The following is a 72,089-nucleotide window of genomic DNA, read 5'->3' as shown; positions in this document are numbered from 1 at the left end:
CTCCACCCACAAGTTTCCTCACTGTTACCCTTCCAATTCTCTTCTGCATCCCACTTCAGGGAGTGAGTGAGTCCTCCACAGGCTGCAGGTGGAATCTCTGCTCCACCATCATCCTCCATGGGTTGCAGAGGGACAGCCTGCCCCACCATAGTCTTCTCCGTGGGCTGCAGGGGAATCTCTGCTCCGGCACCTGGAGCACCTCCTCCCCCTCCTTCTGCAGACCTTGGTGTCTGCAGTTTCTCACATCTTCTCACTCCTCTTTCCGGCTGCAAAAGCTTCTGCTCCTTCTTTTTTTTTTTTTTTTTTTTCTCCTACTTAACTCTGTTACCCCAGAAGCTCTACCACCATGGCTGATGGGCTCGGCCTTGGCCAGCGGCAGGCCCGTCTTGGAGCCGGCTGGCATTGGCTCTATCAGACACAGGGGAAGCTTCTAGCAGCTTCTTGCAGAAGCCACCCCTGTAGCCCCCCACTACCAAAACCTTATCATGGAAAACCAATAAATTTGCTAATATTTAAAAATCTGAATTCTTGAAAAAGATTTGGCATACAGCAGCTTGCCCTATTATATGCACTATTACATGCAAGAAATCTGTATGTAAGTGACCACACATAACTGTATTTTACCATATTCTAATTCTGGTATCCTTTTTCAGTGTTTAAATAAACATAGTCTGTAGTGTTAAGAAGTGATTTGGAGTATCCTATATTACACCAATAAGGAGGGAAGTTTTTGAACTGTTTAAAGAAATTGGTTTGGGAAGTGACAATACTGTAAACTTAGGAAATCTTGTGAACTTGGCATACATACATATCTCTCTATATAATTTCCAGTAGAATTGTAATGCTGCAGACAAATTCTTGCCTATATTAATCTAACAGAAAGATAAAGGAGTCTTTTTAACCTCAGTTGTTCTAGGACAATATATATTTTGATTGCTAATATTTTATGAAATTGTTTGTGTTTTTCAGTGTTATCTATCATATGAAGACCTTGAAACACCTCTGTCATTAATATTTTGTTTTTCTTGTAGATGGGGAGATAGAGTTCTATATCGGTTAGATTTCTGGTCATAATGTGTGGGGTTTTTTTCATGAGAACAACATGCCTAAGTCATAAATGCTTAAGTAATTATGAAAGGAAACAAATTCAACTTAGGGATCGCAGCACCAAAATATTAAACTTCTACCTAAAACTATATGCCAAAGTTTCTTAAAGTTTCTTTATAATAAATCTCTGAACATCAGAGCTTTCTCTAAAGACTAATCTAGGAAATCTACATTGAGAAGACTCTTTTTAGTATAAAATGTTAGTATAGTTAAGAGTGTAATTTAGTTCTTTCCTCTGAAGATTAGCAACGTTGAATTCTCTTCAGGGAACTGATGCTTGCTGGAAAAGGAGGAGAAGATAATTTTAGCATTACACCCTAGTGGATGGGCATTTGGTTTGGAAATGTAAACCATTTTTCTTACATGATTGAACAAGGACTAAAACTGAATTCTGTTTTGAAATAAACCAGCCAGTTCCCTGTGAAACAAAGCCCATGTGTAAAATATGTTTAATTCATTCCAAAGACTCTCTCAGTAAGCTTTAAGCATGACACTACATGAGGTCTGGCCCCTTTCTCCCTATTCAGACTTCCAATTTAATGTTAGCATGTCAATTAGTGTTTGTTAAGCACCCCAAAATGCCTTTTTGCCATATGTGATGGCAAGCGCTGCTAATCCTGTTTCAAGCAGTAGAAATTCTGGTGAGCTGCAACACAGTCCCCATGTAATTTCAGACATTTTTTATTTCAGCTCCCATTTCTGTACCCCAAATATATACAGTTTAGGGCCATACATTCAAAAGAAAACTTGTGACCTTCCAGTACATATGGCAGAGATGTTCAGCCGGCTGCAGAGGCGGCTAGCTGCATGGATGTATGTTGAGCGGTATCACTTGGCCTTGAAGGTCAGGAATTACTCCTTGGAGCAGAGCATTTAACAGTGTAGATGCGACCTGGAAGGTTTAGGCATTGTTGTACTAAGATGATCCGGACTACCATTCCTAGATAAATGTAAAGAGATTTTAGAGTGTCTGAAGATTTAACCTTGAAAAGCCTTACTGGAAATCTCACTATAATTGACCTGCCTATATTTTAATTTTTATTTTTGCAGGTAGGAATTAAAACCATCTGTTGCTTCATAGGGCAGTGTGAAAGGTATTTCTTTTTAAGCAATATTTCTAAAAAGGATGGAACTACTTGTAAGGCATATTCAGTATGCACAAGAAAAATGGCACAGGTGAGAATGTAATTATTACTCATCCACTGTAAAATCCATAAAAAATATCAGTACAAGCAACATTCTCATTGCATTTATCCCAAATTCAATGGTAGAAATGAGCTTTTCATATAAATAAAAATAACCTCAAAGTAAAAGAAAATATAGTCTTAATCAAAATAAACCTTCCCAAAACCCCTCTTTAAACTAATTTCTGTTTTTTTATATTATATTTGAATTAAAAAAAAAATACAATAAGATACCTCACATTTCCTTCTTCTGTATTTGTTCTTTCTCTGTCTCTCCCCAGAAGACACCATTAAAATAAATTTGGATTAAGTTTTAACAGTTAGTTGAACTTTACATCTGAAGTCTTACAGTTACAATGGTCTTCCCTCACGTCCTTTTTGTAGACTGGAATAACATTGGCTAGCTTCCAATCAGCAGGGACCTCCCCAGACTCCCAAGACCTTTGGTAGATAATCAAGAAGGGTCCTGCCATAACATGCGCTAGCTCCTTCAGAACTCTGGGATGGATCCCATCAGGCCCCATGGACTTGTGAACATTCAGCTGATACAACTGCTCCCTTACATTTTCAGTGTCCACAAATGGAAAGCCACTGTTCCCACACTCGTGGTCCTCTGACTCAGGGGACCAGGCAGCCCAAGGTCTATCAGTATTATTAAAGACTGAGGTAAAAACCTCATTGAATGCCTCTGTTCTTTCTTCATTCCTATTAATCAGATGGCCAACTTCAACAAGTGTCTGTCCAATGTTTTCTTGAGATCTCCTCTTGCTATGAACATACTTTAAAAACCCCTTCTTTTTATCTGACACAACACTGGCCAGTTTCAACTCAAATTGAGCTTAGGCCTTTTGTGTCTTCTCCCTGCATAAACGAACCACAGTTCTGCACTCTTCCTGCAAAGCCTAACCTTGCTTCCAGAGGTCATACAATTTCTTTTTCCTCATGAGCTCCACAAGGAGTTCCTTGTTCAGTCAAGCTGGTCTTCTGCCCCGATTGCTTGACTTGCAACACGATGGGATTGCCTGTTCCTGTTCTTCTAAAAGGTTGTTCTTAAAGACTGACCAGCACTAACCAGTGGACTCCTAAGCTCTCAAAAACAGATTCCCAGGATACTCTTCTAAGTAGCCCCCTGAATAGCTTAAAGTTTGTTCTTCTGAATTCCAGAGTCTGCTGTCCTTTTTTCTCATTACATTGAAAATTTTAAACTCAACAGTTTCATGATTACTGTGGCCAAGACAGCCACCTACCATCACATCCCCTACAAGTCCTTCTGGATTCACAAATAGCCAGTCTAGGAGGGTATCTTTCCTAGCTGGCTCACTGAGTACCTGTGACGTGAAATTATCTCCTACAAACTTCAAGAATTTCCAAGACCTGCTCGTCACAACAGTATGATATTCCCAGCTGACACCTGGGAAGTTGAAATCTCCTATAAGGACAAGGGCTATGGATCCAGAGATTTCTCCTAATTGCCTATAGTGTAAGTCTTCATTGCTTATATCCTAGCTATGTGACTGATACTAGACACCCACTACAACATCTTCTTTGCTTTCCATCCCTCTAATCCTCACCAAGAGGCTCTCAACCACATCAACACTAACTGTAAGGGCTGTGCAATCAAACGTCTCCCTTACGTATAGTGCAAAACCTCCACCCCATCTGCCCTGCCTATCCCTCTTGAACAGCTTGTAGCCTATACAAACTTCCAATACAAAGTAATATGTATGGAATAGACCTCTTAAATTCAGGAGCAGTAGGTCACTGTGACAACAAAATCTGAAGGTGCGAAACTGGAGGGATAGAGGATTTAGAACTGATTTAGGCCATACAGTTTAATGAATGAGGAAAAAAATATGGTTAAGTTATGAAATAGATATGGATTCTTACTTTAGAAAAGCCTGAAAATTTTTATGTGTTCAAAGCTAATTCTGGGGCACTCAAAAATCAGAAATTCTGTCAACAAGTGTTAACTAAAATATGTCAGCTATGATTTCATTTAGTTCCTGTACTTTTTCTGTGGTGTTTTTTGTTCATAAAGGTGAAGCAGAGATATTTTTATTTAACCAGTAAAAATCAGGTCATTATGGAAAATACTGGTATTGCAGGTGCCGCATATCTAGTCAGAACTTAGTTTTAAATAAGGAAAGAAATAAGTAACCTCAGAATATGATTTTGGTTGACTGACAGAATTCAAATACAGGTCCTGAGAAGAAGCTCTTTGAACACATTTGGGAGTGCCATTAGGTCTTTTCAAAATATGATTTGGACTAAATATATATAAAAAACCATTTTATCTACCAATTAGACATTACCAGTACATACACACGATATATTATTGCATAGATGCCAAACTCTAGCAGTTTGACTTTAATCAAATTTCACATTCTTACTAGATTTTTAACCAGTAGAGAGTTAGTTGGGGTATCAGGATATTGGGATATATATACACATATACATTTATACATATATACACACACACACAAACACACTTCTGTCTGTCTGTCTGTCTGTCTACCTATCTGCACACCTACATAGTCATATGTAATAGCTTTATTTGGTAATACAAGGTATGTTTCAGATCATGATCAAATGCTAATGAGAAAAATCTACAGAGCCTAACAAACCTATAGCACTAATTCCACCATGTTTTTAATCAGAGATCGAAAATGACTCTTTTAATTACTAACAAAACTTTTTATGCATGATGACTCTTATGAAAGGTGCAGAAAGAGAATGAACACTTATTTGAGCTGCAAAACTCTTCTTTCTGCTGTTATATCAGTTACACTTGTCATGTGCATTTTGGACTCATTTTGACTGCAATTTATTATTCCTTTCTCGATTTGTAAATGTGAGATTATGGTGCTGCTGCAAAGACTGGTAAACAAAGAAACTTGGTGAAAACCAGAGAGATTGCTGGAATCATTAGGTTTCCCAGATGTTAGCAATGTTAATAAATTAGACATACCTTACAGCCTACCTTTGCTTTAGCATTGCACTATAATTTATGGAATAATATTTTACTACTGTATGAACAAAAATATAGTTATTGTATCTGTAAATGAAATCTGAAAGCAAACAGGTATTATTATTTCAAAGCCCATTTAGTGCTTAATTAAACTTTTTTCTTGTTCGCCTAGAATATAATCTATATACATTAATGCATCAATATTTTGTAAAATACAATTATGCTGAGAATTGAATACTGTGCATCATTACAAGCTAAAATGTATCTACAATGCAAAATTCATTTTTAAATAAAACTGCATACAAATAAATTTACAAAAACATGCAAATGTTATTATCAACTTTTTGACTTGAACTTTTCATTTAAGGTATCAGAGAAAAAGGGAACATCTGTATGACTTTCCTAAGTCTGCTGATGAAACTAATCATGTGTACAAAGCATTTGTAAGCTTAGGTGTAAGTCCAAGTGCAGTTCAGTCATTTAAATAAGAAATGCAAACAATACATCAAAAATGCAAAATTTAGTGTATATGTTCAAGCCTACAACTATTTTACATAGCAATGACTTCTGGAAAATGTAAATGTTTTAGTATATTCAGTGTAAAGAAACAGATCTCATACCCTTAAATGATTGTAAACCACTTCACAACATACATTCATGATTCCACACAATGTCATTGTTGAGCACATACTCATTTTACATATGTTTTAAATGAAACAAAATATGTTTTTTATCACCTTGCACAAATCACATTGAGTGGGATAAATCTTATTTATTTTTAGATATCTACACAGTCAGTGTGGATATCTCATCTAGTCACTCGTGGCTCCCTCTCCCTTGTATAAAGAAATAGGTGCTTGTTAAGCTATTATTCATCTGACTAAATATAGATGTTGGATGAAATTATTTACATTCATGAGTTCTACATTTTTCCATTAGCTACAAAGGAAGTCTAAGTTCAGAAGCAGATATGTATACTTTAACGTCTAAAGTAAGATAACATAAATCCTATGCTATGTGTCAGAAGTGAGAATGGAATCCAAGACAACTGACTCCTCTATTCAGATTGTTTTGCTTCTGTTGTTTCATTCATTCTTTGGGATACTAATTGAGGTGTAAATTCATTGTCTTAAATTCTCTCTAAATAGAACTTTTCTTAAATAATAGGGTGTTATTGTTTGGGGTTTTTTTTTGTTGTTGTTGTTTGGTTTTTTTTCTTTGGGGTTTGGGAGAGTGCAAGTTGTTTTGGGTTTTTTTAACCTAAAGACTGTGTCCTTAGAACTCCATGTTTTCAGTTCAAAAACACCGTTACGGCAAGGTAATCTGTCCAGTTGTACAGTAAGTTTCATTGGACTTTATTCTGTCACCAGACTGGTGACTTTGGAGTATCTTTTAGAAAGATGTCATAACTGGATTCAGAGACTTCAAAGATGCAGAATTTATCATATACCTTGACCATCTATATAAGTGATGGCTAACTACAGTATTAAAAAGATATAATCTGTGTTACATATTTTTAGCACTGCTGCCATTGTAGTGATCATCATAATGGTTAGGATTATGCTAATCAATAATAGTTTCTTCTTTAGAATTTCACAAGTTTGAATCTAAACAGTACCTAACTATATCAGCCATCATCACGCAGCTCCATCGAATGCTTAATCCACTGATACAGAGAGGACAAGCATTTTAAATTAGAATAGATGTGTTCTCCAAAAAACAGAGTTAGTGTTAGTTTGTCTGATCTCACATGTAGTGCAGGACATATAACTGGAGTATCTTATCATCATTCGTGGGCTTGGTAGAAGAGAGGTCCACCTAATGGTCTGTTAATTCTCAGTACAGAGATAGACAGGATTTGTAAGCAGATTGAAGTCAATCTATGTATAGATTTCCAAAGACAGACAATATTCACAATATGTGTTGAAATATGAGGCATGCTCAAAGCTAGAAAGTTCCCAGTACCAGGCGGTCCAATGTAGATGTAGCTTTTATTTATTAACCTCATTTCCTTTTTCAAATATTTCTAAAATTAAAAAGTATCATGAACACTTTGTGATGTGTAAGGTTAACTGTCCTGGTTTCAGCTGAGATAGATAGAGTTAATTTTTCTTTCTAGTGGCTGGTATAGTGCTGTGTTTTGGGTTTAGTATGAGAATAATGTTGATAACACACTTATGTTTTTAGTTGTTGCTAGGTAGTTGTAGTGTCTACATGAAGTCAAGGACTTTTCAGCTTCTCACGCCCTGCCAGGTGCACAAGGAGCTGGGAGAGCACAGCCAGGACAGCTGGCCCAGACTGGCCAAAGGGATATTCCCTGCCACAGAACGTCATGCTCCATATATAACTGGGGAAGCTGGCCAGGAGGCAGGATCACTGCTCAGAAACAGACGGGACATCGAATTGTTTTATTTTCCATGCATGCCGTGAGCAATTGTATTTGTGCATCATTTGTATTATTGTTATTATTGTTGTTGTTGTTGTTATTATTGTTGTTGTTATTATTATTATCATCGTCATCATCATCTTCCTTTGTTACCCTATTAAACTGTCTTTATCTCAACCCACAAATTTGTTTTTCCATTCTCCTCCCCATCCCCTTGCAGCAGGGAGGGATGAGTGAGCAGCTGCGTGGTGCTTAGTTACCGGCTGGGGTTAAAACATGACATTAACAAAATATATTTATAACTTTCAGGGCATAGAACATGACAGGATAAGGAAATTATTTCCATCCAGTTTTTATAGAGATATAACTGATTTTTTATGTTTACTGTTCCTTCTATTTATTTTTAATGTAATTATATAAAAACTGGTGCAGAAACTTGCCCAGCAATAGCCCGGAAATGCCACTTCATACCAACTATGTGTGAAATTCAATTCATTTAGCTTAACCTGTTAAAATTCAAGTCTTTTGCCTAAATTACTTAAATACACGTCGTGTGTAAATGAATGGAGAAACATTTATACCTCTAGGTAACAACCGTCATTAGACACCTACCTTAAAACACATTTAGTTCTCCGAGATGTTTCTCTCAATTGACTGAACGGGCAGAACAGACGATAAACTTATCCAGGTAGCTAGTGAGATGTACATCAATTTTATAGATATTAAATTAGGCTGCAATAATTCTACCCTATAGATAATAAGCAACTCACAATAAAACATGAATGAATCACCATATGTAGAGAAAAGAAAAAAACTACTATGATTTTTCACATTTATGTTTGTTTTTCCAGTTTTCTGCAGGTTTTGCACAATTCTTTTTAACACAAATAATGACAAATACTTGGAGAGAATATCATTCCAAGTGAGAACAGACAAGTTATAGAAACCATGGCAGAAGATTACAGAACAGAATTCAGGTGGAAACAATCTCAAAATATGTATATTTGATGGCAGAAATTCTGTAAAAATGGTGAAAGAGATTAGAATTTTTGACATTGGATTAAGCATGAGTTAGCTGTAAAAAATGGTCAAAAGAAATCATGGGTTATTTTTTGAAAATATTATAGAAATGTGCAAATGCAGAAGAAGCTGCAGGATCACAAGGTTCCTTTACAAATGCTGAAGTAGCACAGCAGAAGATAAGGGATGGAAAACCACAGTTCAAATGTTTAGTGCTGGGAAATCTGCTGGGGGTGAACGTCAGAGGTGAAAACTAAAAGAAAATCAGTAACATCAACAAAATATCTGGGTAACTAGCAATTGTGACATACTGTGAGAGCACATGACCTGGTTATAACAATGAGAGTAAAGACTAGCAAGAGCTTCATTCCTCCTCATGCAAAAAAAAAAAACCAAAACAAAAAAACCAAAACCAAACAAACCCTTCCACTAACTTTAATGAGCAAGGAATAGATACTAAGGGGAGAACACTATACCCACATATTAACATTTGAAGTGATTTAATCATGTCAAGTGTAGGCATATCTCTGTAAGTCAAACTTGAAATTAAGTTTCTGAAAACTTAGACTGAGCTCCAAAAAAACCAAGACTTCTTGATGAAGAGATGCGTGAACCTCTGTTTTGTGGAAAAGCTAGAATTTCTCATAATTTTTCACTTTTAAAACTAGACAGCAAAAATAGAGAAAAATAAGTGCTAGAGATCAATATTGCCCTGGAAATGAGATTGAGAAATTGATCTAGCAGACTTTTCCCATTTGTTACTTCTAGAAAAGCATTTATTTCATGGGAAAAAAAAAAATCTCTACAAAGAGCATGTAATTTTTGCAAATGATCTTTCCTGTCTGAAGCTCAAGAAAATAAACAAACAAAAATAATTTTTTAACTGTTAACCTTGGTCAATGCACCGTACCATGTGTACCAGCAGAAAATAACAAACATTTTCTGAAGTGTAATGGTACATAATAACTTAATTAAAACTGATTGATTAATGTAAAAAGAAGTAGGTGGGAAAAATCAAATGAACATAAAAAAATTACTTTGAAGGTACATGAAGAACAATTTTCTTGAACAGTTATAGTCCTTGTTTCATTGAAAGCATATAAAAAAGGAATTATTGCTACAGTGAAAGAGATTTGGTGAAAGAGATTTGGCTTTCTTTCCTCATGCTTACTCACAATAAATTACCTCCTAGGACATCTGCTTTGCCTTTGAAAGTTTGACAGTAATGCTCTAATAAGCTGTGATTTTATCTCATAAAATATACATATTATCTCTGTACAGTAGGCTGTTCTGGTAGGCTGGTTGGCTTTAGTTACTATGGAATGCAATTAGGTGTGTGAAAATCCAGTAGATGTCATATATTTAACACTAGTCTATACTTGTCAAGTCTATTATTTCCAAACATCTAGTCTCAGGCACAATTTGGAAGTCCATAAGTTTAGAGAGATTACTTGAATATAAGTGAAAATTAGGATTGTCTATTCATCCTCCCAAATTACCACGTCTGTTAGAGAAGCACAATAAGATATTGAAAATACATTTGTGCTCAGTAATATAAATCCTCTACTACATAATTGCTTTCTGCAATACAGGTTGCAATATGTTATCAGTTTTGAAATATGTCTTAATTTTACTTGGTAATTAATACAGCTGATTTTAATTAATGATCAGTTCATTGCTATCAGGGCCCCAAATTTTGATGATGTAATGTGAACCTGCTAGTTAGAGGGATGCTTGCAACGACGGAATACAGTAACAAATAGCTGTATTTGGAGAAGAGCGCCGTTAAAAAGTTTCCCACATAAAAGTATATGTCAGGCCATTACAAACACAATTTTTGTGTCTGATAGTTTCCTCCATATTCTTTGGTTTTGAGATGTTATACAGAAACTTCGACATAGCAGAGTGTGCCATCACCAGCTAATAGTGTTGTTTTCAAACAATGTTTTGAAAGCAGTGAAAGAGTGTGCTTCATTTCCAAGTCTGAGTCCTATCTCAAAGGGCACGCTAACAGCCTGTCTCCTGGCCTTCCCTCTCATACCGCTCTGTCTGGAAACTTTCTGGAAATCACAGCAGACGATAAGCCTGTTCCATACTCATTACAGATATTGATCAATCCAGAACTTCTACTTGTGGTTAAACCTGCTGGTGTAAGCACAATCTCTTTTCAGCGGTTTTAAACAGTCAAATAGTTAACTTAAAAGCTTTACTTTAAATGTAATGTGAAATCTCCTTCAACAATCCTGTGACCGGCTCAGAAGACACTGAATACATACAAAGAGGTGGATTTAATGATTCCTGCTTATTCCCAAACTGCATTGCTGTGGGTCACATCTTTTAAATGCAGAAGGGTTGAGTTCTCTTTGGGTGCAGACTAGGAAGCATAAGTTGGCCCTCTGAAAGGTGAGAAATTTAGGTTTACGTTATGCAAGATATAGATTGTGCTTATATTCTAAGTTTTTCACAGTGTGTTTCCAAACAAGCAAAACTCTTTTCTGTTGGCTACACTCAGCTAATTGAGAAGCTTAATGTGAACAGCATATGTCTTAAAAATACTAACAGCTCAAAGACATAAACCGCTGCAAATTCCTTGAGAGGTACTTCAAAAACCCGAGGTTCCTTTGCCCCCCCCCCAAAAAAAAAAAAGAAAAAAGAAAAAAGAAAAAAAATCATTCTTAAAAATTGAACTGAAATCATATCTATTGTACTTCCCTTAATTTCTTCTTGTAGACAAGTAATCTGCATTGTGAAGGAATATACCACAAAGACAGCTAATAATATTGGTAAAAGGTCAGTGTACCATAATGCAGAGAATGTGTCCAGTAGCTGGTACAGCTAATACAGATGTTTATTGGTGTATGTTTTTCAGCTTTCCAGATGTTCAGATCTAGCCACTGCTACTTCACAACATTTTGAACTCTACTATGAAAGACTATAACTACGGTGGTATTTTATTTTTGCTTTAGCAAACCCTGTTTTTCTGAAAATTCCTAATGAATAAAAGATAAAAATGTAAAGAAATTGACTTCAGTCAATCTTCATGTATTATTCAATAGTCTTCTGTGCGTATGCAGTATCTAGATACTCTAATTAGCTACCTTGGGCAGAGAAGACCTGGTTTAGAATGTTGAAAATAATAGGTTTCAGAGAGCAATTAAAGGTAAATATGGGATTAGGTTTCCTAGTGCAAGGTGACAAGCACCTGCCATCATTTCAGTTATAGTCCTATACATTATTTAATTGTGAGATAGAAAATAGTAAATAATCCAGAGCTGAACAGATTTTTTTAAACTCACTTTTAATTCACTAGCTCTTTGGGAAGAAAATAGTCCAGAACAATGAAGTTCCTCTGCACAAAGCAAAACACCTCACCTCCCCATCAAGAAACCTTTCTTTTATTGAGTTTAAATTAATAAAATAATTTTTAAAAAAAGGAAAAGAATCCTCAATTAACATTCACTTATGTGTGTGTTGAAGATTTATCCTCTTTGTCTGACCCATGAGTATTTCATTGTACACAACAGCAGGTAATGAAGACGTCCAAGTTCCAGACTAGCAATGAAATGTCTGGTTTCAAATCTATATTCTGATTTTTATTTCTCTCTCCTTTTTTTTTTTTTTTTATTTTGTTATACTTAATGTTGGATATCTAATGGAATAAAGTGTTTTAAAAGTGATTTTTTATTTTATAAGTTGTCTGGATGAGAGAAATTTCATTAATCAAAAATTACTACTTTCCTGATTGCCCTCCAGGGATGATAGGAGGGGCGTAGGCAGATATGAGGGGGAGTGGAAAGAAAGGAGAGGTGTAACACACATTGAGTATAACTGGCCAGAACCCAAACTGGTGATAATGGTTTATTGTCTTCATATGCTCACTGCTGCTTCACAGCAGCTGAGAGTAGCTGCAGTTATTTTCATGATGTGATGTGAGTTATTATAAATATCTATCTATATGTTTTCACAAAATCATACACCTATATGTGCGTACTGATGATTTAGATATGCTTCATCTTGAACCTTGTTATTCTTATCAGTGAAATGAGTTTTAAGTAACATCTACTTCATACATTGCATTTCAAAGAGATACATTTGAAAAATGACAAGACTTAATAATATCAACTTCTATTCAATAGGCATGCACGAAACACATATTTAAATAGTTCCACAAATTTGGGATCCTATATTTTGCTTCCATTTATATTTTGGAAGTTCTTGGGCTTTTTGTTTCACTGCATTTCCTGCCAAACTGATATTTAAAGATAAAAATTTTAGTGTTTTTCTGATGAAACAAGAACCTTTATCGTTTCTCATTGAGAAAATTAGTGATATTTCATTCTCTGTTTGACTAATAAATCTGATATTGATCCAGCAGATACTTTATTATGTTTGTGAAATGGCTGAATGTAATTTAACAACTGTCTAATGAGTAATCCCAAGTCATTCTGAACAATGATAATTATAGAGTGAAATTAATACTATAAGACTGAGGATAACATACATTTTAGGAGACAAAACTGTTATGAACTGTTGATATTCTTTTCTATAGTCTTTTCCTGAATGATTTGCCAGATAGTAAAAATTAATATTTTAATTACCATAAAATGAGAGAGTGGAAAAAAATGGAATAACATCAACCATTTAAGTGCCATGTGCTAAACTTATTATTGTGTTATATGCAAAAAAAAATGAGTCTTGCATCAGCACAGTGTATACATAATTTCAGTGGATTTTGCCAAGCTTTCTGAAACTAATTCAATGATAAAATGTATGGATAATACATTTTTTTCTGACTACTTTAATCACTCATCATATTGCAAGGGAAGGCAGTTCCTTAATATTCACCTAACAGAAGACTTAGTGTTCATTAATTTAATCAGGTTGCCTGGAAAAAAAAAAAAATCTTTCAAACTCATATGTAGCATGAAGACAAATGAAGATTTGAGTAAAAACAAACACCAAAATATTCTTTTGAGGATGCAGACCTAAGGAGGAAAAAAAAAAAAAAAAAGACATTAAAACCAGGTAAACATCATATACATTATCTGTGACTGAACATGAGATAATGGTACAGGCAAACATATGGTGTCAATATTTTCTACACCTTGAACAAAATGAGCCCAAGTATAGGTTCAGTTATAGTTTTTGGTTTGTTTATATATATGTCAAGACATATATTTGTAGTTCTTAAGTCAGTCTGAATAATTATTACCTTTGTAAACATGAATTCCTCAATTTCAGATAGCTGGAATAACAGCTGAGAGGTAAGTAAAGGTCTGGGATACAGCCTTCTGTGTATGCCCACATGGATGTTTCTCTGAAAACAGTTAATAAGATGAAAGAAAAAGAGCATTCCAGAAATTCTAATTCTAATATTGCCAATTACTTTATTGTTTTACAGGAATTAAAGTGAGGAAATGTAAATGTGAATCTCTACAGAATGGATGCTTATGTTCGAATTAGTGACCTTAGAATTCTTTGCAGTCAATGTAGAGAATTAGGCATTTCTAAACAAGGTAAGATGAATTGTCCTGAATCCCACCTTTTTTTCTCCATTGGCTATACAAGGATCAAAGATATCTAGCTCAGACATAGATAGTTATCTTCTCTTCAATTTCAGTTCAGTTGAAAACCACTTTTGTTGTCTCTGATTTTTTTAGAAAATGAAGACACTGGAAGGCTAAAAGGACTACTGTGATCATCTAGTCTGATTTCCTCCACAGGGCCTGAAGTCTTACTTGTTCCTGAATTCAACTTTATAAAGAAACCTGAATCTAAGAATATATTTCAGGAAGAACCAAAAGTAACTCAGAATATATGGAAAATGATTGCTTTGAAAATGCAGCAAGAAGACAGATCCAATGTCTCATTTACCATTTTCTGCTGCATTACTCTAATACCCTAATTTATTGAAGGACATAGAAAACAAATTACCTTAAAATATAATTCAGTTTGCAAAAACAAGTTTTAAGATAACATTTTAATTTAAATTTTGCAGATAGTAATCTAATTAAGCAACTAAATAGCTACAGCCCTTTCAGAAGAGAATTGTTGTACTTCAGCTATCAAAAGTGCAAACACAGGAAAACAAACTATCTGTTCAGCATATCTGGATTTATGCTATTTGATAATCCATATTTCCACCACTGAAAACATACAAAATCTGTTCCTTTTTGTAGTTTTAGTGACATATTGCTGGCATTGTTTCAATCAGAAATATTCTGCATACTTGTTCATGTTTTGGACGTCATCCTTAAATAGTCTTAACATTACTATCTGATTAAATGCTACAATATAATTTATATATGTATATTTACACACACACACCCATTACAGAATGCTAGAAAAAAACAGTATATATTTATAACATTCTCTGAATACAGTGTATAGCACACAGACATGCACACACATAATCTTTTAAAAAGTGCATTATGCAGTTACCACTTTTGCTGTTTCTAGTAAGCATGACATTTCCATATCATGTTTTGTTCTCAATTTATGTCTTCAATTAAATATTTTCTTTTGCCTAATTAAGTAATATTTATTAGCATTTAGTAGAAATGCTGCTTTTCACTTTCATCAACAATAAAATACATTTTTGTTTAAATTATTGAGAAAAATGTACAGAAAGTAGTGCATAATCTCTTTCTTTGCCCTCCTCATGCGGAGAAAAAAAAAAGAAAAAAAAGAAAGAAATTTCATCTTTCCTGCCAGCAGGAAATAACATAAGAGTTTCTCTACTGCCAGTATGCAGGAAATAGTGAAAAGCCTTCCCATTTCTTTAATTCAAATTCACTATAATAATCCTACAGATGAACACAGTGTAATTTATTGTGGAATATTAAACGGAATGGGAGTTTCATGGGATGTAAATAAAACTCTGATACTGGTAATTTGCCTAGAGAAATGAATGCTATTAGCAATATATGCCATTGCTTATGTATATTTTCTTATGTCTTGCCTTGTTGACAAGAATCAACAACCTACTTTGTCCCCTTTTGAATATGTATTTAATATCTGAGATTCTGTAAACCAGCAGTGCAAGATATTGTAATGGCATGCAATGAACTGTGTAAGAGTGTCATTTTAATTTATTGCTGAGGTTTTGTCTTTAAAAATCTGTTTTGAAACAAACAAGTGTAATTTTCTCCTGAAAAGACTTCCTTGCTAATCACAACACAAACAAAACGAAGTGCTCACAGGGAGCCCCTTTTATTCTTTTTCCTCAGACTAATTGGAAGAAAGCAGACCATCACAAAGAAAAGGACAGTTTTAGGGAGCTACAGAAATTTAAAGCAATATCAAGATCAGACGTACAGACGAGGTAACTTACTCCTATTTCAAGTGCCAAAAATGAGCAAACAAAGATAAATTCATAAATAACCTAATTAAAAAAAAAAAAAGAGAGAGAGACAGAGAGAGAAAAAAACCCAAAACGAAAACCCCCCAAAAATCCCCCAACTATTCTGAATTATCTGGATATCTCAGAAGCTAAAACATGTTAAAAACTGTGATCATGAGCGTAGGTCCACAATGGGATCTAATGTGATGTATGACGTGTTTAATGTACTCTTTCTTAGAAGAAATTCAGTACAAAACATGCATAAATTCATAGCTACTTCTCAGCTGTCTAGCTGAGATATCATGTCATCTTGTTTTTAACCACCCTTGCACCTCTCCACACCCACTGCAAGGCACGCCATGTCTTCAGTACACTCAGTTCCATACTGGCCACTCTTCCAGGAGCCATGCAGTCCTTACTATCATGACAATTGAAACTGCAGGCCCTGAAAAGATTAAAAAAAAAAAAAAATTAATAATGAAACCTTAAGTTCTGCATGCTGGACCCAGAGGAAACCTGTGGTGTGCAAGGCTATGAATGCATCCTACCTGCCTTAGGAGGCCCTATGCTAGAGCCACGCGAACATGAACCATTCCAAATCATTTGACTTCAGAGTTAGGGATCATTTCCTGGGATCGATGGTTTGAGGAGTGTAGACAAGCTTTTCAGTTCCCTTCTGTAAGTTGCCCTTAACATCTTTAAGGATTTCTGGAAATTGCACTTGTCTCCTCTGCTAGGAAGTTCAATCCCTTCGAAAAATTTGCTGTGAAAAGACCTGCAGTCTTCAAAGTGTAGAATTTTACAAACTGCTGCTCCAGGTGGCAATGCCTTGTGTCTTGTACAGCATCTCCCGAAAATAAGGGGTTCCAGTGGACACTAGTTTCTCCCTTACAATTACTGCTAACCCACTCCTGCCCATAAAAAAGAAAACAAAACAGAATTCAAAACAATTCTTCACTATGTGTGACTGTTGTAAGAAAGAGAGTTTAAGAAATTAGTAGTTTATTAATTTTGGTAGATACGGCTAATAATTTAATCATATTTCACCCATTTTTAAGATAGAATTCATGTTTATTGGAAGTAATTTGTTTCTTAATTGCTAAGTGTCTCTATCTTCATTTTTGTACGTTTTAATGCAATTTCAGTAACATATTTAATATTTCCAGATGTCCCTTATATCTGAAATGAGTTTTTGTTCAAGTTGAAAAAGCTGAAAAGTATGTCAAGCTTTGTCAAACAGTGAAAGCTACAAGAGAATGTCAACATGTTTTCCCCTTTTGAATTCATTTTTATCTGTGAGAATTTGTTCTGTGATGAACTCAAACATGAACTATTCAATTGCAGAGTCTCAGTCCAAAGTGCACATTAGAACATAAACCTGAGAGAAAATGGCAAAGCCCTCTGACTTTGTAATTAGTTTGATAAAACACAAAAGGCAACTAAAAAGGATATTGAAATCAAGGACCAGATTCTCAGCTGGTGAAAACCCGTGACATTCCACTGACTCAAATGAGTAGTTCTATATAAAAATCTATACCAAAACTCAGGATCATTTACATTAAGTGGGAAAAATAGTGCAACTGATACTGCATAGGACCTCACTACAATTTATAAAATGACCTTGGGACAACCTGAATGTTTTCCTTATTGGATCCTGTTTCATAGACATGGGCTTAAAATAAAATATTGATAAAGTGCATTAGACAAAACTCATGTTTCTGCTGCAAAATGGGAAGGACTATTTGATAATCGATATGTTGTTTAACCAGCAATTTGGGCAAAGATTCCAAAAAGGGTGAAATATGCTTGAATTGTCCCTTTTACAAGAGAAACCTGGCAACTGCTTTCTGAACCAGCTGGAGTTTATGCAGCATCCTATTGGGCAAGCAGCCAGGAGGGAATTGCAATAATCTAATCTTGAAATAACAAAAGCGTGAATGACCATTTCAAGGTCTGACTGTGAAAGATATTACTGCAACATAGCAGAAGTTCTTTAAGTAGCAGGATGATAACATGCCCTGGACTTTGTATGTTTTTTAAAAGGTAAAAGAATGAAGGTATCTGAAAGTGTCCCAACTCTTTACTACTGTAGTAAAAATACAGTTTCATTAAAGTAAATAGGAGATTAAAATTAGTCTAAAGATGTCTATGCCTAATATTTCCTTATTAGACTGAGAAAATTATAATGAAGATAATAGTAAAATTGCTTATCTACCCAGTGTTTTATCAATATCAATATTTATAATGGGAAGGCAGATTCCAAACTCTGTGAATTGTAAAAAATGTCTTGATTATAATGGTGTTAGGCCAGCCAAATAACTGGATGAAATTTACAATGTGTAATTCCATTATACGTAAATTAGAATTTGCAAAATTTAGGTGAAAAAAGCCTAACAGATGTACTTAAATCCTTTGTTAGTTCTAAAATAATAATAAGATATAAAAGCAAGTATTGTTACCATGATGAATTTCTGTTACATATATTTCAAAGTTAGGAAGTACCAGTTAGGTGTTATGTGTCCATTTTGTTATTCAATTCTTACTCATGATATTTTTTTAAAGCAGATTTGAGCCATTTGGTAGTAGTTTGTAAGCTTTAGGGGCTTTTAGCACAGTTATTTCACGTTTATAATCTTGTTTTTCTCTTTACATTTTATATTATTGGAATAGTTGGGTTTATGGCACTTCAACATTTTTAAAATACTTTGTCAAATTTAAAACCTCTCAGTGTATATAAGAATAACCATGACAACAACAATGAGAAAAGTAATTTGAAAGAAATAGTAGCATGCTCAAAATATTGCATATATATGTCCAATGGCCATTTTAACTCATTTGAAGGAAATGACCAGACAACCAGTATATTGTATTTGATTTAAAACAGTCAATGCCTTTTTCCAAATGGTCGGAATGCAGAACTGTCCCAGTCCCCAGAAACAATGGTGTTTGTGAAATAATTTGAATTTCACCTTTTAACTAATGAAGTTCATTTTGATAGTGAGCAGCCAGAAGATGAGGAAGAATAATTTTGAAATAAAATAGCAAACAAAACATTGCAAACTAATACAGTACACATATATAAAATCAAAGCATTAACTTTGAGGTTTACATTGCTATTTATATATGGCAGCTGGATTACATATGTCTCATGGCTCACAAGAGTTAGTTTATATTTTATTAGCTTCATTTGTTTCTCAGATTTTCTCACTTTTTTTTTTTGTTGGGGGTTTTTTCTGTTTTTTTCTGGTTTTGTTTTTTTTTTCCTCCCTTGTTTGGCTAAAAAAGAAGAAAACACAAACATGTCAATAAAGATGTTAATGTTTCAAATACTCCACCCTATGTGGTCCCCACTTTCCATTTCAGGAGAGCACAATTTCCTGACCTACTTGAATCATATCTACCAGTTCCAAGTGGCTGCCTCGGGTATTGTAGGGCCACTCAAATGGTGCAAGATGCTACTGTGTAAGCACCTGAATTGAAACATGAATATATTCATGTTTGCAAATGTGAGCATGATGCATATAAATTGTCCATCCAAGCTACGTATCTTCAGAAGGACCTCGGTTGATGACTGAGCCCAACTGCACTGTGAGATATGAAAAAGCAGGGAATTCTCTGCTGGACTGTAGGAGATTCTCTTTCAGTGGATCATTATATTTTCCTTTGGTTGAAGATCTTCTAAAGGTTTCAAAGTGCACTCCTTTTTGCATATGATACAATAAGCTTTTGGCATATGATACAATAAGCTCCCTTCTCCAAGAGAGTTTGGACCATATGGTTGATCTTTCCAGGTTCCTTCCAACCTGGACTGTTCTATAATTCTAAGATCTTTCTTCTTTTTTTTTTTTTTTCTTTTTTTTGTACTGAAAGTAGTCTGAAGAAAAGTTAATTCAGCTTTTCGTATTAGTATTCTTTTGTTTGAATACAATATTATGTGGCAAGATGAACAGGCGATTTTTAGAATATATGGTATTTAAATATAAATTTAAATTTTAAGTTAAGATGAAGTATACTGGGAAAAAAGTATTTCTTGCATATTCAAGAACTTCATATAAGGTATAATGAGGTCTATGTGGCATGGTTTGTTTGTTTTTTGTTTTTCTTTTCTGCTCAAGGTACTGCTTATTAAGCAGGTGCCTTTCTAGGTAACATTCTACTCTTTCTCACACTGTTTTTGTAGACTTCTATGCATTTTCTTCTAAATACAGTAAAGTGTATTTCTAACACTCTCCCTAATTTTCTTCATCTGTCCTTATTTGAATGGGGAATAATTTTGACTCACACTCTCCAAAAATGGTTTAGATGCAAGAATATACCATACCTAACAAAAAGTGTGAAGACCTAAACAGAAAGTTAAAAGGAAAATTGTAACTCACATGTAATTATAGCTTATATAGCAAATATATTCTGTTCAGAAATAAAGGTATGTCTGTGCTACAGAAGAATACACACAGTCTTTGAACAGCTAGGCCTGTCCAAAGAACCTCAAATCTGCTGTGTCTGGTTGCTCAGGCACAAGCATAAATAACAGTGTGCCCACAGGTCTGGCCAACAGGTTAAATCTTCTTTCTTAGCTCTCACAAAGTCCATCTAGTAAACATCAAATGAATAAACATCAGATGCGTTTCTTCCTGAAGTGGTCTGATGTCACATGCCACAAGGCAGTAAGGGAGCTGCAGCTACTTTTACTGTGCCATTTTACTACTATACAGATATGCAGAGAGTGGAGCAAAGATCATTTCATGCTCTATCCCACTCCTGGGACTCTGTTCTTAGAGCCAGTATAAAAACAAGCACTATAGTTGTAGAGAAGTGCTGTATGAGTCTAATTATGGGAACTGTGCAAAGAGTGCAGAGTACCCTGCATCACTGAAAAAGGGGAAAGCAAACTAGTGAATGAAGGGAGGGAATTGAGCATAACTTATCAAATCATAATAACTAAACAGCTGACAGACTAGTGACAAGATAAAGAATTACCTATCAGTGCAGTCTTAGAACAAATACATTTTAAACCATCACATAAGCAAAGTCAGTATCACAACTACATATAGAAATGGTGGGACAGCCCCTATACACCTAGTAGTCTTTCTTCAACTCCTCCACAGAACAGTGAGCTTTGCTATAAAATGCTAATTTAAGAGATCTTTCATGGGTTATTATTTTCATTTAAATAGAGAAGTAATCCCTGCAATAGTGCCCAAAGACAAAAATATCCTGACCTTGCATATGACATTAAAAATCTTTTACCATAGGAGAAGGAGGGAAGAAACCCCAGAAAGTACATAGGGAATTAGATGTATTTTCTGGTGGGCTTTTTTTTTTTTTTAATATATTCTTTTTCTTTTTTCTTCTTAACAAGATTTCTCTAGACTACATCAGCACCAACAACTTTACATTTTCTGAATCTGGAACTGTCTGCTGCTGAAATAGGTGGCAACATCCAAATCTCAGTTTACTTCCTAACATTGAATAATTTCTTGCTCTTGGCTTTAAAATGTTTTTCCATTGGAAAAATGTACTATAATTATGTCTTTTTAGAAATATTTTCCTTCCTATTGATTCTACTTGAAAAAGCTTTTGAGAAGTATTATAGCTGTAAAGATTTACATTCAGACTTTCACTGCAGAGAAGGTTATTAGGCAGCCATATGACATTATCAGGGAACCAGATGAAAATACTTCATAGAGTAATGAAGAATAATAGTTTGCACTTTTCACTCTCAGGTGAGCTTACAAACTTTAATTAAGTTTTAACAATATTTATGTGAAATAAATACTGCCCACTCTAAAGATATGGGGGACAGTAAATGGCAGATCACAGATGACACAAAAACTTCATAATGAAACTAGAAATAGGTTACAAAGGAAACATACTCTCGCTTCATACAAAAGGCTGCATCTCTTTCGATTTTCAGCATAGCCACAATAATTTCAACAGCTGAAGATGTTCCCTTGATGCATAGTTACTCAGTTATTTTTCTGTTCTACAGTTACAAGACATCATTACCACCCACAGTGGACTTATAATAAACCTCACACAGCTAAAGCCCTGGAGGAATTTAAATTACTATCATGGTATAGCAACAAAACAATATCTTGATTGTGAAACCATCCAGGTCACAAAACCTGGAATAGTCAGGTAAGGCTTTATGAAACTTTGAACTGAGGATTGCACAACTTTTAATGCTTGATCTCCCTCTCACTAAAATCAACAGAAGTCTTACTACTATCTTCAAAAAGAGGAGAAAGAGGAGAGTTGATCCATGTGCTAGTAGCTTCTCACATTGAAGTTTAATGTGTTATTAAATTTATAGTAGGATACTGGGGGGTGGGGGAAGGAAAAAAAAAAAAAGACAGAGAAAGAAGGAAATAGGAATGCTTTTTAGACAGATGGATGAATCCCTGAACTCCAGTTCTATTTATTCCACCTAGATAAGCCAGATATTTACATAGTGACTTTTAGTTTTACCTGCATATTCTCTCTGTACTACTGTTACAGATTTTAAGTTGATTCTCTGAATTCAATAGCACAAAATAATGGAAAGAATACATAAAGATACAGAAGAGCAGGTGCTAGAAAGAGTCTGCAAACATTTTACAGGGACAATGGACAGAGAACTGGGAATGATTAGCATTGATCTTAGCTTTGCAAAAAATCTGCAGAGTGATGATATAAAGTCACTGAGTTTTTGGATGAATTTGACACGGCTCTAAATATTTAATGATACTCTTCTTAGGCTGTTAAACTGGCTTAGTAATTTCCCTTTCATATGTACTCTCCAGGTTAAGTTGGTAGGTTCTTGCCTGAATGTAGAAAACTACAGAAAGAGATTAAATTACACATTTGTTTAAGGGAGACTCTTCTTGGCTGAGCTTGGAATTGAAAGCAACAATAAGAAAGAAGTAGGTGTGAAATTAAAACTGCTATCCTCCCCAAAAATGGTAATAGAAGATTAAAATAGTGCTTATGATGAACAAAGCCTACCAAACTAACTCTCACATGGCTCAATGATACTTGAGAATAAATGCAGGGAGACAGTCTTTTCCTTAAGACTGTAAAAATATTCAGGGTTTCAAGAATCCCAAGAAAGAAAATAATTAATATATCATAGGAAGCTGTAAATATGATGTGGGAAATCTCTCCCCACAAAGCTGAAAAATACACAATGATGACCCACTGGGTCAAGCTGTATTAACTCAAAATTCCAGAGTTGAAGGATTTTTATTTAGAGTATTCAAGGATAATAGGACTTTTTGGTTAAGACAAAGAGACAAAAACCAAAAAAGACAAAGAAACTTTGAGGTGGACATTGTAAAACTGTTCTAAAATGAGTGGGTTTTAATTCACATTTGTTCACAGAGCCTATTCCATGCTCCATATATACAGTAAAAAGTCTATAAAACAATTTAAAAGAAAAAAGGAATGAAGAAAGTTTAAGGAGGTCTATAAATCGTCCTCTCTTTCCTGCAATCCACTGCAATATCTTTCCTACTGAAACAACGGGTCCTAACTTTACTCAAAGGTAACTTTAATCAGCTTTCCAGACAGTCCTGCCAATCAAATTACTTTTTTTAAAGGGCGAGCTTCCACAAACAGATGGGCTTTGCAGCAAGTCTTTAAGGTCACCAAATACTGGCTGTAGTGAAATGAGAAGTAAGATCCCTCATGAAGGACATCTTGTTTCAAGTGGGAAGCAGCTTTCAGTTCAAGTGATCCTGAATGTCATGGTAACGCAAGAAGAAAGCTAGTTCTGGGAAAGAGAAGTATTCTTGTAAATTGGGAGCTGATTTTATAACTGTCACTCATACCTGCACAGATTGTGCCCTGTGGACTCTGGGACTTCAGTGGTCTCTGAAAAACTGATAACAAAGAAAAATTAAATGAAAGAAATTAAGCAAGATGTTCCTCTACTAGCAAAAGTCACAGCCTCTGAGATACGGCAGTGGGCATTCAGGTAAAATCTGTCTATCTGAAACATCCAGTCAGTGTCGAGTGACACACCCAGTTAAGAAGCTTGGCCGTTCCAGCTGGTTTTCCAGGGCCAAGTCCAGAGACAGGGCAGCCTGGGACCAATTCTTTGGACCATTACTGTATGATGATTGCTAGCACTGAGCTAAGTGTAAACTTTCTTCCCTCTGGTGTTTTTTTGCATGGTTATTCAAATAGTTTCAGGAAAGTCCACTTTCAAAAACTGTGACAACATCTGTCTCTGTATGGATGATATTTATTTTCTTCTGTGGAGTGATGATAGGTACTCATTGCAATAAACGGAACATTTCAGAGATGTGGGGTGAAATTTGTCCTCTGCAGCTGCAGACGTTGGTCATCCCTGAGCAGAGACCATATCAACATACTAATAAATAACTCCATATAATATATGTATATAAACATTTCTTTTGAAATCGCTTATTGATTTTTCCCTCCTCTTCTACCCATCTATCAAGAAAATCACATTAAATTTCAAGAGTAACAAGGGCTGAAGAAAAGAAACAGGTATATGTATACATCTACATCCAAATTTACATTTACATATACAATACTCCCCACATAATTTAATTGTTGCTGAAATGCTAAGAAATACTTGAAACTGAAAAATTTTGGTAAAAGATATCCACAAATACTAACTGGTAGAATGTTAATCATGGACACTGGATAATAAAGATAGTGAAAGACTAGCTTTGTGTTCTGACCTGAAAATATCTGTTGATTTTGTAAGTACGTTTCATCGAACAATACCTTTGCAAATTATTCTAGCCAAAGAAATATGCTTTAGACAAAGAAAATGAAGAATACCTAAAGGAGATTTATACTACTGGTCTCAGCAGAATTTAGGAAGAATTAATAATAATTAATAAAATTCTATATGCTAAATGTGTGGTTTATACATTACAACACTTATTAACAATGAAGGAAAACTGCAACTGTGGTGAATGCATTTAATGAAACTGTAAAGCTAATAAGGACAGCCCATTTTCCCCTTTAAATGGACGCTCAGTCTCTTTTCTCAGTCATTATAAATTGCAGTTTATTCTTTCTGCCTCAACTTTCTACCCATGTGCAAGGTATATACAAAATCAATAGCTGCACTCTGTGATATCCCGGAAATGTAACTAACTGGTTAATACTGCATAGGTGTCCTGGTTTCTGCAGGGATAGAGCTAATTTTCTTCCTAGCGCCTGGTATAGTGCTGTGTTTTGGATTTAGGATGTGATAAATGTTGATAACACACTAATATTTTAGCTGTTGCCAAGCAAGCGACGATTTTTAAGTTTCTCATACTGCCATGACAATGAGAAGGTGGGGGGTGCCCAAGAAGATGGGAGGGGACACAGCCAGGACAGCTGACCCAAACTGGTCAAAGGGATATTCCATAACATATGATGTCATGCCCAGTATATAACTGGGGTTTAGCCAGGAGGCGGCGCAGATTATGAACTAGCTGAGTATCAACTTCGGCAGGTGGTGAACAATTGTGCGGTGCATCACTTGCTTTGTATATTCTATTATTATTATCATCATCATCATCATCATCTTCCTCTTCTGTCCTATTAAACTGTCTTTATGTCAACACAGGAGTTTTATCTTTTTTTCTTTTTGATTCTCTCTCCCATCCCACTATGTGTGGGGGAAGAGAGTGAACAGTTGTGTGGTTGTTTTAGCTGCCTGCTGGGTTAAACCACGACAATGAAGAAAACTGGGTTGGATATAAAACTTTAGCAGCAGCTTTGCAATCCTTATATAAGATCCATTTTAGCATAATATCTAACAATATTCCCCACCTTTAAATACAGGAGTATTCTGTTGATTTCCGTGGAATGCATATGCTTGAAGACAAGCACATACTAAAAAATGCTTCTGAACAAAGATTAAAGCTTCCTTAATCTTTATCATTAAGTTTGACCACTTCATACAGAGCCCATCAAAGTATTTCTATGCATCTGCTGTAATCTAGCTACTATTCCTGATGAAAAGAAAGCGTAATGTATTTGGCCCTTCAATGTTGTTTTACTTTGTATACTACTGATACATTCCACAGTAGTAAAACATTCAATTAGAGCTGTTCCCAGTGTGATCAATGCTTGTCTTCCTGTCTAAGAAGCTGCACAATACTGGGTGCAGACCCTCAGCTGATGGAAAATGCCATACTTCAGTTACTTCAGCAAAGAAACTACAGTTTACATCATCTGAGGATCTGCCCTGTGGCGCCTTTGCTTTCTCTGTTCTTATCTTTAGATTCGATCTTGGCTTCAATGCAGAGGTTGCAGCCATATTGTTCTCAATATCATTGCATTCATTAGTGAGAGGAACATGAACACTGAAACTTCTGTTTTGTTGATGTTTTCTTACTGAACAGTGCAAGTCATTCTGTATGGAAGCACGAATTTACTCTGTGTACACTTATAATGCAAACTTCTTAGGAAGGAATTATTTCTTCATACATGTTTGCACAGAGACTAAAATGATTGCGACTCGACCTTTATTAGGTTCTTTATGTACAAATGGGACTATTAAATAAGAGTACAAGGCAAAGTATATAAAAGAAGACAGTTATTTATTATGAATTAGCATAGAACCATTTTATATTTCTGCTGAAGTACCAGAAAAAGCTCATGCCTATACAGAGTATGAAGGCCAATTGTTTCTTTTTAAACATTTTTCTTATAAACTACAGAACAGGTATAACTTTCTGTATTATTGTATATAGGACTAGGTTGGAATAATTTTCTGTTCTTTCAGCAGATCACATTTATAAAGAATGACATTTAATTGTTGGGCAGGCATAACTATAATAAAAAAAATAAAATCAAGGGGAAGCAAGGTTGAAAGAAGATTTTAAATGAGTGCATTTGTTTATTGCTTGTGATTCCTTATTATAGACTTTTTAATGTACTATCTGTATTTCCTTAAGTGAAACTAGAAATGAGGTAGAAACAAGTGGGGTCTGTGAGTACTGGTATGTAATTATGGATGGATTGTATGGTTTTAGAGTGCAATTTGTTTAAAAAAATCTAAATATGTAGTGTGTAAGTGAATCTTCTTATTTATACACAGAAATAGCCTTAATTTCAGCTGTTGGCCTAGCTGAATTAGTAGAAATTCTTATACAATATGTTACAAAAGTTGTAATTTGTAAAACATTATCCCTAGCTTGAAGTCAAGGCAATTTTCATCATGGTAAATATATATTTTTTTTTCCTTTTTTAAGCGAAGGCTTGAGTTGATTCAGCTACATAATGGCTTTAACTAAAACTAATTCCATGAAAACACAGAAACTTCAACTGTTTTACACTGATTTACAATCTGCAGACATATATGCATAGTTATAGTGAGCGGTGATTTAAAAAAAAAAATGCATTTGTATATAGATAGAGGAGTTGAGGTTTTCATGTCTCTATTTTTTCTAAACAGTGTTTAACTCATTTATATTGTAGGTCCATATATGTCCTCCTGTCTCACTTTAGGTGCCCAAGTCCAGATTGTACCGATACGTTCAAAAGATCACCATTAATTTTAATGGGATTAGCAAGGTTCAACAGAGGAAGAAGTTCATCCTTTTGCTGTTTTCTGTATTTGAAAAGAAATGCTGGCTGAGAAAACAAACACCATAGCCCAGTGTTATATTAAGCTTTTCAGTCCAGATACATGAACTGTAGAATAGCCACTGATTTCCCAAATGTGTCACTGTGGACCAAATTTACTTTTTCTATACGCCTTTCTTTTTTTGTTTTGAGCTCGCCATTCACTAAAAAACTTGACATATCCAATTTCTTTAGAAACATGACCTCAGACAAAATGATATTTTTCCCCACAGAATTAGAGTTCGTCTTTTACTCTTCCTTGTCTACTCAACTATTAGTTTTACTGTTAAAGTCAGAAATCTTTTCCAGAGCTATCTGTGTTTGAAAACTAACAGCAAGGAGGAGGAATCAATTAAGCTACTTTCTCAAAGACCACATAAAATGAAGGCTTATAGCTTCATGGTAAAAGTCTAACCAGGTGTTTGTGCAGATCCTTACAACATTCCCTGCAACATTCCCATAATCACAGATCATAGAATCATAGAATGGTTTGGGTTGGAAGGGACCTTAAAGATCATCTAGTTCCAACCCCCCTGCTGCAGGCAGGGACACCCTCCACTAGACCACATTGCCCAAAGCCCCATCCAACCTGGCCTTGAACATTTCCAGGGAGGGGGCATCCACAGCTTCTCTGGGCAACTTGTTCCAGTGCCTCACCACTCTAACAGTAAAGAATTTCTTTCTAACATCTAATCTAAATTGACCCTCCTTCAGCTTAAACCCTCCTTCAGCTTAAAGCCTCCTTCAGCTTAAGATGATGGGTAACAAGAAGGTTCAAATTTCTGGTTATGATACAAATGTAAATTGTTCAGCCAATCCCCAAACCAGAGGCTGCTCAGGAAATTATTTCTCAACCAGAAATTTTAGCCCCTATCAGAAGGGGGTAGAAGACATTTTTAAAGCTCTTTTCAAAAGCATACTTTTTTAGCTTCTTCCAAAGAAGGAAGACTTGCTGCAGTTTTGATGCACTCTCTCCCCTTCATTTGCCTTCATGCAGCTAAATTAGAATAGACATCTTTTCTGTTATAGTCTATAGAATCATTATGATCCCTTAAATGGTAGAGTATCTGGCCTTGATCCAGTAGATGAGCTTAGGATAAGTATACTTAACCATGAGCATACTCAAGAAGGTGCTTCAGTTAAAGCACATGATGGTCCCATTTACTTTGATGGAAGTCCTTAAGGGTGTATGCATACAGAGTTGATTGCTGGACAGGGATCTTACATGTGATTATATTTCCTTTCCAGTTCTACCCCACTGTGTTGGGTTTGCGTGGCAAGGTTTTGGTAGCGGGGGGGGCTACAGGGGTGGCTTCTGTCGGAAGCTGCTAGAAGCTCCCCCTGTGTCTGATAGAGCCAACACCAGCCGGCTCTAAGACGGGCCCGCCGCTGGCCAAGGCCAAGCCAATCAGCGCCTCTGTGATAACATATTTAAGAAGAAGAAAAAACAGAGAGAGAGAGCTTTTGCAGCCGGAGAGAGGAGTGAGAAGATGTAAGAAACTCTGCAGACACCAAGGTCAGTGCAGATGGAGGGGGAGGAGGAGCTCCAGGTGCCGGAGCAGAGATCCCCCTGCAGCCCGTGGTGAAGGCCATGGTGAAGCAGGCTGTCCCCCTGCAGCCCATGGAGGAAGGATGAGGGGGTGTAGAGATTCCACCTGCAGCCCATGGAGGACCCCACGCCAGAGCAGGTGGAGGCACCTGAAGGAGGCTGTGGCCCGTGGGAAGCCCACGCTGGAGCAAGTTCCAGGCCGGACCGGTGGACCCGTGAAGAGGGGAGCCCACGCCAGGGCAGGTTTGCTGGCAGGACTTGTGACCCCGTGGGGGACCCCACGCTGGAGCAGTTTGCTCCTGAAGGTCTGCACCCCGTGAGAGGGACTCCATGCTGGAGCAGGGGAACGATGAGAGGAGTCCTCCCCCTGAGGATGAAGAGGCGGCAGAAACACCGTGAGATGAACTGGCCGTAACCCCCATTCTCTGCCCCCTGTGCCGCTGAGGGGGGGAAGGTTGAAGCCGGGAGTGAAGTTGAGCCCGGGAAGATGGGAGGGGTGGGGGGAAGTGTTTTAAGAGTTGATTTTATTTTCTCATTCCTCTACTCTGTTTTGCCTAGTAATAAATCAGATGAATTCCCTCTCTAAGTTCGGTCTGTTTTGCTCGTGACAACAATTAGGGAGTGATCTCTCCCTGTCCTTATCTCGACCTACAAGCATTTCGTTATGCCTTTTCTCCCCTGTTTATTGAATGAGGGGAGTGAGAGAGCGGCTCTGGTGGGCACCTGGCCCCCAGCCAGGGTCAACCCACTACAAACTGATGGTTTATAGCCACCTAAAATGTAGACTTGATAATACAAGAGCTGATGTGTAGCATCATGAGTAAAGATGCTTTGGCTCTTTAAATGTTGCAAAGTTCCCTACCAATGTGGTGGGAATAATTATTACTGTACACTAGTCAGGAAAAAACTCACTTAGAAATAAAAAAATCAAATTGATGGAATTTGTTTGTTGACATGTGATTAAAAATACAGTATATGAAAATTATCATTTTGGGACTGAGAGTTGGGAATAATTAATCATCTTGTTTGTGGGTATACAGTAACATAAACAAACGTGTTTTGATTTCTGATTTTTTTCCAAAACGAACACTGAAAAAGACAGCTCTGGCATGGATGTTATGGTCTGTGCAATAAGTCCGTAAGAGAGGCCTGATCTTCCCAATACAACAGAGCTAGCAAATTTTATTGAATATTCTTCTATACTACTGATATTAATTTGAAAAAAACCAATGGAATAGACTGAAGTTGTGACTTCACTGGCAAGGTAGGTCTAGTCTAATCCCATCTAACTTTATATGCTTATATACAGCAAGTAAGTTTGGGAGTACTATTATGTTAGGTTTCTTAGCAGTCAGTGGAGAGGGCTTAATACCTTCAGAAGGTAATTCAGACTTTATAATGGCGAAGCTTCTGAAGGTTCCTATCTTTCAGCACCGATTGCACTAGAAGACTAGAATGACTGCTTTTGTTTTGTTTTTAATATAAGTCCTGTAATTAGGCACTTTAAACTTTGTCAGGAAATTTAGATGTTAGTGAATAACAGGTAAGACAGGAAGAATATTGTCAGATTTCTGAACTCCAGAAAAATCTTACGCAAAAGGGGGAAATAGTCTTTAGACCTCAAACATATGTGGAATGATCACAGTTAAAGTTATTTTGTTTTCTTTAGTTGTTGTCGGGGTTTTGCTTTGTTTTTATTGTTGTTTTTCACAAGGAAATATGTTATATAGAAAGCATTTAATAATTTATCAGTGGAAAAAATGCACTGGAAAACTTATAAATATTCATTGTTCTCAGCTTTTTTTTGGCATTAAATAACACCACAATGTTTTAGACCTTTCTTGCTCTGTTTGCTTTTGTTATACTGATCTTGTTATTTAGAAGTGCATTTAATGCAAATCAGTTTTGCACTGAAAGTAATTTAAAGTAATATAACATTATTATAGACATTAATAGTGTCTTTTGTTTTCAAAATAGCAGTACTGAAGTACCATCATACTGAAGTAGACGATATCTTTTCTTTAGATTTGTTAGCTATTTTAATAAATGTTACTACAGCCTTCTTACAGTTGTACAAACTAAATGCAATCAGCGTACTATAATGTAAATGCAAGAAACAGATTTTATCTTGAAAACAATAAAGGCAATGCTATAAGGGTAGCATCAGGAGCAAGGTGTGTTCTTTTTGCAAACTATTTTCAAGATGTTCAATTACAGCTGCATATGTTTATCATATCTTAATATAATTTCCTTTTTATGGAAAACCAAGGTTTTCAGTTACCGGGTATCACGGTTTCTCCAAAATAGTAAAAAGAGAAATAAATACTATTCATTATTAAAATTGCAGCTTGTGAGGAAATATAGGAAATCCTTAAAAGTGAGTTTTCTCCCGCTTTGTGAAGGGAATTTTCTCATCAAAAGAGGAACAATAACATATGCACTATTCCCAAATCATATTTAAATATTTTTTTTTCTAAATGCTGGATACTTATGTAGGACTTTTGAATCATCCCTTAAAATACTTCCAAATTCTTGTACAGCATAAAAAGACAATGTTTCTATATATTCTGTAATAGGACAATTCTGAGCTCAAAATTAGAGAAAATACCACAAATCTGGAGTAAATAAATGAGGATCCAAAACTTCCATAAACATAGAAATTTTCATCTAGACTCTCAAAGCATTTGAAATAGATTAAATATTTAGTTAAAGCATGATATTACTGCCACATACATTTATGAAAAACATTGTCTTGGTTTTATAAATATCAACACTCAGCTGTCTTGTGAGTTGCTCAAAATCATATAGACATATTGGAACCAGTAGAGCAAAAAAGACTGACACTAACTTAGTGCAATTCCCACAGAATGGGCATTCTCCCTATTTGTTTCCCTTTGATATCACTTTATTAGGCAGATTTAATAATTGTTTGGCTCTTTTCTGACAGATTTATCTTTTATCTCATATTTTCTAAAGACTATGAATTCAACAATACAAACAAAACTGATGCTTATGGGCACTATCATGACAATATTTGTGATGGGAGATAAGACTCGACAGATACTGGAAAGAATAGTAAAGATATGGAAATGCTCTCATAACTGAGGAGAAAGAAAAACTCAAAAATCTTAATACTCGCAAGTAAAGTGAATGAGAGAATCTCTATAATGGCATATTAAAAGAATAGATACACAGAACTATCAGTCAACAAACGTCTACCTTCCACAAATTTTATCAACTAAGGATAGTACCAGAATAGGCCTAAATGGAAATTTGCATCAACTCACTTTAGCCTCTAAAATACGGATGTCTCTAGCACAGATGTCATTGCATATGGTACGATTTTGGCATTTAAGGACATGAATTCACATGGGAACAGGCACGGAACTAAACAGCATGATCAGTGAAAGAGATAAGTCTGTCTCAGAAAAGAAAATCAGTGAACTTGACTTGTAAAGTTTGGTAAAGTCTAGGGACTATTTATGCATAACCATAATGGGAAGAGGGAGAAAGAAAATCCAAGAAATTAACAACCTATGTATGTTAACAAATGTTATTCTTCATTCCTTTCTATCTTTTGATTGATTACCAGATTTCTGTTCGTTTATCAATATCAATTTTATTTTACTTCAGTTAAAGGTATTTTTTGTACATAATGTAATATAATCACATTATATAGAATCTAATCTGAATATGAAAAGGAAGACAGGCAGTATAGGTACAGAAAATTGCCTGTGGGAGTCTATGTGCTGATATCATACATAAAAAGTACTTAACAAGTTGACTTAGATGAAAAAGTTTTTCAGCATAACGTATACTGGCAATATCATTTATCTTTTAAATTTAATGTTATTTTTTTCTTGTCAAAGACTAAGAAAAGAAAATCAAAACTACATTCCGTCTCCTATAAATTGTAACACAGATCACACGACAAGTGCTTGGTTAATGCCATGCAACCAAGTCTTGACTCATTTGGAGTATGGTTACACACACAGGCATCTCTGTAAACATTAAAGGGATAGGTTATGTGTGTGGTACTCACACTGATAAACGGATTTCCAATCTGGTTTGCAGATTGTACTTTTTCTGAAATGAGCACTCCGTATTCACATTTGTCTTCAAACCATCAAGAATTTTGTGTCAAAATTTGTGCATTGACACACATGTATTGAATACATATGTGCAAATATACACACGCATGCACATATATACGCTTTTTAAATACATATACATTATATTACAAATCTTATATTACAATAGCAAGCAATTTGTCATTTTACAGAGACGTAGTTCTGCACATACCTTTTTTCTCCATCTTGAATAAGACATCACACAAAATGTTCATGACACTCAGCAGCTATTGCCGTGGGGGATAAAGCAGCTTCATAGAATAAAACCCAGGAACTGATAAACAGACTCCATTAAAATGTGTTTTCATACTAGTATTCAACCAAAATGAGAGTTATCTTTTGCTTTGATGTTACTATTTGTACTGTAACCCTTATTTAGGTGTTTTGATGTATGCAATAATTGATACTTCAATAATAAACTTGTTTATATTAGAAATGTCTTTAATCCTTGTATGGTTCTTTTGGTGTCTTTTTTGAGACTGAAGTGCCTTCTTGGCGTATCACTACTCTGATGTCTTCTTTGCAAGCCTTTCATTGCTAATGTATTGACATGAATAGCAGTGTTTTTGTATCTGCCACCTATCCAGCACTGAGAAACAAATACAGAATTGCTGTCTTCCTCTGCTCCTAATCTTTTGGGCTTTAGTCATACATATATAATTTATATTCATATATGATAATAATCCTTATTAGGTAGGAGGAATGATGTGAGAAAACAGAAAAGTGATATTGCAATAGGAAAAAAAATGAAGGAAACAGAAAGAACTACTGCAGTATTTTATAAATGGGAAGAGGAGAAAATACTTACAAACATGCAAAATAAATAGCATGTGTGTTAGTCCATTATCACTTGCAAAGGAAATTACACCTATTCTGGTTTATTCTCTAAAAATATATATATAAATAAATGATATTGGTAGTGATTCATTCCTGCATTTATTTTATTTGCTAGATTTTATGTCTCAATCTGCTTTCCTACAAACAAAAAAATTGTTTTGTGCTTTTTCCTTCCACTCTAGTAGAGAATGTGTGGTGGGTTGACCCTGGCTGGCTGCCAGACACCCACCTAGCTGCTCTCTCACTCCCCCTCCTCAACAGGACAGGGGAAGAACATAAGATGAAAAAGCTGGTGAGTTCAGATAAGCTTACCAATTATTGTCACGGGCAAAACAAACCTAACTTGAGGAAGATGAATTTAATTTATTGCCAATTAATAACGCAAGATAGAAACACAAACAGAACCAAAACTACCTTCCCCCTCACCACCCTTTCTTCCCAGGTTCAACTTCACTCCTGACTCTTCTGCGTCCTCCTCCCTCGAGCCTTTTCTGTCCTTTCTTAAACACATTTTCCCCAAGACACCCCCACCTTGGCTGGGGGCTGAGCTGTGCCCTGCGGTGGGTGGGTTGGAGCCGGCTGGAACCGGCTGTGTCTGGCACGGGGCAGCCCCGGCCTCTCCTCACAGAGGCCCCTGCAGCCCCCGCTGCTGCCAACAGCTAGATATGGATGGGTGACTTAGGTTGTTACATATGTATCTGCAATATGTTAGCTGGACTAAAACCATTACCAAGTTCTTTCAGAATACTCTAAGCTGTGTTCACTGCAGTGTCAATGGAGGAATCATGTAAGCTTTTTGGTTCATTAATCACATAATGCTAGTAATACCAATAGAATGTCTTGTGCAAACTCTTCATGAACTTCTTTTTCTTAAATGACAAGGATTACTAGTCACCCACTGGTGGCTACAGCTTTATGAAAATTTCCCCCCCTTCATCAAATAATTTACCTACTGAAGGTACCTGAAAGACTTTTGGCATAGTGGCCCTTATACTTTCACATAGATAGAATTTCTTCTTTCTTTCTTCTCAGGCAAGTGTGCAATTGACTTTTACAAAAGATTTGTGATTTGTATTTTCCCCATGACATATTGCCACTGTGAACATAAGAAGTGTTAGCAGTGCAGGCTCTGTTACTATGGATGGTGTACTTGAGGCGTGTTTCCTGCAACTCTGTCTAATAACATTTGTTCAGAGGGAAGGAGAGAATGCTTTGTGGGTTAATGGAGAACACAACTCTAACACAAATTCAAGGTGACTAATGGACGTGCATTCAGATACTTAAGTGCTGCTGAAGAAGCCAATCTGAACTGGTAACAAGAAAACTCTATTACTGACATTATTTTTCTGAGGCTTCAGTGGGATCAAAAGTAGAAGACATAAAAAGAAAGACTGGTTTCTTATTTACGGATAAGTGAATGTGAATGCTATTTTGCTAAACATGAAGGACATAGGAAAGAAAATGGAGGCTTCCAGAAGTAGTGAGGGACATGCATGCCTACTTGGTCTCTGGAATTATTGTGTGCATATCCTTCTCAAGTCTTAGAATCAGGGGACGGTATCCCCATCAAGTATCTTTTTAAGGATAGAGGAACATATGAATGTGCAGATCACATGTGTTTTTGAGTTCCACCGTAGAACGAGATGAACTGCAGATGCATTTTGATATTGTACTAAAAAATACATCAGATGAAATTTCACCCTGAAAATGCTTATTATTTCCCAACATACGCTTAGTCTAAGGAGTCTAAGGTGATTACATGAGGGATTAGATAGTAGAGCAAAGAGGGGTCAAAGTGAAAGTTCAAGTCCATCCCATGTGTCAGAACTATTAAAAGAAATAAAAATAAAAATACAGAAAATTAGAAAAAACAGGAGTTACCTTCAAAAGCCTACTTATGGCTACAGTACATCTCCACAAAACTTGGATGCTTCTCTTCTACAACTTTTCAACAGAAATGAGCAAGATCATTGCCACATGTATGCACATATATAGCGTTAACCCAGCAACACCAAACAGATTTTCTACATGGACAACTTCACTACTGATATGGCTCTTCCTTTTTCCCGAAGGAAATGTTTACCATAATTGATGTATATCACCTGGTACACGTACCACAAAACCTGACATTCCTCCTGCTCTAATGCATGTTCACATTAATTTCTGAGTTGCTTTCAATTCCCTCTCATAAAAAGAAGAGTGGTTCCAGATAGTAAGCTTAAGTAAGGAAAATATGAAAATAAAAGGATTTTTATCTTGCCAGTATGAGAAATGCTATAGATAATGTAATAGATAGGAGTAATTGCAGTCTAATGCACATTTTACCAGCGTGAGCATGAGCAAGAACACATGATGAGAGTCAGCTTTTCTTCAGCACACTGAGCAGCAGTGATTTTGTTAGTGGCACTTCTGGAAGGGTATGGGGACAGGCAAAACAGCTCAGAAAAGCAAGACTGTGGCAGGTCAGAATGTGTGTCTGTGTCTCTAGAAGCAGAGTTAACTTACAACAATCACATAATATTTATGCAAAGGTTTTTAATAAGATTATTTTAATGGTAACTGGATGTTTGTAGCGTATTTGTTTAGAAAGGTTTTCAAAAGGGAGCTTTCAAAATAAGAGAAAAGGAACCAAAATGTTAATAAGTCAATGTGAATTCTGAAAAGATGGGAATGCTGATATGTTTTTTTGTAGAAATTATTTAAATCTTTCTTTCCTGTGTTTATGTTCTTTTCCAAATCATAGTAAATAATGTCTTTTATGTGTTCGTTATTTACATGACATTGCCTACAATGTGTTCTTAGGAACTTTGCATTGTCTTTATTAATAATACACCTCATCCTACTTCCATATCTCACACCAAAATAAAGATAATTCTATGATTTAATTTCACAGATTTTAGAAATACATTTCATGTTCAGTTTGTTGCATACGCAGAGTTAGTCCTAAGCCTTCTTTCATCTCTAAGGATGTTTAATATAAGGTTGAATACATTTTAAAGACTATTTGTTCAGCCATGTAAGAGCTTAAAATAAAAGTTTAAAAATTGCAATAGGTTTTACTTCAGGGTCTTTATTTCTGTTTTATTCAGAAGTAATTTTTGATCCAAATCCCACCAAAATCAATGAAAGACTTCCAATGTTTTGAATTGACTTTGGGTCAGAATCTAAATGAAGATATTTCAGTGTGCCAAGCATTTAATGGTCTTTTTATATATTTTCTTCTTTTTGCACAGAAAATGTGTTTCTTTCTAGTTTAATGTATAAAAAAACAAGGAAAGAGAACATTCATTAATCTTCAGTGTTGTTTTTATCTTTTTATGCTAATAAAATGATGCAACCACAATAAGACAATTCAATATACTTGACACATCTGCTATGAAACTATACATCTTACATTAAAACAACTTGGCCTTCATATTCTTTTTTTCAATGTCTTCATGACAAAAGGGGGCATTAACTTATTATCAGAAACTGAAGTGCTTTTTGATTTCCGTAGTCTTGAATGTTAGGCATGTTATGAAAAAGGAAAAACAAAAGCCTCATCTCCAGCTTACCTCTAAGTAGTTTTTAAATTTAAGTGATTAGCCCGTATGAATTAATGGTAGTGATATACATCTTCTTTCCCTGAACATGGGGCAAAAAAGGCAAGAATCTATGAGAAAAGAAAATGCCACTGTTCTTTCCATTTTTCTTTCTCACAATTTCTAACCCTTTTCCACATAGTTCTGACACTTACCTCCAAAAGCTGCATGTTGAAATGACACTGAAAACAATATTTTTGTGTCTGTGCATCTCTATATTGTTTCCTTCTCTGTATTTTTATTACAACTTGCTATTTCTTTCTCACACACAGGGCTTTAGTCCAGCCACTCCTGCATGTCTAAGTTTATCACCAGATCACAGTAAGCCTCCCTTTTTAGCAAGGTATAGGAAAACACAGATAACTCTTACTCCAGCCCTCTGTGTATCTTTTTACAGGCAAAAGACCTTAGTGTTTCAGCTGTCTGTTCTATAAAGGATGTAGACAGGGTGGATGGTTTTTTACACTTTAGCTGAATGAGAGACATTGCATCTATGAACTTCACCAAGGTTAACCTAACTCAGAACAAAGTGTTGAAATGGAAGATGTAACTGGGAATACAAGCAACAGAACAGGAACCTAGGACAAGTGCACTATAAACTTAGACAAGTCAATTACATTTCTAAACCTGGGCGGTAGGAATTTAGAGTTAGGTGTCCCGAACAATGTCAGGTGCCCTTTAAAAATAAAAACCCCCTAAACACACAAACAAAAAACTCTAATCAGTTTTCCCTGAGATGAGAAACTTAGCACTTTGTAGGGCTTTTTCACTACTTAGCTACAGCTTTGTGCAAATTTATTTAGCAAATTACTAAGCAATCCTTATCAAGCTCTAGACTTGTTTCTGCTGTTATTCCACAAGCTATTGATTGCTTGATTTTATATCCAAGTCCACAAACATTTGTGACACTGAGAACAAGAGGAAAAAAGGTGTTAGGGGTACAGCCTAACTTGTGATCTGACCAATCCTCTACTTCTCCTCCCCACCTCCCCCACCCCCCAAATCTTGCTTGGCAAACATGACCATATGGACCAAAATAATTTCTAGATTTCTAGACACACCACTATTTATGAGCATTTCCAGGATAGTCTTGGACAATCTCCCCAAAGTGATGCATGAGTATTCTGCACACTTGTAACATATAGAGGGATTACACTCATAAAATGGAGTCATAATTTTTGTCATACAAAGTATGAAAAGTTTTGTTGTCGAGACCTGCCTTTCATATCACAGAATCACAGAATGTTTGAGGTTGGAAGGGACCTCTGGAGGTCACGTAGTCTAATCCCTCTGCTCATGCAGGGCCACCTAGAGCCAATTGCCCAGGACTGTGTCGTGTCACTGTCATGACTAAAAAGTGTTTCCTGATGTTCAGGCAGAACCTCCTGTGTTTCAATTTGTGCCCATTGCCTCTAGTCTGTCACTGGGCACCACTGAGAAGAGCCTGGCCCCACCCTCTTTGCATCTTCCATTCAGGTATTTATTTACATTGATGAGATCCCCCCCGAAGTGATCCCCTTTTCTAGGCTGAACAGTCACAGGTGTCTCAGCCTTTCTTCATAGGAGAGATGCTACAGCCCATTCATAATCTTTGCTGCCCTTTCTTGGACTCTCTGCAGTATGTCAATATCTCTCTCATACTGGGGAGGCCAGATCTGGACACAGTACTCCAGGTGTGGCCTCACCAGTGTTAATTATATAGTAGTTCACATCTTAAAGTTCTCAAAGGGAAGACAGCACTCAAAAATTTTCAACCAGGTTCCTTGGCATGGGATCAGGCTTTTAAAAGCAACATTAGGAATAATGTTTGAGAGCACAGATTACAATTGAGGACTTCTCTATTTTGAGTTCTATAGCAGAAGATGGAATATATCTCTGCTAACTTCAGCTGCCATAGTCATTCCTACTCACTTTAAGCTTCTTTCTTTGTAAATGCACTGACAGAGGCAGATTTGCAAGCACAACGACAGGCTGGGCAGAGAATGGATTGAGAACATCCCTGAGGAGAAGAACTTGGGGGTGTTGGTGGATGAGAAGCTCCACATGAGCTGGCAATCTGCGCTTGCAGCCCAGAAAGCCAACCGTGTCCTGGGCTGCATCAAAAGAGGTGTGACCAGCAGGTCAAGGGAGGTGATCCTGCCTCTCTACTCCGCTCTTGTGAGACCCCACCTGGAGTACTGCGTCCAGCTTTAGGGGCCCCAGTACAAGAAGTACATCGAGCTGTTGGAGCAAGTGCAGAGGAGGGCCACGAAGTTGATCAGAGGGGTGGAGCACCTCTCCTATGAGCACAGGCTGAGAGAGTTGGGATTGTTCAGCCTGGAGAAGAGAAGGCTCAGGGCAGACCTTATAGCAGCCTCTCAATACTTAAAGGGGGCTTATAAGAAATCTGGAGAGGGACTTTTCACAAGGCATGTAGTGACAGGACAAGGGGCAATGGGTTTAAGCAGAAGGAGGGTAGATTTAGATTAGATATAAGGAAGATATTCTTCACCATGAGGGTGCTGAGGCACTGGAACAGGTTGCCCAGAGAAGCTGTGGATGCCTCCTCTCTGGAAGTGTTCAAGGCCAGATTGAATGAGGCTTTGGGCAACCTGGTCTAGAGGAGGGTGTCCCTGCCCATGGCAGGGGGGGTGGAACTAGATGATCTTTAATGTCCCTTCCAACACAAACCATTCTACGATTCTATGATTTGGCAGGAAAAGTAATGGACCTATTTTAATGCCTTTCTTCAGATGAGATGGGCTTTGTTTTATTTTATTTTTTTTTTCCCATTGACTGTACGATAGGCTAGGGTGACCTGTTCAGGCTTTAAGAGCTAATGTCTATACATTTAAATAATGCAAAATTAATTCTGCCATTATTGTCTCATACTGAAGAGCTCTCCTGAGAGGTAGAAATTAGGATTCTCTGTCTTTTGCCAGATGTGGTTTGGAAGGCCACTGCTGCATGATACACTTCAGAAGCTTCCTTCCAGCTGAGTGTGCTCATTTGCTTCTACACATGGAACAGCCTGCTTCTCTCTCCAATTAAATTCCATTTGATTATCTTTGCAGTAGCTAAGACATGAGAAAGGAGTAATCATGCTGCCCAGATATATACCTTCTAAGAAAAATAACATGGCCAAATAAAATAAAAGACAAGCCTTGCATAGTTGTCAATAAAAGGGTTTATTTTATATTTCAGAAAGCTGTATTTTTTTAAATTCACATCCAAAATTAAGTATCATCCTAATAAAGATTTCATTGTAAAATATTGTACTGTACTTTTATGTCATTAACACTTCATTACTTGTCCAAAATATACCACAGAACATTTACTCATTATATTCATAAACCAATAAAACAAAATTATACTTGCCAAATAAATCATAGAATCATAGAATCATTTAAGTTGGAAAAGACCTTTAAGATCAAGTCTAACCATTAATCTAGCACTGGCAAGTCCACCACTAAACCATGTCCCTAAGTACCATATCTATGCATCTTTTAAATATGTCCAGGGCTGGTGACTCAACCACTTCCCCGGGCAGACCGTTCCAATGACTGAAAACCGTTTCGGTGAAGAAAGTTTTCCTAACATCCAATCTAAACATTCCCTGGCACAACTTGAGGTCATTTCCTCTTGTCCTATCGCTTGTTATTTGGGAGAAGAGACCGACACCCACCTGGCTACAGCCTCCTTTCAGGCAGTTGTAGAGAGCAATAAGGTCTCCCCTCAGCCTCCTTTTCTCCAGACTAAACAAACCCAGTTCCCTCAGCTGCTCCTTATAAGATTTGTGCTTTAGACCTTTCACCAGCTTCATTGCTCTTCTTTGGACACGCTCCAGCACCTCAATGTCTTTCTCATAGTGAGGGGCCCAAAACTGAACACAGTACTTGAGGTGCAGCCTCACCAATACAGGCCCTAGTCCTGCTGGCCACACTATTGCTGATACAAGCCAGGATGCTGTTGGCCTTCTTGGCCACCTGGGCACACTGCTGGCTCATATTCAGTCAGCTATTGACCAACACCCCAGGTCCTTTTCCGCCAGGCAGCTTTCCAGCTGCTCATCCCCAAGCCTGTAGTGTTGCATGGGGTTGTTGTGACCCAAGTGCAGGACCCAGCACTGAGCCTTGTTGAACCTCATACAGTTGGCCTGGGCCCATAGATCCAGCATGTCCAGATCCCTCTGTAGAGCCTTCCTACCCTCAAGCAGATCAGGACTCTTGTACAATTTGGTGTCTGCGAACTTACTGAGGGTGCACTCGACCCCCTGGTCCAGATCATTGATATAGATCTTAAACAGAACTGGCCCCAATACTGAGCTCTGGGGAACACCACTTGTGACTGGCCACCAACTAGATTTAACTCTATTCACCACAACTCTTTGGGCCAACAAAGTTGACGTATGTATCTTGAAGTGTTGCATTTTCTATGCTATTTTCTACTCAAGGCCATGACAGTTAGTTCACACCCACTATTAGGGTTATGACCAGACTTCCATGTTGTTACAAATGCACTTTTTTTTGTATTTAAAACAAAAATACCATGCTGAGACTAGTAGCGAAACAGAAGGAAGCTAGAAAATGAACAGTAAGGGAGAGGTTGGAGTTTTATGTCACTATTCATGTATAATTGCACTACATGTAACAATAAAAGTGTACAACTTCGGTATTTCTTTTCCCAAATTAGCAGAAGAAAATGCTTCAGTACCTCTTGATACTGCGTACTTATGCAAACATAACCTAAACCAAGATAATGTGAAGTCAATTTTCAGTATGAATGAGTAATTTTCAACTGATGGGCCCTAAAAACCTTCAAGTGACAATGGAGATCTCTGCATAAAACAACTAGCCCATCACAGACACAAACCCTCCAGATTTAAAAATTTCTGATATAGTAAAGGAAAACAGAACTGACATTTAAATAGCAAATACATTTCTGGTACATGCAGCTCCATAAACATAATTGCAGCTTTAAATATTACGTACAGAAAAAACCCAAATATAGCTGTAAAGGATCTTCAAAACAGTCCCCTCAAGGGAATAAAAACTTCATTTTTTTCCAGTTTTGAATTCAGCATCACTGATTCTCCATTCTATGGAAACATTTCCAAATTGTTGGATATTTTATGAAAAATAGAATCAGCATCTCTTTCTTATTCCTGTTTATGTTGGCAAAGCACTGAAAACAACATGTCCTTCAAAAGTCATTACATTTCTTTCTTTATGCAGTGAAAATTGCTGAGGGACTGCCTACATATGCAACAGCTATTAAACATAAAAATGAGTTGGTCTGCCCCTTAATTAAACATGTTACCAATTCAGACACAAAATTGTTTTGTATTTTTGTGTTATACTTAATTCATGAAACAAAGAATGACACTTGACCACTCCAAGTCAAACATAACAGCAGTCACAGAGAAAAGGAAGGAAGGAAGGAAGGAAGGAAGGAAGGAAGGAAGGAAGGAAGGAAGGAAGGAAGGAAGGAAGGAAGTTAGGCAGGCTTCTAGTATCTAAATGGTAGAACTTAGGAGCTTCAGAGCTCGAGCTTCTAAATCAAAATTTGTCCTGTCTGCGGGTTGATATGAGTTCTCATTCTGAATTTCATTGAGACTATATTTCAGTAAATGGCCAAACTGAAAAATCTGCACCATACACTCCCTCAGTATTTACAGTCCTTGGACCAGGACTTTGGAGCATGCTACTTTCCACACAGTGCTTTCATGCACAGTGAAAAACAAAGAAGTGGTGATTTGGTCTCAATCCAGACCAGGAATTTGAGGCAGATTGGAAGGTGATTTCCTCTCCAGCTTCATATTCACCAGACCCATATACCATGGGATACAGTAGGTCAAAGCAAAAGAAATTTGCTTCTTTATTTTATGGCCTCTTTCTCTTTATGTTATTGAATTTTTTCACTTAATGCAGTGAATGAAAAAAACAAGATGATCTGTGTGCAGACCAGAAAGAAAAGGACTACTTACAGAAGAGTGGTAAAGGTAACTGCAAACTGATTCATGATTCACTAGGCTGAATCTGCTCAGGAGAATCCCAGTTATTTAGCACGCACGTGCACAGACACACACACACACACACAAACACACACACACACACAGAGTATTTTATTTTGATGAATTTTAAATTCTCTATTATTTTCAGCAGTGATCAACTGTATTTCTGTGTTTGGAGGAAGAGAAGCAATCTCCAAAGAAATGAAGCAATGACGCCCTCTAAGGTGCTTGGGTCATTTGCTGATAATAGCAGGGCACAGTACAGATTTGGTCTCTGCTGCTGAGGGACAGAATGATAGTGTACTGCCACTGAGGCTGCTGACTGCACAGTAGCAGTTATTCCTGCTTATTTGCATCATGCTGCTCTTCTAGATCCCCAGATAACAAATTGCTAAGTTGTGCATAAACTTCCTAAATTATTTTAAAACTCAATGTGAAAACACCTATGCAGATAACTAGTATGCACTAGCAATTAGACTCTGACAGAAACACATTATAGACACAGTCACTGTCGCAACCCCTAAAACTGCATCCTTTCCCCACCAACCCCACCTTCCTTTTGCCCAACTCCATTTACAGCTTCATAACCATATAAAAATGCTGCCTATATTTAGAGCTAGTTTTGTATTTTTGAGCTTTTAGAAATGTTTTAGCCTCATCATGTGATGCCTGGCAGGAAAGTACGACCTAGCAGTTTCTGTGTTGGTTCGAAGCAGAAGTGTCAGCCTTATATATTCACAGTATTTTACTGCGGCTGTGCTGTGGGAGGATACTTCTACTACATGCCACAGCAAGAACTACTGGCACAGGTGCAATCAGAAGAATATCAGTTTCTGTGGTTATTTTTAAGGGCAGGAAGGAGACATTGTAAGTGATTTATATCTTGTCAAAAATAACTAAACCTGCTGGTTTAAATATAATTAAAACTATGAGCAAAGTAAAAACAGTCCTTTACAGCAAAAGTAGATTTCTCAAGATAAAAATATGTAATTTTATTCGAATGTCTCTAGGTGTTAACAACCCAGCATCAGCTACTGACTTTGTAGCTGTTAATCACTCTCATGTTCTCCAGGAAGACAGAAGCAGTCAGTATTCTGTATTCTTTTCTGTTTGTATTTAGTACTTGAGGGGGGAAAAAAAAAGTCTGCTTCTGTACATTGCTTTACATACTTCTTGCATTGTACAGTATTAATATGGTAATCCTCAGTGAAATTTTCCCTTGTTCCAAGAAATTTTGTTTGTTGCACATTAACAAGCCAGATTAGCTGCTTAACTGACAATTTGATAACTAGGTTATCAATGTACACAATTGTTTAACAAGCTTACCTTCGCACTTACATAAATTAATCCCTGGTGACACAGCACAAGAGCAGTGGCTATGCCTAATGTCATCTTTGCTCATATTATTTTAAAAACACATTTCTGCTAGTTAAAAGGCTTTGAAATTCACTGGAGGTTTGTTTGGGGTTTTTTTGTGGGCTTTTTCTATCTATTTCCCTGGTATTGAAGAGAAGTTAATGACAAATATATTAACTGATTATTCTGCAACTTATTGAGGAAACTATAGTAATTATTCTGCATTCATCCTGATGACCTGCAGTACTGGAATACTGGGGCTCTGCCTCATCTCCTGTTTACTGTACTGAAATTTATTAACTGATATAGATTACTTAAATTAAGATTTACACTGCAGATCTTATTTGTGTAGTTGGAGAACTTCAGACATTTATTCACAGATTTCTTAAACAACATGAATAAAAATTGATTTACAATTTATTAGCAATGCGTGAAGAAGTGGAAGATGGGACTAAAAAGTCAAAATTAAAATATAGAACCTACTTAAAGGTATGATGTAAAAAATTGATATAATTAAGAGAGAAAACAAAACAGTTAATTGTATTTAGTGGTACTTAAAAAGATTTAGGCAGCACAAAAATCAGATGTTCTGCAAGCAGAGATGAAACTATATGATTGTCCACCATTAATGATCTTTTTTTTATATTTATTAGCATGTGCTTACCCAATATTATACAAGCTTATAATAAGATATTCCTTACACCAAATAATTTATTATCTAAAGCTTATCTTGTGGTATGCAGAAGAGTCTGAGCAAAGGGACATGCAGAGGGTATTTTTCTGTATGCTGGCAGTCTGTCTCAAAATCAGAGAGAGTGGTAGGGTCCATCTTGCTTTATATCCAAATGTAAAGTTGATCAGTTTCATGGGAGTTTTCAAAGAAATGTGCTGCTCTACCTTATGAACTTTATGCAATTTTGATGAGTCTTAAGAAAAAGCAGGAGTGCAAAATTATTTGTCAAGAGTAAAAATTAGGAGGTATTCAGAGGCATACATTTTAGTAAGGATTAGCAGAAAAAAGAGAACTTCTGATTGTCAACTGAAAGCAAAGCCTCTGAAACTGTTTATACCTATAAATGAGGAGGACTCCTAGGAACTTGCATCCACAAGGCAATACTAGCAAAATAAAGATTAGGAATGTATGTGAGCCATGCATATGAAGTAATAAATTTTACTTTGGAGAGAGAATAATAATGGAAGAAAGTAGAAATGCCTCATTTACCAATATAGTGTGATGATATAACTTTATAATAGCTTGTAAATAATGAAAAAATAAAAAAAAAAAATGCTTGTGAGTAATTGTAAATATTGAAGGATGCAAATGAACTATAAACTTGTGGTAACAAAAATTGGCTCCATTAAGAATTTAAAGACAACAACAAATTAGAGCCAATTGCATTTTTTTTTCAACACTTCCATTTTCTACTGGAAACACTGATCCAATATGCATTTATGTATATTATTAGCTGAAAATATTGATGTGCTCAGGTCTGATAGGTTAAAGAATTTATTTTCAAAAAGTTTGAGACTTATTTTAACTCAATAGTACTGTTTCAACTTTATTTCTACTTCAACTTATTTCAACTCCAAATAAAAGTGAAGACAATAGTTCTGAAAGGAAGTCATTCTATTTAACAGAAATAAAAAATAAATTTACCTCAGCAATATTCTATTTTGAAGTTTCCTCTCCATCAGTATTTAAATTTTACACATTGAAGTTATAGCTTTTGACCATTTCTATAATGAATAGCTGTAAACATACTCATCTTAAAAATAATGAGTAAAGCAGTCTTCTAGAGAAGGACGCAAATTCTGAAGATACAATCAAATATGACATTTCTTACTTAAGAAAGTCCACATGAATTTCACTGTAGGTGGAGGAAAAGAAGGAAAAAAACCACAGCAGATGAAGAATGTAGTAACAAAAAACTTGTCCATCACCATTTTTAGGGAGCACTCTCTTTACCAGTGTAACAACCAGGTCACTAGCTAGGATTTGTCTGCTCTGTGGGAAGTCTTGCGGGAGCAGAGCAGACTACTGTGGGGCTTCCTCTTTCATTTTGAAGTGCGTCATGGACGAACGAACTTGGCATTCAGTAGGTGAGTAAATCATAACTAGGGACCAAAAAAAAACCACTGGAGTCTCTGACTTTCCTGAAAGTGCTGACATCCAGGTCTCTGGCTGCCTCAGGGCACAGCCTGCTGCCCCATCCCAGTCTTGGGCCTGGACTTGGCAGTGGCCCCATCTGTGGCCAGGGGGCTTGGTTTGAGGCACTGAGATGCCAGGTGAATCGCAGAATGGTTGAAGTTGCAAGGGACTTCTGGAGACCATCCAGTCCAACTTCCCAGCTCAGGCAGGATCACTGAGAGCAGATTGCCCAGGACCACGTCCAGGAGGTTAAGGAGGGAAGGAGCTATGAGAGTAGGTGTCCAGGCTGTGTGACTTTGCAGATTAGGAACAGGAGATCTGCAGAAACTGCACAGAGACTACAGTTAGAGGCAACCAAACCCCACATCTCTTAGAGGGAATAGCCAGATTGCACTGTTGCAATAAGGGAAATCCACATTAGGAAGCTGAATGCTTAACTGCAATGACAGCTGTTAAGTACCAGAACAGAGAAAGTGTGGGATCTCCATCCCTGAAGATCTTCAGAACTTGACTGGAGAAGTTGTGAACAGCCTTATTTAAGGTTTTATGCTATCCTTCCTTTAAACAGGAGCCTGGTTGTAAATGATCGCCAGACATTCCTTCCAATCTACTTTTTTCTGTGAGCCTGTGATTTCACTCCATCTATAATACCTGAAATTACAAGCATTTAAAATGTGTGGGCTTTATCTCCGGTCTTCAATCTTTTCCTTGTCTGGAAACTTGTTGTTTCATGCTAGACTAGGTTCAAAGCTAGCAGTTATCTTCCTGTAGGAAGATGTGAATGAATTGGTGGCAATCTAGTCAATTGGTGAAATTAACTGAAATACTCCTTTAAGTGTCGGTGGTAGACTGTGTGTTATGCATAATCTCACTTCTACTGTTCAGCATAATCAATCTGTAGACATGCACACACACAGTTGTCTGCTGGTAAAAGGTATGAATTAGGGGATCCTAATTCCTCTCTGTGTAGCAGGCTAAACAATACTTACATCACAAGAAATTTTGAACTTGGATCAAACTACAGAAAAAGATTTGTCACAAATTACTTCTCAGATGTAATGTCCAAGTCCCTTCTCTTTTTCAGTCACGATAATACTGTATCCCCTAACATTTTCTCACAACATAAATGCTTGTGACCTGATGTTTCATCTATGATGTACTTCATTGTCTCCAGGACAGTTATATCCTTCCTAGTCTCTGCTCCAAACAACCAAGAGGTCAGGTTCATTTAAACTTGTCTTTGGTGTAATTTATGCTTTAAACTTGGCCTTGACATTTATTCTGCCTTCTCTCTCTTTTTTCCTGAAACTATATTCAAGCTGTGTCTATGAAACAAAAAGTGATGAAGAGACTCTTAGGTCATTACCTAAATCTCAGTTTTCCAGTCCTTTAATGAAGTGCTAGGCAGTTGTGACTGTTATATGCACATGCTTTTGAGGATTACACATTTTACTAATGACTGCAAGATGACTACTTAGCAATGTATTAATAACTAATTATGAACATAAATAATTATACCAAATTGATTTTTAAAAATGGTTTTGAATGTAGAGAGATTGACTAGATTGTCCAGAGATTAAAGTGAATGGATAAAATCTAGAATTTTAAAGAATTTAAATTATTTTAAAAACCAACAAAACACTAGGATTCTTCCATACTTAAAAGTCTCTTTCAATTTAATGCAAAATTTCCATAGAAGCTGAAGAATTTTCTGAGTACATATATAGTTTAAAATGCATTTTAAAAAGAATGAAATAAAGATTTTCCCAGAAAAAAAATTGTAATCACTTAGTCTGTCCAAAAGCTGTTTGCATAGCTATTAACACTTTTACTCTCGTTACATATTGGCAGAATAGTTAACAAACAGGACCTCGTCTTCTGGCAATGTTACTGCAGAAAAAAAAAAAGTAATTTTCTCATGACAATGCTTCCATATTTAGAAAAAATAAACCAGGTCTCTAACCTTCTGATGGCATGAGACATTTCACTACAGAATCAGGAGTATACATCTGAGCATTGTTCTTTGGTTAGGTGCAGATGACCCAAAAGGAATGCATACCTGATCTTTTTACATGGGGAGTGTACTGGGTTTGGCTGAGATGGAGTTAACTTTCTTCATAGCAGCCCATATGGTGCTGTGTTTTAGGTTTGTGACCAAAACAGTGTAGATAGATAGATAGCAATGTTTTGACTTTTACTGAGCAGTGCTTACGCAACAACAAGGACTTCTGTGTTTCCTGCTGTGCCCAGTCAGCGTGTAGGCTAAGAGTACCTAAGAGTTAGGAAAGGACACAGCCAGGACAGCTGACCCCAACTGACCAAAGGGATATTCCATACCATATAACTTCATGCTCAGCAGTAAAACTGGGGGGGGGATTTTTTCTAAGGTTGCTCAGAGACTAGGCATTGGTCTGCTGGTGGTGAGTGATTACTTTTGCATCACTTGTTTTTCTTCTTTTTTTTTTTTCCCCTTCACTTGCTAAACTGTTTTTATCTTGACCCATGAGTTTTCTCACTTTTGCCACTCTGATTCTCTCTCCCATCCTACTGGGGGGGATAGTGAATGAGCGTCTGGGTAGGGGCTTGTCTGCCAACCACAGAGTGTGAAGGGTAGGTGGTAACCTAGCTACTTTATTTTTATGTAAAATCATCTGTAGAAAAGGACTTGGTTTAATTAAACTATATAGCTGAGTAACCAAGGGTGGGATCGAATAATTTATGAACAAAATAATAAGATTTGGCTATACTGAAAAGTGAATATTGCTGGTAAGCTTTGGAGTGAGGGAAAGTTTTCCACAAGAAATCACTTTGTTATGTTTTGTTGTCATTTTTAGAGGTACCACATGAAATCATATTTTTTTCAGGTTGATCATGTCTTGGTACCTCTACTGATGTTGCATAAAATGAATTTGCTTTGATTGGCCCAACCATTAGGATGCAGGTAAGAAACTGAGCATTGTGATGTTTGTTAAACCTGACTGACTTCTTTTGTAAACTGTTGAAACCGATGAATTGTTTGGAGTGTCATACTTACCAGAGGTAGCAAGGGTTTAAACATAACCTTCTATTAAATATATCCCTTTTCAGTTGCTGACAGGTTGTTTCTAATGACTGAACATAGTTTTAAGGTCTTTAAGCTAAACTTTAAGAGTCATAAAAAACCCACTTGCATTGTCTTTTCCTTGGAATTATTTAAGATTAGTTGGTGTTGTTGTTATTGTATTTTTTTTTTCTTTTTAAGCTAGAAAATGGTGTCTGATACTGAGCTGAATTCCACTGAGATGTTAAAAATCACTGTTAACATCTACAGAGGCAACTAAATATTATGGTCTGATGAAAAAATTACCACTATGATTTGGTTTTATTATTATTGGTTGATGGACCTTGAAGTCTGACAGCGTTACGCTTGTTTTATAACTTCTAACCTTTTATTAGACAGATTCTTTGTAATGTTTGAAGATAGTCAACTTTGGATGATGGATTTGTATTGAAATATAAGTAAATATATAATTAAATAAATCATGCTTTCATTTGAAGAAAAGCATATAATGCATAAATGACCCCAAGTAGTCACATATTTATGCATTTGAGTGGAATATTTTCCAGAAGATGGGATTTTATTTAGGTTTTGATCTGCATATATATCCTGTGCTATATACAAAAGTGTACAGTTTGAGATGCAGTCATGTTACCGATATATTTCTAAAAAACACCAGCTCTGAGGCAGGGAGTATCAAACATACTTTATTGTGGGAAAACATAGATAAATTAATCAAGCTATGTATTTTACATAAAACTAAATGTCATCTATCAAGTGTGTTTATATCATGCTAACCTGGCATAAACTAATCTGTTGCCTGTGCTGGGATTTATAATAGATATGTTTGTCTTTGGAAAAACTTGCTTTCCATTCCAGCTCTGAGCCATGCTGTAGAATGGAATGAGATAAAAGAGTAATGGGCAAAAGAGCAAGGATAGGTGAGATGGTCTATTTCAGATAAATATGAGAGTAATGAAAATAAAGGCCACCTGATATGAGTGGAGAAGTGGGGTGCTGGGTCTTTTTGTTACCACACAACACCTGGAGAATACAACTAGGTGAAAACATTTCAAATGTTTTTAGTAAAAGTGAACAATTTGAAAGAAAAAAAGAAAGAAATGGAATCTCCTAAACCTGGAAGTCAGAAATCAGGTTTTCATTTTTATCAAATGACAGCTAAAAAAAAAAAAAAAAAAAATTAAAATATATATGTATATTTTCTTATAGGGAGCTTGGAAGGATGAAAAATACTGCCTGTGTTGGTTGCAATGTGATGAAAAACCTGCATAAATCTTGAAGAACAAAATATTAAACCAGACAAAAATAATTTTTGGGAAATTTATTTTATTTCTGGGACAAATGCATAATTTGTTGCTTTACAAAAGACTTATTTGATGTTAGATAATATACCAGATTTCAGGCAATTATTTCCCTCCTCTCCTCTGTGTTGGTCATCTATGTATATGAGATCAATGATTGTCTCGGACAAGTTAAGTGGGGGAATATGGGACTATAGTGAGACAGTTTTGATTAATGGACTAAGTAGAATAAGAAACCAACAAAAGTAAGAGAAATAAATGTTTCTGGAATAATTCCCATTACACTAGACAAAGACAGTATACTCCAGAGGGAATTTTATGTAGTCAGACTCTCACATTGTGTAAATAGCTTTAACTCTGTTGAAAATTGACTTTGCAAATGTTGAGCAGCTTATACATTTGTAACTGCTAAATAGTAGACAAGTCACCTTATAATGCAAAAGGAGTGTGGCACCCTTAATTTGTATCTAACTAGAAAGCAAGACTGGAGTGAAAAATGGAAAACTCTTATCAGTTAGAATCATTGACCATAAGCATCTTCATTTAAGTCTAGTAAGGAATGCAAAGGTTCACTGAGTTCAGTGTTAAAACAGTTCTGGATTCTTATTTATCTGAAGATCAGTGGATAATGCAATAGAAGCCTAGAAAGCCTTGACAGGTCCATAAACTTATTTACTCCCATTTTAAGGCCTCTGACAGTTTAAATGTTTGTATGAATGATATTTAACCTTCTTGTTTTCTAGAAGGCAAATGTGTGGGAATTTGGAACAACTAGATCCCAAGAAGTTACCTAAAATAACTTTAAAAAACCAAACTAAACCAAACCAAAACAAAACAAAGCAAAGCTAAAAAAAAGATCAGCCTCTGGAAATTTTTCTTGAAAATAATTGACACTTTGATATTGAAAATTGGACTCCTGGGGGCTAATAGGTAACTCTTATCTGTAGGAAGGTTTGATTTGATCAGTCCCTGTATAAGAATCTCTACAGTCCAAGTTATTTTGCTTAAAGAAGCATTCTAGAATCAAGACTTTAATGAGCTACAATAAAATGCCATGTCAGAGGGACAATGGGCACAGCATTATAATGCTTCTAAATCATGTAAATATATACATGTATATATATCTACATTTACTGTTGTTCCAAAACAAGGCAAAATTAAAATCATCAAATAAACTTTAAGGGACATTTATTTTTATATTTTGGGTTTTGCATTTTTTTAAAACTACAAATTACTACATTTAGATATTCTCAGAATAACTGGTCCAACATTTCCCCCTCATATGTATCTTCCACATAGTAAGAAGGAGAGAAGAAACTTTTAAAAGTACAAATTTGTGAGAATAAAATTAGAGGAACTGTGTTCTCAAAACCAGTTTCAAATTTTAAATATGAAATTTTAAAATAGAAAAGTTCTTAAAAATCTATCAATATGAAAGGAGTTTTAGTTATCCTACTGAACACCACCACTCAGTCACTATTGCACATATTTCAATTATGTTATTAATTAATTAATTAATTAATCAATCCCTTCTTTATTGATCCAGAAACCATTGAAATTCTTATGAAGAATTTGGCTTTAATCATATTAGATCAAACTCCAAATGAAACAAGTCAAAAAGATATTGCCAACCACATCCTGGGGCGCATCAAGCACGGCATTGCTAGCCAGTCTAGGGAAGTGATGGTCCTACTCTACACTGCACTGTTGCAGCCTCACCTGGAGTACTGTGTGCAGTTTTGGGCACCACAGTACAAAAAGGACATAAAACTATTGGAGAGTGTCCAAAGGAGGGCAACTAAGATGGTGAAGGGTCTAGAGGGGAAGACATATGAGGAGAGGCTGAAGTCCCTTGGTTTGTTCAGCCTAGAGAAGAGGAGACTGAGGGGAGACCTCATCGCGGCCTACAGCTTCCTCACGACGGGGAGCGAAGGGGCAGGCGCTGATCTCCTCCCTCTGGTGACCAGTGATAGAACCCGAGGGAATGGCATGAAGCTGCGACGGGGGAGGTTTAGGTTGGATATCAGGAAAAGTTTCTTCAGTGAGAGGGTGGTTGGGCACTGGAACAGGCTCCCCAGGGAAGTGGTCACAGCACTGAGCCTGACTGAGTTCAAGAAGCGTCTGGACAACGCTCTCAGTCATATGCTCTGATACGGCTGGTCCTATGTGGAGCCAGGAGTTGGACTCAATGATCCTTATGGGTCCTTTCCAACTCAGGACATTCTGTGATTCGATGATTCTATATTGATTCATCTATTGTTTACAAAAAGATGATAAGGACAATGAAATAAAGAAGCTTACTAAAGAGAAGAATACTGTTTCTATCAAAAGGAGGGACAGTTATTAGGAAGAAAATAAGTAAAGATCAAGTAAGAAAGTGGTAACATTTGTGAATGATAAATGGATAAGATACTGAGATTCAAGAAACAAAACATATGAAGACTTCTACTAATCCTGGTGATTTCAGAAGGTAAAATGTACAATTGTTCCTGCTCTCGGAGTCATGGGTAGAAGGTGAAAGATTTACCCTTTGAATAAATGTAGAGCTCCTGTTACACAGAGTCTTTTATTCTTATAACACATTTCAGAGACATGCCAGACTTAGCAAAACCTGGCCACTTGGGATTTACCACAAGGAGGCTGAACATGTCAGGTATAGAAGCTGCCCCTGTAAGCTAAAACTCCCTATTGCAACAGAGATATAGGCAGTATGCGCTGCGGTAACCAGTCCTACCAGACATTACATTGCTGACAGCACAGAGTAGAAGCAGCAAAGAAGATGATGGGGAGATATAAAGTATCAAGATGAATGGACTCATTATCAGAATGGAGAAATAAATTTAAAAACAAAACAAAACAAACCTTAACCAAAACCCAAACCAACCAACCAAACAAAACCCAAACACTGAATGTTTTTAACCATCTTTTAATGTCCAGTGTTCTTGTGATAAGATCTGAGTGTGTGGCTCAGTCAGGGCAACCCCATGACTAACAGAAACAAACAGTTACAGGTTTCTACCAGAATTCACCATGTTGATTAAATATTACACCTATTTCCTCTAGGAGGAAATAAAGATAAAAGGAAGTAAAGATAAAACTGGAAATTAACTGAGAAGAAATTTGCAAGAAGGAAAATTTGGAATCTGGACAAATGCATTTTATCAGTCTTCCTTGCTGCTTTCTGCTCTGAGGATGACTGATTATCCAGTGAGGAACAGAAATTTATTGGAATTTGGCACTCCTGTTTTCAGGTTTTAGAATATATTTGCTTGTTTTCATGGCATTCCAATGTTGATATAAGTGTGAGTCTGATGCTTCAAAAATTTCTCTGATTGATTGCTAAAAATAGCTAAATAAAGACGTTATGTTCAAGAGTCTGGTTGGCTGTCACATATCTGACCTGGCTGACTGCCATGTATAATGCTTCCCCACTCTCCCTCTTTGCTTTCCCCAAATGTTTAATAATTTAAACTATTGATGATTTCCTTTAGGCTGGTAATGAATGAGAAACAAGATTTTAAAGTAGCCGTGAGGAAAATTCAATGACTTCAAACCAATAGTCTATGTAAAAGAAATTAGTGCCATTTTTAAAAAAAAATCAAGAATGATTTAGCAAAGAATTTCCTTAGGCAAAATATTTTGTTTATGAGTTTTTTGTTTTTCTTTAAAATTAGCACATAATTATATTATAAGCAGGTCATATCCATAAGGCACCCTTTCTAAAAAGTAGTAGAAGACATCACACAGTGTATCTCCTCAAGGGGAATAAGTTCTTGTTTGCAAATGACACTTCTTCACCTCCTTCATGTTCTTCAAAACATAGGGCTACAAAGACAGTGTATCTTAAATTCTTTAATTGTAACTGTGTGGGAGAAATAGAGGATTTAGTGTTCTAAGTTTTCTACTGAATGAGTCTTTGTCACCTATCATGAGACCAAAGCTTGTTTTAGAACCACAGTTTGTATCCATTGCACATGTGTTTTTTTGACAAATTCCACCTTAATTATGACTATGTAAATTTTAAATTTGTAGAAATATTCATAAGAACTCTACATGAAGTATTTTTCTGGAAGATGGTAGATATGTTACCTGTACTGTGCAGATGGACTGAAATATAAAATAAAACTTCAAATATATTTTCTCTCCCAGCTGCAAAATTTAATGTTCTTTGTGGTGGCTGACCACCTAAGAAGATGTGCTTCAAAAAAAAAAAAAAAAAAAAAAAAAAATTGGTATCTTCAGAGTTTCTTCTACATTTTTTCCAGGTAGCTAAACATTTCAAATTAGTTGAGACATCTGTTTATTATTATTGCTTCAACTACATTAGGATAAAAAATTCCACAAAGTAACTGGACAGAGAAAATTACAGCCTTCTAGAATTTCCTTTCTCAGAAGAATAACCAAAATAATAAAAAAAAAAATTCTGCAGCGGTATCATGGTGAAATTTAAAGTTTTGACAGAGATATAAAAATGCAACTGAAATAACTTGCACATCATTATATCCCCATCAAAAGAGTAGAATATCATCAGGATTGTTCAGTTGGTAGCTAACTACTAGTCTGGGTCAAAAGACAAAATTTTCTGTGGCTTGGTTGAAAAATCCAGGCTATAAGCTTTATTTGCAAACGTCTCTGTAAAAAATAGAACTAAAATAAAAATTAAAAAAGGAACCAGATGAATATAATTTGGAATCTAGAAGTATGTCAAGGCCTGACCCAAAATCCTTTTAAATCAATTTACACTGTTTTAGATGTTTTTTGGATTAGTCTTCTAGGATGATACAAATGTTAATATTGAGATTCTTGAGATGTACTATGTAACAGATTGGAAAAGAATATACCTGAAAATTGAGAAAGCTCTGCTGTTCATGTATAACCTGTAGATTATTTTCTGCACTTCATAATTTTGTATTGGCTTTCAGTTTAGGCAAGATTTGTGAAAATAGTATTTTGAAGGCTTTTATCCTTGTCCAGTGACTGGAGGATGAGCTCAGGGTGGAATCTCGTTTTCAAACAGGTGGAAGAGCAGAAGTGATGTCGTTCAAAAGGAAGTAATGTAAAGGGCAAATTCTACTTCTGTGTTTGTGCATATAAATTAATCTAATGAAGTCTCCATCCAAAGGGAAAAGTTGGCCCTAAGCTCTGTAAATTTTATTATCTCAGAGCCTATTTCTTTAGAGAAGATCTAATGACTGCTCTTTTTCCACAGACAGGAATTTGTAGGTATATGAATCTTATCAGACGTTTCTGCATCCAAGCTGATGTATCTATTTCCACAAAGTAGGTCACCATTTATAGAGAAAGTCACTAAGCAGGCTTTATTCTTAGAAAAAGTTTGCTATTTGAGTGCAGTAAAGTCTTTAAAAATGAATAAACCGCAGAAACATATGCAATCTTTGGCCACCAGAGCTACCTTTACATCCCCAGAAGCCCTCTACAACAATTTCTATTGAATATAGTGACACTTCAGATTAATTGCTGGATTCTCCCCTGCTGAACTCAGCCAACGAGCCACTCATGACTCAAGCAGATATTTCTGCACTTTAGGCAAACTGCAGCATGTTCATATTCCCCTTGCTCCCACACCTCCATCAGCTGTGACAAAGGATTTTACTAGAGACATCACAGGAATTTTACTCAAGAGAAGATGCTGGCCCACCAGCAGTGCTGCAGAGTAGCCTGTTTCCATCATTCAAAACATAGGGGAATCTAGGGGATGGAACACTAAAAAAATATGGGTTAGCATCATCAGTATAACTGTCCTGATAGGTACTGTATTTACAGGGCAAAGGGAGGATAGTATGTTCCTTGAGAAGTTCTCTAGAAAAATGTATTTGTGTGAACTCATTTCGCTAAAGATTGTCATAAAGCTAGAGAGGGTAAAAGGTAAGTATCTGAGGCAAATCGATTTTCTGTGCCCTGAATTGAGCCAAGCAGAGGCAGAGTGGACAGTGTCAGGTATTAGCACAGCAGCAAGACAAAACATTATAAGGGCCAAAACAGTGCAGCAAGTCTCCCCCGGATTCTCTTGTGGCCCTCAGGTACCCCGAGGAAGCCTGACGTGCGGGGGGCGGGGATCAGATAGTTTTCCTGCAGATGCTGCAGCGCATAGTGCCATACCCCCAGCTGGAGACTCAGCGTTGCTAGGAGCAGTGGCCGGTGCCTGCATGCAGCTGGATCTGTATGCACAACCTCTGCTGTCGTTTTGATCTCCTCCTCTGAGCATTAGTACTCTCCTAACTCCCACGCACAGAATTTTGTGATGTCCTTTTATCCTTCAGTTCCTGCTTTTCTTAGAGAGACAGAGAAAATATGACTGATAGTCTGCTTTTGCTGCATCTGAGCTGGTATTTCAAAATACTTAATCATCCGAATGAAATTGGATTAACAAGAACTGTGGAGTTCTGTGCAATTATGCATAGGCTGATCAGAACGGCACGGGAGTGGTACATTTCTCCCTCAATATGTCACTTTTTCAGTGACATTCTGTTTTCATTTCCACATAATTTTTGTTCCTTTCCCCCCTCAAGCCGCCATTTTTGCAGGAAGACATGGAACAGTCTTTTATTTGGGAAATATTTTGTCCATCTGTAGGATTTGGGGGGGGGGTGTATAGTTTTAATTAATTTCCTTTCTTGTGAAATATGTGATGCTGATCTGTCCTTATGAAATCCTTTTCATTTTTTTTGCTAATAGTGGGAATATTTTTTAGTACTCCAATTTAATACCTGGTACTCCAATTTTAATCTGATTTATTCTCCACTTTCAGACCCCATTCTAGAAACCATAAAGCTTTATAAATTCCTTGTCTTATCCCTCCCTTCTCTACGACACGAGAGTCAAGGCTTTAGCTTTTCAGCTGGATGTCTTTGGCATCCATGCTGCCTATGGATCAATATCTTATGACCATTGTGATCACTGGAGTAACATGCACTTACTTCCTGTCCATCTTGTCTGGGACAACACAGACGTGATATGAGGATGCAGAGGCTGGCACCACCTCCACTTTCCTGCCTGGAGGACAGACGACTGAGTGCTTTGGGGAAAGGCATAAATGAACTCCATCGCTGAATCTTGCAATGTATTCAGAAACTCTGGGAAGTGCATTTATTTTTGCTATAACCACGATCAGGAAAGGCTTATGTGTCTTGAGAAATACTGGATTCTTTTGAATTTTCAACTTCCGAATTTTAACAAGGCTCTTTCGTTAAAAATTGTGATAACATTCAAAGTTGCAGTTTAAAATAATAATAATAATAATAATAATAATAATAATAATAATAATAATAAAATGCAGAAACATTCTTTGTCAAACTGTCAGATCCAGAGTGTAGAGAAACTAGTTTATCAAAGAAACTGTCATGGTGACCTAAAATTTATTTATGTTTAAACAACCTATTTAGTTGAAACTCAGAGAAAAAGCTGGGCTATTCGGGATGAAATCTTCCTAGAAACTGAAAACAAGTATAATCAGGCTAAGACAGGCATCTGACACAGACAATAACAATATGAATGCTAGACAATGTCAGTTATAACCTATTCAAAATAGGATCTTGTAATGGGAACATCATACAACTTTAATCAAAGAAAATGGAACCATTCCTTTTAAAGGAGGACTATTCAGTTACTTCTGCAAGCATTAAAAGTAGAAGTTTGGGATACAATAAAATATTTTAGGAGAAAAAATATCTTCTGTTTCTTCAGTACAGATTATTCAATTGAAACATTCTTTTATACATTCTTTGAGAGCTCTACTGTGGCCATTGACAATGATACGACCCTTGCAACCAGGATACTCTAACCTTTTGTCTTTCATACACTTTGTTCAAGTCAAACCTTCTATTTGTTTCAAGAAGATATGTGTATTACACAGAAAAACCCCAATATATTCATATTAATTATTGCTCCTATACAAATATTTCTAGGTAGAACATATATTAGTATCAATGTCTTATTTTTATTGTCAGTTAAAAACATGGAATTTGAAAACTTTATATTTCAAAGTCATTTCCACTGTCTAGGAAAAATAGCTGCTGTACATCTCTTGGGAATGGATGCAATCTGTCTCTTATTTCACCTTTGCAACCTCTGAAGATGTATCTATAAGACTAAAAATATGTTATGTCTCCAGAACTTTATATGCAAGGATAACTGATAATGAATTCTTCAGTTTTACAGGGAAAATATCACTGTTATGGTGCCTTTGTAGGCACTTAAGCATTATCTAAGGGTTTTTAAGAAGTATCATTTTGCTCTTGTTGTTAAGGTTAAATTTTTCTAATACGTTAGCAACAGCAGCAAGCCTGTTTACACACCATAGGTCTCACTAGGTGCTTTCAGTCACAGGCAATGCCTTCTTGCTTTCTTATTACACTCCATGGTACTGCCCTGGCTGAATCACTGTCACCCACTAGATATAGCCAAAATGTCAGCAACTGTGATGAAGAGATGGAAAAAGAAATAACTTGCCATAGAAAGCCGTATGTTGTGATGTTTTATAAAGCCAATGCTGTCAGTCAATGCCCATCAGTATTGCTAGTGCAAAGCACAGGGCTTAATATTGATTTAGTTAACTGGAGTTGAGATAAAGTTCAGTTACGCAGTGCAGTAATTGGCAGGATGTTCACAGGATTTCACAGAATGTGTTTTGATAAAGGGAAAACACGGAACTGAATGGATGGGGGACAGCCCTGGAATCAGTGACTGACAGACTAACAGACAAAACCACATATGTATTAAACACCTGGGCAAAACATTCTATGTTATTGATATCTGAGATGAAACAGTTGTAAAACGTGTATAGGGGAGTAAGTTCTACTTTCTCTTTCCATTATCAGGTGCCAACACGGATCAAGAAACTAATTGGATCAGCATTTACTGTGCAGTTCTCAGAGAAATAGTACTTTTTAATATAATTGCCTTTAGAAGAACATGATGATCATTTTAAAAAGACCACAATATAATATCACTAGTGACACAAAGACCCAACTATTAGGTATTTTAGGTGACTTTTTGAATCTGGTTTTATCATTTGCTTCTTTGCAAATTTTTATGACATTTGATCCACTGTAGGATAATGAATGCTTGTGATAAGAATAAAAATAATTTTGTTTTTTACTGCAAGCAATTAACAAGTTCTCTTTTCCACCTTCAACACATACCAGTGGTTTTATTTTTATGTATGTGTATCTATATATGTGGTTATGTGTCTCTACTGTATACATATTACTAAAATAGTAAGTGTTGCACAAAATTCACTTCATTTAAGTAATATTTTGTGTCAAAAATGTCTTCTTGGTTTGCAGACATACTGAAATAATGGCTTTTAAATCTTGAAATATGTGGCTTTTGTGGACCAACGTAGGAATCAGAAATATTTATGTGAACTGAATCCTCTCATTTTATACCAGAGTTGCTTTGAAAAGTTTTGGTGAATTAGTCTTAGATATCAGTGTTTCAAAGTTCTGCTTCACAGGGAAAAAGCTGCTGACTTTTCCTTCTAGGAGGTTGGTTGTAGAGTTTTCCTTGCTTCAGACTTCTCTTTGCCTACCTTATTGCTGGCAGCACCTTAGGTCTGCCACTGTCCAACAATAATGCCAGCCTGCTCTCATATCCGTACCTGATATAACCATTTCCATCTTCAATGAAGGGCATTAACCAGTCTTTGTTTTCCATACATAACTGCAGGGAGTTCAGTGGGTCATACAAAGGCCAAAAGGACGTTTTATAAAGACATAGATACAGATATAGACAAGTATATAGCTATAGATAAGACAGTATACATATACACGTATTCACATATGTATTTCTATATGTAGTTCTGTCTATATATTGTCGTATGTATATTTATGTGTATATAGAATGAAAATCTAGATGTATAAAAAAATACAATAAGCAATGTAAGAATTAAACTTATTCTGAAAATAGGTCAACTGCAGTAAAACATTTCTGAAGTGTAAAAATACTGTTGTCTTTCAAAGTTACAAAATTTCTTTTTTTCCTTAAAAATTTTAGGAGTCATTTGTCTTAAAGTAGTAAGCTGAAGAAGCTTCATGTTTTATTCTGTAATCTTGATAAAGAATGGTGCATTTTGTTTGTCAGGAGGCAGCTGAGTATGTAATTATTCAGATGCTAACAGAGTTTTATTCATGCATAATAAAACTCATACAGCTGTCGTGCACAGTTTTACCCTGCATTGACTCGATGTGTTTCTAAAAGGACAAATGATGTGATGGAATCTTCGTAAACTGTGTTTGAGTGTCAGAGACTTCACTAAACTGTCCCAAATCTAGATGGCTCTGGTTTCTGAAAAACATACATGGAACAACATAGGAAACAAACTGTTCTGGTAGGGACAAGGGCAAGACACTGTGATGAGAAAGAATAAAAAGATGGGGACAGGTAAGTTGTGAGGGATCTAACAGAGAATTCCCTTCTGACAGTAAAAGGCAATTTGTACAGAAATGTAGTTTCTTTCCTATGCAGTTTGCCAATTTCTTTTGCATCTCTTGTAGTGAAAAGCTGTTATATATTACAGAAGGATGAAAACAAGAAAATTTCCCAGATAAAGCAATCAAGTGAAACTCCGTAGCACAAAGTGAAGGCTGAACACAAGTTGCAACTTCAGAAGAATGTCTTAAAAAGTCACAGAGGAGAAAATGAGATCTTTATACATGAGTGAAGTAACAAAATTAAGATGACCTTTAAAAACAATAAGAGTTAAATACTGCATGGCTTAGCAATGATCATCCAAATGACATTGGTTATGACTCTGGGCCATACAGAGGTGGTCCAGATGCACCCTTTAGCTCAGGATGCCCCTAAGGTGGTGGTTATTGAAAACTGAAAGAGTAGAAGGAACACAGGCTTTTTTTCTTACATTCTCTCCTCAAGCATCTGCAACAGATCACTGCTGGAGACAGGATACTGCATTGAAAGAATATTTATTCTTCTCTGTAAAGATATTCTTATCTTATGACACAACCCATCCTTCCTTTTTTTTCAGGCCTACATTTTAAAGTACAATCTCTTTGAATGAAATAATTTTCCTGAATAAATATGGACTAGAAAAAGACTGTTCCCTGGTACTGTTTGGGAAGCCTTGCTAATTAACATAAAGATTTCAGAAAACAATGCTAAGCAAGATTTTACTTTCATCATTTGCCTGCGGAGTATTGCAAGAGCAACCTAAAAAGTTTTTCTTTCATGCATATCTAGTAATTTTGTCAGTGCTTAATTTTATACTTTACCTCTAAACTACTCTACTCTTACTTTCTGTAGTTCATAGTTAAAGATACGTTTGGCTTCACAACAAAATAGCTGTATAAATTTTTCATGATTCACTGTGTGTTTGAGACCACTTATGCAGAGTGACCGGTGTAGAAGCAGTTTGAATTGCTTTAGTTAGCAATATTCCTTAGCTTTTTACAGGCGCTGGCTCTATTGCTTGTTGCTGTTATTTTTCAGTGGCAGCAAAGAGATATTAGTAAATGTCCAATTTATGGGTCTAGCGTGCATTCATTATAAATTTTCTGCACTTTTAGCAGAGCAATACTTAGAACATAATATATGCTCATAATTTATTTATTTTAAATTGCTTAGCAAATTTATTTTTCTTTTTGGTCAGGTTTTTGTCTTTTTTGTTCTACATCCTTTATCAAATAAGACCTGTCACGTGAACAACTCATCCTTGTAGGAAGTCAGGATTCTTCACATATTCAGTAAAACCACAGTAAAATAAAATAGTAAAAACCCCCTCTCATTTTAACAGATTTCTGACAATGCATTTTTGATGATGCTTTTTATAGCACATTTTGATGTGACACTGACACATAACTTTTTTCAATTCTTCTGTTTTTTGTTTGCTTCCCCTTGTCACACATTTATGAATAAAAGAATCTTGTGGTTTATCAGTATATGCTGAAAATAGAAGAGAAAGAAAAGTTGGTAAAACAAGTATTGAAATTATTAAATGGTCCAAAACAAACCAATAAGGGTTCTGTGATAATTGCCACACTACAGAAGAACTAGAGAGAGGTTAGTTGGATAACAAATGGCTGGGGAATAAAATGTGCATCATGTATTACTGCAGCCAGAGATAGAAAGGGAGAGATAAAATTGGTTAAAGATAAAAAGAGAATGGCAGAGTGCATAAGTAGGAAATGGTCAAAGCATTATAAAAATAGAATGCACATGGGAGAGGTGTAAATATGTAAAAGGATGTGAAGAAGGTGTAAATACACAAAAGGATGCAATGACATCAAATACTGAATTTAAAATATAGTAAATGAAGAGGTGAGAACAATGGTATACGTATAAGCAGAGCTGAAGGAAGCAGAAGATAATAAAATAGAAAACATCCAGTTGCAAATAGAAAAACAAGATAAATTATAATATAATCATAAATAAAAGCATAAAACAAAACAAAGGAAAAAAGACATCATCATATGAACAGCATGGAAAACATCGAGATTAAAAAGAATAGAGTAGCAATAGTGTATTTTATGCTGACTTCTATTTAATATAAGATGCTTGTTACACTCTTATTAGATTGTGTGAACTTTTTCTGTTACTTCACTGTCATCTATTAATTTTTGTTTTCCTTTTTGCTCTTTTAGCATCTTCTTAAGATATAGTATTGCATGATTGTATTCATTATTACTCATTGTAGGTCAAATTTCATCTTATATTATTCCTGTATTAATCCCAAGTAACAACAATCACATTACAGAAAGATTTTACATACCCTTAGTATCTGGCTTTTCCATCCACATAGAATGTACACTCCTAGTAAAAATGTTTGCTTCATAAATCCGTGACACTTCTACCAATATTCATCAAATAATGTATAATAGTCTCTGATCTGCAGTACATTAATCAAAGTACATTTTTAGTGGACTAAAAGTTATTCTATAAGCAGTGTAGATATTACAGTTTAATGTCTCTTTTAAAGCACAAATAATATTACATATTACACAGTAATCTATTACCTCCAAGTATAATGTAATTACACTGCATAATAGTGCCTTTTAAACTCTGTGCAGTTCTGATCTCTCCTACTCAACAACAATGTAGTAGAAGAGGAAAAGATTCAGAGAAGGGTGTGAAGGATGACCAGATATATGGAATGGCTTCCTTAAATTGAACTTCAAAGTTACACCTCTTCATTCTGGAAAACAGGGAACTGAAGAGACTGTGATGGACATCTACAAAATCATTAGTGGCATGGAAAGGTGGAGAGGAATTGGCTGTCTACTGTTTATTTCTGCAGTAGAACCAGGGACTATCAGTTGAAATGAGCATTTGACAGCTACAAGTTTTCATTTTTTCTGAAGAAGATATGTTTCTTTTAATAGTAAGCGGGAGAGGCTATGGGAAGTTGTGGATGTTAAAGCTGAAATGGATACAAATGCAGACAGGACAAGTTCATAAAAGAGAAATCCTCTAAAGGTTACTGATTGCACATAAGCCACCCCTTTCTCATGCAATCTGTCAGTATAAACTGTTGAAAATTAAGTGAATATTCAATGGACTTATTCTCATTTTCCATAGTCATCTACTTTGGGCTGGTTCTGGGGGGGGGAAAAAAAAAAAGATATTGGTTTTGCTGAACTTTTTAAAATTCTCAGTGTAATGCCTTTTATATTAGTGTCATTGCTGGGCATTGCGTAGATTAATGATTTGCATCCGCTAAATCCCACTCCAGCGATAGCTCAGTGTTCCCTCATCCCTATACAGTTTACAACACAATCGAATCACTCCAACTTCCCCAGGCTAATCTCTACTGCATCCCATATTTTCATTCCCTCTGCCACTGTTTTGACTCCTAGCAGTATGTGCTGTAGTAGCATCAATGTTATATATGTTATATATGCCTGTGTAGTACAATATCTTGGCTTGCCAATGGACCTGTTTTCATCATAGAAGGCACTTCAAATGTCTGTCACTAAACAAATAATGAATAATGTCTGGTTTAATTATTAGACAAATATTTTGCCCTTTGAATCAGGCTATTAAAGAACCAACTCTCTAATACATCCTAAGAATTTTTATTTTGATCTTCTAACTGAAACGTACATCTTTCCATATAAAAGCTCAGTGTGGACAAAAAAATATTTTCTGAAGGAAAAAGCCTTTTTGAAAATACATCAATATGATCAATTCTTACAATAGAGTCAGATGCAGTGTAGTGCTGTTGGCAACAGAGGAGCTGTACATAGTACAAGACAGGATGGAAGCCCCTCAGACTCACAGCCTGTGCTTCAGCTCATGGTAAACCGTGCATCAAAACAGGAGCAGGAGAAAACTAAACATCACTTTTAAAAATTCCAGCATATTTGGCTTCGTGTTATTGACTGGGTGTTTCACAAGACCAAAAAAAAAAAAAAAAAAAAAAAGTATTTATATGCTTATTTTATATAGATTTAGAGCATTTTTGGTTGGTTGGTCACTGTGGTGGGTTGACCCTGGCTGGGGGCCAGGTGCCCACCAGAGCCGCTCTCTCACTCCCCTCATTCACTAGACAGGGGAGAAAAGGTATAACGAAACGCTTGTAGGTCGCGAGAAGGACAGGGAGAGATCACTCACTAATTATCGTCACGAGCAAAACAGACTGAACTCAGAGAGGAAATTCGTCTAATTTATTACTAAGCAAAACAGAGTAGAGGAATGAGAAATAAAATCAACCCTTAAAACACCTCCCCCCATCCCTCCAATCTTCCCAGGCTCAACTTCACTCCCGGCTTCAACCTCCTCCCCCCTTAAGCGGCACAGGGGGACGGGGAGTGGGGGTTACGGTCAGTTCATCTCACGGTGTTTCTGCTGCTTCTTCATCCTCAGGGGGAGGACTCCTCACACTCTGCCCCTGCTCCAGCATGGAGTCCCTCTCACGGGAGACAGTCCTTCACCAACTTCTCCAACGTGAGTCTCTCCCATGGGCTACAGTCCTTCACGAACTGCTCCAGCGTGGGTCTCTCCCATGGGGTGCAGACCTTCAGGAGCAAACTGCTCCAGCGTCGGTCCCCTACGGGGTCACAAGTCCTGCCAGCAAACCTGCCCTGGCGTGGGCTCCTCTCTCCACGGGGCCACAGGTCCTTCCAGGAACTTGCTCCAGCATGGGCTTCCCACGGGCCACAGCCTCCTTCAGGTGCCTCCACCTGCTCCGGCGTGGGGTCCTCCACGGGCTGCAGGTGGAATCTCTACACCCCCTCATCCTTCCTCCATGGGCTGCAGGGGGACAGCCTGCTTCACCATGGCCTTCACCACGGGCTGCAGGGGGATCTCTGCTCCGGCGCCTGGAGCACCTCCTCCTCCTCCTTCTGCACTGACCTTGGTGTCTGCAGAGTTTCTTACATCTTCTCACTCCTCTCTCCGGCTGCAAAAGCTCTCTCTAACTGTTTTTTCCCTTCTTAAATATGTTATCACAGAGGCGCTGATGGGCTCGGCCTTGGCCAGGGGCGGGCCCATCTTGGAGCCGGCTGGCATTGGCTCTATCAGACACAGGGGAAGCTTCTAGCAGCTTCTCACAGAAGCCACCCCTGTAGCCCCCCCACTACCAAAACCTTGCCACACAAACCCAACACAGTCACAATACACAGGACTAGCTTTATTTTAAGGTGTTTCTGTCTTCTGTACTGTGTATTCAGTTTTATTAGTAAAAGTCTAAAGCATACATTTATGTAGGCATAACTTTTCAAATTTCTGACTTCAGACATTTGTGTGCTCTTAAGAAACACACTGCATACACACATACCTATACACAACTGTAGAAAGCATTTAACAATGAGATCACATTAATTTTCCTACTGCTGTGACTCTGAAAAGATTAAAGTTATTTTGCTCAAATTTTAAATCAGAAAAATACAACCTTATTTTGGAAAAGAACCGGACTAGAAAATACATAAAGATGTATTTAGGAAGCTGTGACAGTGTGTGGAGTGGAAAGCTGATGCATGATATTAATTCAATGTTAAATGTAGTCATCACTGCTGGCAGGTGAACATTCTATGCATCCATGTATGTATATTATACACTTACTACAGTTCTTACCCGAAACTTGTCCTGAAGTCCACAAAGTCTTTCTGCTTATTTTGCTAGAAGATACATCAAATTAAATATAAATATTTTCTAAGAAAAAGATTAAATAAGGGACACACTGATGATTTTTTCTAGAGCAGTTTGAAAATACGTAGTCAAGATATAAATTACTAAAAGAAAAAGAAAGCCCAATTTTCAGACGTTCTCACAACTTCCACATAGCCATACAGGGCGGGATTCTTTTCACCTAACTTTGCTTGTCTGCAGTGTAAACATTTACGTCTGTGCTCGTCACACTAGACACCCTGTTCAAGGTAGAGAAATATGCATTTCTGAGGTAAAATTCTCAGCATCCTAAAGCAGTCTAAAATAATACAAGTGAATTATGCACTTAGAGGTATCCTCCTGTCTCCACTGTGCATGGAAGGAGTCTGTTTCAATTAGCCCAGATGCAGGTATCTGTGCTACGGACACTTAAGTTAGATGACATTAATCCAAGATCCTTTTGTGCTCACAAGCTCAAAGTGAGAATAAGTGGGATTGGTAACTTCTGATTTATTTTGGATATCTGACGTTCACTTAGATGCTAGAAAAGAAGTTGTAGGATTCTGAGCAGTTTGCGAAATTCAATCTTTCTGGCAAATAAATGGGTTTTTTCAGCAGTCCTGTTTTCATGATTTATCTTATCTGATGTAAATAATTTAAGGTAATGTATGTGAGAACAGCAGGTCTGAGTGGGCTGGTGTGAGATTCGGGTCTAAAATGAGGGCTGTCTTTTCTAATGAGGGGCAGTTGAGAGCTACCATATGCTCCTAACTTTGAAATTAGTAGAGCCATCTGTTAAACAAGTTGTTATTTTTGTATTTTTTTATTTTACCTCTTTTCTTTTATAATTAAATTTAATTATTAAGCAATGATCCAGCTTCTAAGTTCTTTACCTGGAGTTTTCAAAGCTTTTAAAATTAGATTCATCAGGTTTTGACAAAGATATAGATCTCCTTGGAAAATGTAAAGATCATAAACTGCTCCCCATAAGAGTTTGGTTCATTAGCTATTATCTATGGTCTTTCACATCACAGAAACTGTGAAAACCTGCAGATCCCAGCTTAGCTAGAAGCCATGCTATTCATATATTTATGTTTGAAGCCTATTAAAAGCCCCAAACACATTTGTTTTCATGGCAAAAAGTGGCAGGTCTCAGAGAAGGGTAAAGAGCATACACAGAGGAAATCTATATTTCCAAAACTCACATCTCTATCCATCTTGAAGTTTAATAATTTCTACACAAAATAAGTCTCTGTTAATATTTGTACAAAAAAACTCAAGCAAAAAACCACAACCAATACCAACACACTTACAATAAATAACATTCATTTTACGAATTGAATTGAGTCTTTCCAGAATTTGATGCATTTTACTTTTGGTAACAATTTGGTGTTTTGGATTATTTTAGGAGTGTGTAACTGTTTAGAAACTTTAACTTTTTTTCATCAGTGGAGTTATAGTTTTCCTTGGACATATTAACAACTTCATTTTTTTCCATATGTGCACATATTTATTACATGCAAGTTGGTTACAGAAAACTTGATTATAACTATTATTTCATGCAGCATTGCTAACTCTCCTTTCTACATTTATTTTTATCTAGTGCAAAAGACCTATAAACTTTTTTTTTTTCTTTTTAATCTTTCTCTGCTCATTCAATGCTCTTAGGCTACAGTTGCATGTTATGTCTGAACTGTAACAGTTCTACTCCTCACCTTGCTCATCCTCTGCCCTTCTCTTGTCTGGTTCTACCCTAGCTGGGCTGTCTTTCTGTCAAATAAGCTTGTGTTCCTCACACCCTCTGCTGAATGTATTCAGCTCAGTAATGTAGCAGAAAAATATTTCCTTTTTCCTTTTTTGTTTCTTTTTTCTTCCCCCCCCCCCCCATTGACTGGGTAGTTCTTCTAGTGTTTTAATGAGTTGACTCAGTTCAGTGCGAGTACAAAAGAAAATCAGAACTGGCTTGAGGGAGATACTGAAGGTGTACAGCCAGGCACAGGAGAAGGAAGGACAAAGTGGAGAAGAATCTCTTTACCTTTCAGAGGCAGCCTCAAAAGGCAGCTTACAATTTCATCCTTCAGCTGTCCCCAGCACAGCAACTTTTCTCCACCTCATAGTTTAGATGGAAAGTCTTAAGCTGTATTTGCTTAGGAGAAATCAATAACCCGTTAGTAGCACTTATAGGCTAAGAATGTGAAAGGTTGTCTATACATCGCTTACTGCTAATTGCGAGGTAAACGTGGTGAGCTGCAGATTTACAGATCCTATACAAATTTTCAGTTGCTGAAGTTTTCTCTTCTCACTAGTTGGTATGTGTGGCTACTGTAAACCAGATTCCTAGTTCAGACTCACCTCTGTGCCTCGTAAGATCATGGAACAGATACTCCTGGAAGATATGTCAAGGCATATGAATGACAAGGAGATGATTAGAGGCAGTCAATATGGCTTCACCATGGGAAGATCATGCCTGACTGGTGACCTTCTATGGTGGAGTAACTACATCAGTGGACAAGGGAAGAGCTATGGATGTCATCTGGACTTCTGTAAAGCCTTTGACAAGGTCCCACACAATATTATTGGCAATAAATTGGACAGATACATGTTTGATGGATGGACTATTCAATGGATAAGGGATTGGTTGGTTGGCTGCATTCAAAGTGTTGCAGTCAACAGCTTTATGTCCAAATGGAGATCAGTAATGATCAGTAATGAGTGGTGTCCCTCAGGGTTCCGTAATGGAACAGGTACTGTTCCATTTATTATTCATGACATAGACAGTGTGGATGACATCAAGCTGAGTGGTGCAGTTGATATGCTTGAGGGAAAGGATGCCACCCAGAGGGACCTTGACAGGCTTGAGGAGTGAGCCTATGTGAATCTCATGTAATTCAACAAGGCCAAGTGCAAGGTCCTGCACAGGCGTTGGGGCAATCCCCGATATCAGTGCTGACCAGGGGATGAATGGATTGAGACCAGCCCTGTGGAGAAGGACTTGAGAATACTGATGGATGAAAAAGTAGATATGAGCAGGCAATGTGTGTTTGCAGCACAGAAAACAATTATATCCAGGGCTGCATGAAAAGAAGTGTGATGGAGGTTGAGGGAGGTGATTGTCCCTCTCTACTCTACTCTACTCTTGTGAGACCCCACCTGGAGTTCTGCATCCAATTCTGAGGTCCCCAGCATAAGAAGGACATGGACCTGTTGGAACAAGTTCAGATGAAGGCCACAAAAATAACCAGAGGAGTGGAACTATGAGGAAAGGCTGAGAGAGATGGGATTGTTCAGCCTGGAGAAGAGAAGGCTCTGGGGAGACCTTACTGTGGCCTTTCAATACTTAAAGGGGGCTTATAAGATAGATGGAGAGAGAGTGTTTATCAGGGTGTGTAGTGATAGGACAAGGGGTAATGGGTTTAAACAGAAAGAGGGTAAATTCAGATTGGACATAAGGAAGAAATTCTTTACTATGAAAGTGGTGAGACACTGGACCAGGTTTCCCAGAGAAGTTGTGAATGCCTCATCATTAGAAGGGTCCAAGGTCAGGCTGGATGGGGCTTTGAAAAACCTTATCTGATTAAAGATATGGCTGTCCATGGTAGGGGGGTTGAAACTAGATGATCTTTAAGGGTTCGTTCCAATCCAAACCATTCTCTGATTCTATCATTCTATGATTTTGTGAGCAAGGAATCTTTGGATGGCAACTCACACTAGTACTTAGATAAATGGTTTTAAACATGGATGACTTTAAACACATCCTTTGCCAATATTAAATATATAAAAATTCATATTTGGCTATGAGTCCATTTTGTCCTCCATCTGGATATCAGCAATTTTTCTTTCAGTTTCCTTTATTATAATATTCATAGAAAGAAGAAGGTTTTGGGTTGGTTTTTTTTTTTTTTTTCCCCTTGCAATAAGGGAAATGTTGCTTTTATATTTTAAGAAATTTCTCCAAAATTTTCAGCCTACATTTTGATGAGGAGTTCAAGAATATTTATTGAAAAGTAATAAATATGGTGAAAAACTAAGATTTTCCTGTACTATTCTACTGTTACTTAAATTCAAATTTATGATTGTTTTTTAATTTCCTCAAACAAAGAAGAAAAAAATGTTTGTTTCTAGGTTGAAGATTCCAGGAGATTCATGGAGTTTTATCTGGCTAGTTACCATGGAGGTTAATTATAGTTGAGATAAGCCCTAAGGATTATGAAATTTCAAAGCCCAAAAAAAGTACCATTCTATGTTATATAAGGAATAAGTTTCCAAACCAGTCGGATGTCCATATTAGGAACCGCAATAACCTGGGACAACTGCAGTCTTTTTTTGGGGAGGGTTTTGGTTTGTTGGTGTTTTGATTGTTTGTTGTTGTGGTGGGTTTTTTTCCCCTAGTGATGTTTCAAGTGAAATGTACCTATTACATTTGTAATCTCTATCCCTTTCCCTTGGGGAATGGGAGGAGTTAATGTGGT

At 36.5% G+C, this 72,089-nt stretch overlaps 1 long non-coding RNA gene across 2 annotated transcripts; it reads left to right on the top strand.

The window, feature by feature from the left end:
* Window positions 1-49,465: 49,465 nt before the first annotated feature.
* Window positions 49,466-60,496, top strand: LOC129201684 (uncharacterized). Of its 2 annotated transcripts, none has more exons than XR_008575464.1 (3): window positions 49,466-49,601; window positions 50,046-50,122; window positions 60,378-60,496. It is a non-coding gene; the product is annotated as an uncharacterized LOC129201684 (long non-coding RNA). The 2 variants fall into 2 exon arrangements; XR_008575465.1 differs by lacking the exon at window positions 60,378-60,496 and adding an exon at window positions 51,449-51,538.
* Window positions 60,497-72,089: the final 11,593 nt, after the last annotated feature.

Source organism: Grus americana, chromosome 1 (assembly GCF_028858705.1).
Source record: "Grus americana isolate bGruAme1 chromosome 1, bGruAme1.mat, whole genome shotgun sequence".
In the NCBI taxonomy this organism is placed as follows: Eukaryota; Metazoa; Chordata; class Aves; order Gruiformes; family Gruidae; genus Grus; species Grus americana.
This window is presented reverse-complemented; position numbering and strand designations above follow the sequence as displayed.